This window comes from Homo sapiens, chromosome X (genome assembly GCF_000001405.40).
Source record: "Homo sapiens chromosome X, GRCh38.p14 Primary Assembly".
Lineage (NCBI taxonomy): Eukaryota > Metazoa > Chordata > Mammalia > Primates > Hominidae > Homo > Homo sapiens.
Genome location: NC_000023.11, coordinates 127,098,862 through 127,170,950, shown reverse-complemented (window position 1 = coordinate 127,170,950; position 72,089 = coordinate 127,098,862). Strand labels below are relative to the sequence as shown.

General features: G+C 36.2%; 1 long non-coding RNA gene across 1 annotated transcript; it reads right to left on the bottom strand.

The window, feature by feature from the left end:
• Nucleotides 1-31,037: 31,037 nt before the first annotated feature.
• LOC107985650 (uncharacterized) lies at nt 31,038-32,867 on the bottom strand. The gene is made up of 3 exons (XR_001755996.2): nt 32,766-32,867; nt 31,901-32,092; nt 31,038-31,366 (listed from the first exon to the last, which is right to left on the bottom strand). It is a non-coding gene; the product is annotated as an uncharacterized LOC107985650 (long non-coding RNA).
• Between the last annotated feature and the right edge of the window lie 39,222 nt (nt 32,868-72,089).

Here is a 72,089-nt window from a genome sequence, read left to right as displayed (position 1 = left end):
ACCATGCCCGGCTAATTTTTTTTATATTTTTAGTAGAGACAGGGTTTCACCTTGTTAGCCAGGATGGTCTCGATCTCCTGACCTTGTGATCTGCCTGCCTCAGCCTCCCAAAGTGCTGGGATTGCAGGCGTGAGCCACTGTGCCCTGCCCCTATATTCTGTTGTTTTAACTGGGCTGAATTTTGAGAACATAAAAGTTATCCTAATTCAAATATAAATATAATATTTTCTAAATTAAAAAAACTCTTGTGCAAGCTCTTTGATAAATCATTTTTCTCACATGTAAAATAGAAATAATATCTACATGAGGGGACTTAAAAGTTCATGAAAAATGTTATTATAAAATATAAATTAAAAATGACTTTTATTTCTCACCTTAAGATCTATCAATTTCAAGACATTTTTCTGGGTATTTTTTGCTAAAGCATTGGTTAGCTTTCTCAAAACACTCTCATAATGAGCACATATTATTATTCTTTGGCCTTGAGCATTTCAAGAAAATTGTTGCCATTGCTTTTGCTTCTGACTCATCTGCTTTTTCTTTGACTGGACCACTTCCACCTCTTGGTAGCCATTGATTTGATGTACTTTGTCTTCAGGATCCTACTGGTAAATCTTTATTTTATCTCCTGTTACAGTTTTTCAAAGAACTCCTTCAGGCTTTTATTCTCATTTGTTTAAAATTTCTATTGAAAGCTCTGCTCTTGTCTGTAGATGACCAAGTTCCAATGGCTTAGATACATACCCATGAGGTGGAAAGTCTGCTCAATTTTAATTTATTAGAATTGCGTATGCTGAACCAACTGAGAGGTCTGTGGTATTGTCTATTGTTTCTGCTGTTAGTTGTCAGTCCTCTTAAATTAGGGCATGAAGATTATTTTTGTCCTCAAAAATTGGTATGGATGGTCAGCTGCTGTGGGCTTCATCTTAAACATTGTCTCTTCCCTTCTTAAAATGAGTTATTCATTTGTAAATTGCTGATTTCTTTACGAAGTTGTTCCCATAAACTTTGCATAAAGCGTCATTGATTTCACGATTATTCCTTCCAAGCTTCACCATAAATTTCATGTTTTTTCTTGCTTCTATATTAGCAGAATCCATGTTGCTCTGATAGGAACTCTTTTTAAACGGATATCTTTTCCTTCTTAGTGCCTCAAACTAGATCCTGTTTAGACATGTTATAACAAGTTAGTAAAAATTTATTTTGCTGCAAAAATTTGAAATATGTTCATAGTTTTTCATATTTCACATATTCCATGAACTTTTCTGAAAGCTTAATGGCAGTGGACTTAAGGGAGAATGAGAGAAGAGTAATTTGGGGCGCTATGGATAGCCTACAGTTTCAAGAAATGTTGCTGCAGGTGGGAAGCAAAAAACAAGGCAATAACTAAAAAATGAGCCAAGAATAGCTTTTTGTTTGTTGTTAAGATTGTAGGACTAAGGGTATGCTTATATGTTAATGTGAATGCAGTAGGAAGCAAACCATGTATAATGAAGGAACAAGGGCAGAATTGTTGTAGCATTATTCTTCAGTAGGCATGAAAGAAAATCTAGTGCATACAGGGAGGTTTTGGATATAAACAGGCACATGGATAGTTCATCTATATAATTAGGGAATATAAGGGTATAGAGGCTAATTTGGTGGATAGATCTGGTAATGGGAGCCTGTGGAAGTTTGTTTTTTAAAACATTTTGTTATAGAAACTTTCAAATATATAAAAAAAGAGAAAAAGATTACATCATCTTGCCAATCTTGTTACATAAAAAAAACACACTTTTTTGCTAGACTACCGTAATTTAAAAACCAGACATCATATAATTTTACTCATAAATTCTTCAGTAGTTATTCTAATATATAATTACTAATGGGACTTTTTCTTTGAACATAACTATCATCTCAATTTCGTAAGAAATTTTAAAATAATTCCATAATATCATCCAAATCTCATTCCATGTTCAAATTTCACCAATTGTCTCAAAACTGTCTATTTACATTTAACTGTATAAATAGTGATCAAACAAGGTCCACAGGTTGCATTTAGTTAATATATTTCTTTAATCTATTTTAATGTATAGCATCTTTTTTTAATACCTCTTCTTTGTTGAAGAATCCAGGCCATTCATGCTCTAAAATTTTCTGTATTCTGTATTCATTTCCATTCTTGTGATACCGTTCAATATGTTCCTCTTGCTTATATGTTTTCTTTACACTAATAGTTGAATCTGGATGATAGATTGATTCACATTCTATTCTGTTCGTTTGGCAAGAATTCTTAATAGGTTTTGTTGTGTACTTTTCACCGAATTAAACCATCATGACTTACTGTTCCATTTCGATCTATTCTAAAATTGTTAATGAGATTAAGTGGTGTCAATCTTCTCCTCTCATTATAAATACTAACCTTTCACCCAATAGATTAACACTCAATAATATTCATTGCTTGCATTCATTATTTCATTTAAGATAGCAAAATTGATATTTTCCAATTCTAATATTCTCTCTGTATTTATTAGCTGGAATCGTTCCATATGAAATAACTTTCTATCATTAATTATTTAATTACCTTGCACATAGTAAAGGCAGGATAAATGCTTAATTATTTTTCTTTATCAAATTTTTAAAGTAATGATTTGGTGCTTAGCAGCTACTAATGATTATCAGATTTCTCTTTGAAGAATCATTATAAACTCTCAGAATTTAAAGTAAAGTTCATGTGCTTTAACACATTTTAGACATTATTTTTTCATGTTCCAATTGTCTGATATTTAGGCAAAGACAGAGTCCTTTTAAATTGGCTTCTGTGTTCTTTTGGATTAATCTCATTACTATTTTTAAGTTTTGTTCTCTTTTAAATAACAAATAATTGTATATATTTATGGAATAAAATGTGATATTTTGATACATGTATACCTTGTGAAATAATCTATTTGATAGTTTCCTTGCCTCCTGGCACAATGATATCACCCATATTCATGATGTGATTTTCCTGCTTCAGACATAGAAAAGACCATGGAAAGGACTTCTTGGTCCCTTTAGCGAGAAATGGTATGTAGAAATCACATTCTGGGCAAAAAGAATGCTAATTATTATTGGGTTTTCATTGCTTGTAGGATATCTCAGTCAACACTGGTAGAATGTTTCATAAGTTTACAAAAATAAAATATAAATTGTGGATTCTTCCATCTCCTCTTAATAGTACGGAACTTTGCTTCTCTTCTTTGATTTTATATTTTTATCTTTTTGCTCTTACACTAAAAATATTTACCTAACATAACTAATTTTGTGACTTGTTATACAATATATTAATGATAGATCCAAAGTAACAACACTGATATTTATATTAACAACAGGATTACAAAATGTACCTTAAGATTTCCTTGCCATTCTTAGGCTATATGCCACCGTAATATACAGAAAAAAAAAATAGCCTGTTTTAAATTACTTTAAACAATTATTCTATTGATGGTTATAAGTATCTTAATATACAGTTGTAATAATTTGTTTCACTTTGTTTTCAATTCTTAACGTTTGGATTTTCCTCTCTCTAATTTTTTATTACAATTATGTAAAACATTTAGAGGGTCCCAAAGGCAAAATTATAAAGAAGGTATATTCACTTTATGTTTTCTCTCTACCATAAAAATCATGTGTTAGTTATGGTCTAATCGCGCCATTATTTTCATTTTAAAAAACAATGTTTTGCCACTCGCATTTTTCACATATTACAACCTAAGTATCATTCTATAACATAATGTGGAGGCCTTCCTCATTTGCCTTTTTACAGATTTAGGATATTTCATTGTGTGAATTTATTATAATTTACTCGACCTTACCCTTATTTGGGAACATACGGATTATTTCCATGCCTTTGCCATTAAAAATAATGTTGTAATCAACGTGCTTGTTCATATGTCATTTAGTGTTTTCTGCTTGAGTAACTTTGGGAAGGGTTTCTAGAAGTGGATTTGTTGGCTCAAATGATGAATGCAGATACGTTTTGCTAGCTACTGCCAAATTTTCCCCATAAGGGTTTCTACCATTTTGCATTCCTAATAGCAATATACAAGAGTGTATGTCTCTAATAAAATATGTTGTCAAACATTAGTATTTTTGGTATTCTGATAGATGCTAATAAATTGTAATCAATGTAATTTTTATTTGCCTTTCTCATAGTAGAAATGCTGCTTAAGAATTTTTTTCACAAGTTTTAGGGCCATTTTATTTTTTCTATTATCTGTCTATTCACTTCTTTTGCCAATTTTTCTGTCAGGATGTTGATAATATCAATTTGGAGGAGATCTTTATATATACAAATTTTAGCTTTTTGTCTCTAAGGCCAAAATTATCAGTAAGCCTTTTGTTTGTATTTTATAATTGTGTATAGTATTTTTACCATGCAAGCTTTTAAAAAACTGTATATAGAACAATGTTTCATTATCTTCATTTATTATTTCTGGATTTGGGGTCATCATTTGAAAGATTACTCTACACCTTCCTATGATAAAGAATTTGACACATGTTTTCTTCTAATACTTATATATTTTTATTTTTACTTATGGATCTCTGATACATTTGGAATTTATATTAGTGCATCATATGAATACTATATTCAGTTTTATATTATTCCATATAACTATCTGGCTTTTTAAAATATCACTTATTAAAATGTCCCTCTTTTCTCTAAAGAGTGAAGATTTTGTCTTCATCATTTATTGAATTTCCATGTGAGCTTGAGCCAATTGGGGAAGTTGAAAAATTCTATTTCATTAATTCGTCTATTGAAGCACCAAAGTCACTTGATTTTAAAAGAAATTTTCAGTCTGTTTAAAGGTTTATTAGGGTTGGCCCGCTCTCATTATTCTTTATTACAGATTTTTATGTCATTCTTTCTCGTTCACTCTTTCAAATAAACTCCATAATCACTTGTCAAGCTAATGTTATTTTTAATTGTTTTACATTAAAATATATTTCTCTTCTGATCATTTCAATTTTCTTGGTAAAACAGAATGAAAGATCAACTAAAAGTAAAGATGGAAGAGATATTGGAATTTGAGGAGGAAAAATGTATAAAGTAGCTATCTAGAAGAAAGGAGAGCTGTCATTATATGACATCATTAAGAGCTCATTTTAGGTTTGTGTTCTTGAATTTAAAGGGAGATCAGTCTATAGATTGTGTATTTTCCTCTAGTCACATTCAGCTGCACTGTACTGATGGGCAATAAACAGGTAATTGCATTTGGTTTGGCCAATTTTGTTTAGGAAAGGCAAAGAGTAGAAGCTGAAGTATAAATAAAAAGAATGATTAAAATAATTAACTATGGAGTTTAATTTTATAAGAAAAGAGACAAGGATATCAAAGGAATAAAGGGCGTATCAATAAATTTTATTGCTAGTTTTGGTGTATTAGAGGAAATGAGCTCATGTTATTAGTGTGAGTTATAATAATTAAACATTTGTACCATTTATTTAGCTCTTAATGTTTTCCAGACACTCTGAGAGTTGCTATATATGTAGTATGTATTTCTTAGTTATTTGAGGTAAGTACTGTTATAATACTCATTTTTAAATGAGTAGATCAGTCTATTATGAAATAAGAAGCCAAGAGACACCTATAAAAAATCTATACCTAACATCATGTTTAATGGTGAAAGGTTGAATGCATTTCTTCTAAATTTGAGAACAAGAAAAGGATATCTGCTTTTGCCACTTCAGTGTTTTATTGGAGGTTCTATCAAAGGCAAGTAGGCAAATCAAAGAAATAAAATCATGTAGATTAGAAAGTAAGAAAAAAATATATTTGCAGTTGAAATGATCTTATATATTAAAAATCCCAAGGAATACCTGAAAAAGCTATTGATATGAATAAATGAGCTCAGTGAGATTCCTGGATATGAGGTCAATATACCAAATTAATTGTATTTCTAAACAGTAGGAATGAAAAATCTAAAAATGCAATTGACAGGCCCACCCTTTCTAGTAACTGACCCCTTGCCTAAAACCTTAGTTTTTTACTCTGTATCTGTTTCTTTTCTTTGTATACTTGATTTTCTTTGTGTACTTGATAAGTAAGTAACCCACTTACTTATTTGGGTTGTCTGCTCACACACACGCACACACAACACACAAAAAATAGTAAAGATAGTAGTTGATGGTTCTTCTTGTCTTGATGGTGAAAATATTTTCTGTTCAATACTAGAGCATTAAACTGAGAGTTCTTATGGAATCCAAATTGTATTATTTTGTTTATTTGACTTCTTTACTTAATTTTCTTAATAATTGCCACTTTTTAATTGCCAACTGAGAATAAATTGGCATGGCTGGAAGATCCCCTGAACAGCTGCACAGCTGGATGGGCATATGTTTGAGATTTTAAAATAGTCTCCTATTTCTTCCTTTTAATCAAAAGCACTTGTGCTCAGAGAAGCACTTATTAGCAAGGGATATTGAGTATATAAGAAAATGCCTTCTGTTAAAATAATCTTTTTAGCTTTATCCTTTACCTTTCATGCTCGACTTCTATCAAGAATTTTAACTTGAAATTTGTTTCTGAAAATTCCCACTTTTTAATGATTTATTTTGTTTATAATTGACATAATTGGACATGTTCATGGGGTACAGTATGATATTTTTATACCTGTATACATTGTGTAATGACTAAATAAGGGTAATTAGCATATACATCACCTCAAATATTTATCATGTTTTTGTGGTGAGAAGATTAAAAATTCTCCTGTAGCTATTTTGAAATATGTATTGTTGTTAACTATAGTCACCTTACTGCACAAGAGAACACTACAACCTATTTCTCCTATCTAACTGTAACTTTGTCCCTGTTGACTTACCTCTCCCCATTTCCCCCTCCCCCTACCATCTGTAGCCTCTGGAAACCACAATTTTATTCTCTACTTCTTTAAAATCAACATTTTTAGATTCCACATATGAGTGGACTCATGTGGTATTTGTCCTTCTATACTTGGTTTATTTCAGTTAACGTAATGTCCTGTAGATTAATCCATGTTGTCACAAATGAAAGAATTCCATTCTTTTCATGATTGAAGAGTATTCCATTGTTTATATATTCCACATTTAAAATCTATTCATCTGGCTGGGTGCAGTGGCTCACGCCTGTAATCCCAGCATTTTGGGAGGCCGAGGTGGGTGGATCACAAGGTCAGGAGATCGAGACCATCCTGGCTAACACAGTGAAACCCTGTCTCTACTAAAAATGCAAAAAAAAAAAAAAAATTGGCCGGGCGTGGTGGCATGCACCTGTAGTCCCAGCCACTCAGGTGGCTGAAGCAGGAGAATCACTTGAACCCAGGAGGCAGAGGTTGCAGTGAGCCAAGATCACACCACTGCACTCCAGCCTGGGCAACAGAGTGAGACTTCGTGTCAAAAATAAATAAACAAAAATCTATTAATCTGTTGATAAACACTTAGGTTGACTCCATACCTTTACTATTGCAAATATTACTGCAATAAAAATGGGAATGCAGATATCTCTTTGACATACTGATTTTATTTACTTTGGATAAAACATTGATGAAAAAAATTGAAGCAGACACAAGTAAATGGAAAGATATCCTGTGTTTTTGAATTTCAAAAATTAATTTAATATAAATGTCTATATTACCCCAAATGGTCTATAGATTCAATGTAATCACTATCAAAATAATAATGACATTTTTCACAGAAATAGAAACACCAATTCTATAATTTTTATGGAACCAGAAAGAACCCAAACAGCCAAAGCAATGCTGAGCAAAAGCTTAATGCATCATATTACCTGACTTCAAAATATACTACAAAGCTATAGTAACCAAAACAGCACGGTACTCACTTAAAACTATCCATATCAATCAATGGAACAAAATAGAGAATGCAGAAATCCACACATGTACAGCCAATTGAATTTTTGACAAAGGCATCAAGAACATATGTTGGAGAAAGAACAATCTCTTCAATAGATGGTGCTGGAAAAACTGGATATCCATGTGCAGAGCAAAACTAGACTCTTATCTCTCACCACACACAAAAATCAACTCAAAATAGATTAAGGACTTAAATTTAAGGTCTGAGACTTTGAAAGTAGTAGAAGAAAACATGGAAACATTTCAGGACATTGGTGTAGGCAAGAATTTTTTGGATAAGGCTTCAAAACACAGGCAACAAAAGCAAAAATAGACAAATGGGATTACATCAAATGAAGAAGCTTCTGTATGGCAAAGGAAACAACAAATTGTAAAGAAAACTTACAAAAAAAGAGAAAATATTCACAAACTGTGTCTCTGAGAAGATGTTAATATCCAGAATATATAAGCAACTCAAACAACTCAATAGCAAATAAGCACATATAATCTAACTAAAAATAAGGAACAACTCTGGATCTAAATAAACATATCCTGAAGGAAAACATACAAATAGCCAACAGGTATATGATAAAATGCCCATCATCACTAATCATCAGAGAAATGCAAATAAAAAATCACAATGAATTAGCACCTCACCACAGTTAGAATGGCTATTATCAAAAAGACACACATGCAAAAAAATAACAGATACTGGTGAAAATGTGAATAAAAAGCAACTCTTATACACTGTTGGTAAAAATGTTAGTACAGCTATTAAGGACAAAAGTATGAAAGTTCTTCAAAAATCAAAAGTATAACTACCGTATAATACAAAATTTCCTTATTTCTGCTCCTTGTTTCATATTTCCTCCATATAGTGGACACATTGTTCTCCCCTATAACTTTCCCTATCCTCTACGATTATATCAAACAGGTTTTTCGTGGGAGATAACCTCCTTTGTCTGTCTGGCTTTGCACATTTCTGTGTGAAATTAGCATTGTAATAATAAATGGCATGTTTTCAAGGCTACTTTCCAATCTTAGAGTTAACTTTAGAGTCACAGAAAACAGACAATTTTTGTAGAGGCTTATTCAGGTTGATTTGTATCCTAGAAACATTTTTCCCCACCCACCCCATTTCCTCCCCCAATTCCCCAGTTATTTCAGATTGAAATAAGTCAAATTTTCTCTACTTCAAAAAAAAATCTGATCCAAAATATAAGTAAGCTAATGCTCTCTTGCCTTTCACTACTACCAAGTAAATATACCTGGGTTATAAATGGATTGTACCACTTGTTAGAAAATAATAAGTTCCAGGAGGCCTTGGTACTGTGAATAGTCTATGACTTTGAGCTAGTCATTTTCTTCCTCTAATTTTCCTTTTATTAATCTACAAAATAATAGAAGATTCTAGAATCTATAAAATTTACAAGATGCTTCTAGGATCTAAGAATTTGTGTTCCATTTTCTTTCTTTTTTTTATTATGCTTTAAGTTTTAGGGTACATGTGCACAACGTGCAGGTTAGTTACATGTGTATACATGTGCCATGTTGGTTTGCTGCATCCATTAACTTGTCATTTAACATTAGGTATATCTCCTAATGCTATCCCTCCCCCCTCCCCCTACCCCACAACAGGCCCTGGTGTGTGATGTTCCCCTTCCTGTGTCCATGTGTTCTCATTGTTCAATTCCCACCTATGAGTGAGAACATGCGGTGTTTGGTTTTTTGTCCTTGCGATAGTTTGCTGAGAATGATGGTTTCCAGCTTCATCCATGTCCCTACAAAGGACATGAACTCATCATTTTTTATGGCTGCATAGTATTCCATGGTGTACATGTGCCACATTTTCTTAATCCAGTCTATCATTGTTGGACATTTGGCTTGGTTCCAAGTCTTTGCTATTGTGAATAGTGCCACAATAAACATACGTGTGCATGTGTCTTTATAGCAGCATGATTTATAATCCTTTGGGTATATACCCAGTAATGGGATGGCTGGGTCAAATGGTATTTCTAGTTCTAGATCCCTGAGGAATCGCCACACTGACTTCCACAATGGTTGAACTAGTTTACAGTCCCACCAACAGTGTAAAAGTGTTCCTATTTCTCCACATCCTCTCCAGCACCTGTTGTTTCCTGACTTTTTAATGATTGCCATTCTAACTGGTGTGACATGGTATCTCACTGTGGTTTTGATTTGCATTTCTCTGATGGCCAGTGATGATGAGCATTTTTTCATGTGTCTTTTGGCTGCAAAAATGTCTTCTTTTGAGAAGTGTCTTTTCATATCCTTCGCCCACTTGTTGATGGGGTTGTTTGTTTTTTTCTTCTAAATTTGTTTGAATTCATTGTAGATTCTGGATATTAGCCCTTTGTCAGATGACTAGATTGCAAAAATTTTCTCCCATTCTGTAGGTTGCCTGTTCACTCTGATGGTAGTTTCTTTTGCTGTGCAGAAGCTCTTGAGTTTAATTAGATCCCATTTGTCAATTTTGTCTTTTGTTGACATTGCTTTTGGTGTTTTAGACCTGAAGCTACCTGACTTCAAACTATACTACAAGACTACAGTAACCAAAGCAGCATGGTACTGGTACCAAAACAGAGATACAGACCAATGGAACAGAACAGAGCCCTCAAAAATAATGCCGCATATCTACAACCACCTGATCTTTGACAAACCTGACAAAAGCAAGAAATGGGGAAATGATTCCCTATTTAATAAATGGTGCTGGGAAAACTGGCTAGCCATATGTAGAAAGCTCAAACTGGATCCCTTCCTTACACCTTATACAAAAATTAATTCAAGATGGATTAAAGACTTAAATGTTAGACCTAAAACCATAAAAACCCCAGGAGAAAACCTAGGCAATACCATTCAGGACATAGGCATGGGTGAAGATTTCATGTCTTTCTTTTTGTTTTAAGATCCTGAACAACACCCTGAATGTGCTTTATTTTTCCATGAGTTTTAACTTTTTTTTTTTTGCAGTGTCCATAACAGAGATTTACCTCTATTGTTGATAATGTGAAAATTGTTATCGTACCTAACCCAGTAATAGTCACTGGGTTTTAACCAAGTCAACCAAGTCTGACTAGATCAAACATTTACTTTTGTTTCCTAAGGAAGCCATTACCATGAGTTCAATATGTATGGGAATTCACTGCGTTCTATATTATCAGTACCCAATGTTTTCCTCTAATTTCCAGCAGTCTTTTCGAAATTATTTACTCAGTACTCAATAAACAACTATCACACTAGGCAATTTTCTAGGTGATAGGAACACAAAGATCAATAATAATCATTTTATGCCAATGGTTTTCAATTGGAGATAATTTTGCAGTCTCCCCAGGGAGATTTGACAATGTCTACAGACATTTGTGGTTGTCACAACTCAGCAGGTGGATCCTACAGGCATATAGTGTGTGAAGGCAAGGAGATACTGCAAATATCCAACAATGCATAGAAAAGTGCTCCACAAAAGAAAGTTATTCAGCATAAAATCCCAATAGAGCTGAGTTTGAGAAGCATTGATTTGTCCCATTAAGAACACATTTGTGCGGGGCTGGGCGCGGTGGCTCATGCCTGTCATCCCAGCACTTTGGGAAGCCGAGGCAGGTGGATCATGAGGTCAGGAGATTGAGACCAGCCTGATCAACATGGTGAAACCCTGTCTCTACTAAAAATACAAAAATTACCCAGATGTGGTGGTGCATGCCTGTATTCCCAGCTACTCGGAAAGCTGAGGCAGGAGAATCACTTGAACGTGGGAGGCAGAGGTTGCAGTGAGCCGAAATCGCACCACTGCACTCTAGCCTGACAACAGAGCGAGACTCCGTAAAAAAAAAAAATCTATACAATTCACCCATTACGTTGTAAATGTTTGAGGAAAATACACTGTAATGCATATTAAAAGAGAGTATGCACCTGTTTCTAAAGGTTGTACTGTAGGAAAGAAGGTAGATGGCTAAGAGTAAACTTTAAATATAGGGAAAAATACAAGTTCAGGGTAGGTGTAGTAAATAACATGCAAGCCCAACATAAAATCAAAGAGCAACTATGTGAAAATTAAAATAAAAGTACTATGATGCAATAAATGATTCTCATAGCTATGTGCAGCTGTGCAGCGGCATGGAGAGTATGTTTGTACACATTCCCAGTTCAAAGTTTAGACCTTCTAAAATGGAAAGCCTGTAGTTTCATCTTTATATATAAACCATAGAAATTTGGAACATCTGTATTCTTTGACCTTCTGAGCAATAGCCACTATATTTCAACAACTGTTTTGAGGTTTAATTGACATATAATAAATATAAACAGTACAATCTAAGTTTTGACATAAGGTACACTGTCATGAAGTAACAAATACAATAAAGATAATAAACATATGTACCCCCCAAATTATATACACTTTTATAATTTTTTTTTGTCCCATCTTTTCTCCCTCTCCCCAGGTCAGCAATGTTTTGAGTTTGACCATGCAGATTATGTTGCATTTTTTTAGAGTTTTATATAAGTGGAATCATTTCTGTCCAGAATAATTATTTTGAGATTTATTTATGTGCCTGCATTTAACACTAGTTTTATTATTTTTACTGCTTTGAAGTACTCCATTATAGGGATAAACCTCAGTTTATACATTTACATATTGATGTGTGTATTTAGGTTACTTTCACTTTTTGCTAGTGCAAATAAAGCTGCTATGAACATTCATGTAGAAATGCTTGTAAGGATATATGCTTCCTTTTGTCATGGATAAATACCTAGAAGTGAAATGGCTGGGTCAAATGATATATTAATCTGTAAATATTTAAGACACTGTCAAACTGTATTCAAATGTGATTGTACCCTTTTGCAATGTATGAGAGCTCCAATTTTTCCACATCTTCACCAAAACTTAATATGATTAGTCTTTACATTTTATTTATTCTAATTCATTTGTAGTGGTATCACATTGTGGATTCAATTTACACTTCCCTGACAGTTAAGCATGTTTATCAGTATTATGTGTGCTTAAGCTATATCTCCTTTGATTCATTTCTATATTGGAGATACTTGTTTTTCTTATTACAGTTTGGGTGTCCTAATCCAAAAATCAAAAAAAAAAAAAGCCTGAAATGCTACAAAATCTGAAACCTTTTGAGCAACGACATGACAATCAAAGGAAGTGTTCATTGGAGCATTTTGGATTTCAGATTTTTGGATTATGGATGCTGAACCAGTATAATGCAAATATTTCAAGTCTGAAAAAATCCCAAATTTGAAACACTTCTGGTCTAAAGCATTTCTGATAAGGGATACTCAACCTGTATTGACATTTGAGATTTTTTTAAAAATATGTTCTTTATATAAGACCATTGTAAGAAATATTAATTGCAAATATTTTCTCTGAGTTGGTGGGTTTTCTTAACATTATGTAAACAGTGTCTCTTAGAAAACAAATGGTTTCAATTTTGATAATGTTTTCTTTTTATACCTTGGGTTTTGGGTATCATATCCAAGAAATAGTTGCCTAACCCAAGGTCACAAAGATTTGCTTCAAAGTTTTCTTTTAGTAGTTTTACATGTCAAGGTTTTACATTTGAATCTCAGATCGATTTTGAGTTAATTAACAAACATGTTGGAGGCATGGATACAAATTTATTCTTTTGCATTTGGATATCCAATTTTCCTGGCATGTTTTATCGAAAAGACTATTTATCCTTTCTCCACTAAATTGCCTTTGTATGCTTGTCAAAAATCGGTTGTTAATAAAGGAAAAGATTCTGGAATAATTGCAGAGTTTGAAGCACGAGAAATCCATCTCTTCACCTAGACAACAATTGCATTGGCAGAATCTATCTGATGTAACAATTTTGGAGCTCTGGAGTCCATTCAAAGGCATGCAACTTACAGATGAAGGTTTAGACTGTAAATTAGGGTTAATTTCAGTCGATTTCAGCTATTACATTGGTAGCACGTAGACATCCACCACCACCAGCCCTGTAGCAGACAGCTATGCGTGTGTTCCTGGAGCAGCTTGCATTCAGCTTCCAGAGGCAGAATGGGAAATATGGATGCTCCACTCCCGATGAATGAGATCTATGTTCTGATTGCTGATTGCTGCTTCTGATTGCAGAGGTGCAGACACAGAGATGAGCAGCCATTATTGTAACCCTCACCAACTTTGTTGCCACTTCTTCCTCTCTGGCTGAAGTAATTCTCCTCCCTCCCTGAATTCATTCTCGCTTTTTTTCCTGTAAGTAACCAGACATTTAAGAACTGAGACATTCAAAAGCACCCACATGTGTGAAAAATTTAGAAAGTCACCACACATGCCCAAGCAAAGGCACAAGATCACTAAATACCTGAAAAGGCCTGAAGTTTACACCTCAGAATTATATAGCCTACAAGAATTGTAAAAATAAATAAATAAATAAATAAAACCTGAGGAAGAGGGAAAACCTGAATTCCAAAGTTCCCACACTATAAGATACAAATGGTCCTCTTTTACAAAAAATCACAAAGCATACAGAGAAACAGAAAAATGTGGCCCATTCAAAGAAGAAAAATTAAAAGTCCAGAAACTATTGTGGACAAAAACCTGATACAGACTTACTAAATAAGCACTTTTAATACCTGTATTGAAAATAATCAATGAACTAAAGATGACATAGAGAAAGTAAATTAAATAATGTATTAACAGAATAGAAATACCAACAAAGAGAGAAAACAGTAAAAGAAACAAAAAAATTATGGAATTAAAAAGTACAAAAACTGGAATAAAAATTTCACTAGCAGGACTAATAAACAGATTTGAGCAGGCAAAAGAAAGAATCAGTGAAATTAAAGATAGAATAATTGAAATTATCAAGTCTGAAAAAAAGAAATAAAAATTGAATAAATGTGAACAGAGCCTAAGGGACCTGTGTGACACCATGAAGCAGACAAAAATATACATTGTTGCAGTTTCAAAGGAAAATAGAAAAAGGAGGAGAGATATTGTTTGAAGAAATAATGGCCCAAAATGGATAAAATTTGATGAAATATTTGACTATAAACATCAAATAAGCTCACAAAATCCCAAGTAAAATGAATTCAAAGATATTCTCATTGGAACACAATTATAATCAAATTATCAAAAGACAAAGGAAAACAGAGAGTCTTGATAGCAAGAAGGAAGAGAGATATGACCCATCACAGAGAAGGGATTCTCAATTAATTTAGCAGCAGATTTCTCATCAGAAATTTTGAAGACCAGAAGGAAGTGGGCAGATATATTCAAAGCACTAAAAAAAAAAATCGTCCTCTGAGAATCCTGTATCTGGCAAAACTCTCCTTTAAAAAGAGACACAAACTAAAACTTTCCAGATTAAAAAAAAAAAACAAAAAACGCTGAGGGACATTGTTACCACCAGACCTATCCTGCAAGAAATACTAGAGTGTTCCCTTTAATGAAAAACAGTAGTACTCAAAAACTAAAAGATTTCTAATGAAATAGAGATCATGGTAAAGAAAATGTATGGGCAGGTGACATTATCAAGATGGCTGGCTAGAAGCTGCTAGTCCTAATCCCCCTTCACATAGGCAGCCAGAACAATTAATAAACGATTACATTTAAATGAAAATAGCTGAGAGAGAGTGCTGGACTGTATGAGAGGAGTGACAAAAATCCTGGTGAACACAGAAACTCAGGATGGCCACATAGAGAATAGACGGAAAGGTTTCTACTACTCCAAACCCCAACTGGAATCAGCTTGGAACCAAGTAAAAGTAGTTCCCTGCATCACAGGAAATGGTGACTAATTATAAAATCTAAAAATATAGTAATTGTGGTTTATAATTACACTTTTTGTTTTTACATGATTTAAGAAACTAATGCATTAAAATTATTAGTCTATGTTTTTAGATACATGATGTATAGGGGTATAGTTTCATGACATAAACTAAAGGGGGTAGGGCATAGCTTCATAGAAGCATACTCTTTATATGTTATTGAAATTAAGCTTATGCCTTGGACTGATGCAGTCTAAAAGAATTTAAAAATAAATAAATAAATAAATAAATAAAACCCTGGAGAAGAGGGAAACCCTGATTTGCGAAGGTACTACATTATAAAAATTCACATTAGAGTGTTTTAATTTTAGTATGTAAAATGTAATTCCCATGGCAACCATAAAGGAAATACCTATACAATATACATAAAAGGAAATGAGAAAAAAAATGAAATGTTTTACTACAAAAAATAAACTAAACCCAAAAGAAAATAATATTTTTTCAAGATCATGGCGAGGAGGCAGTGTTAGTGTGCCCTTCCCATGTGGAAGGACAGAATAACAGGTAGAGATTCACATTGTGATTTTATTTTTCCAAGAACCACCATAGGAACTTAAAAAACTGAAAGAATCCACATGCCCTTTGAATGAATCACTAGGCTTCAGCCTACTCCATAAGACAAGTGAAAAATTTTAAGTTTCCAGAGTGTGAAAGGCCTGCTGTTCAAATTATTTTGATAACAAAATAATTTTTTGTTTTCAAAAAATTGTTTGGGGAGCACACATCCCCACCAGGGAATCTGAAAATCCAGGCCACAGGAGATGGCCTTGACCCTATCCAGAGCTGGAACAAATTTAGGGAGTTGCATGAAATATAAAAGTAGAAGCAGCAACGGGCAGTGCCTTGTAGGCATTACCAGTCTCCAGCATACACTGAGGGAAGGCATTCCTGACTATATCTCACAGGGCCCCTCAGAGAAGTCAGCCAACAAGCTCAGGGGGTGTTTGCAGGGTGAAAGAAGATGCCAACTGAATTTTGTGATATAATCTCAAGTGGGGACAAACTCCCTTGAGCAGAGCCTGGGTTGGGGTCGTGAGCAGAATGTGCACTGCAGAAATGAGTACAGGAGATGGGTGCCCAGCCTTACTAGCTGATGGGGAGGGACGTGGCCTAAAAGCCATGGTTGCTATCTCTGTGGGGAAGCTTATGGCCGGGGACAAGTGTAAGTCCTGTGCTCAGGCTGCCTAATCTAAACTGGGCAATGTTAGTGGGGCACTGCAGGAGTGAGACTGGCCTTGTAAACTGCATGGAAGCTGAGTGAAGCTTACTGCTGCCCGCTACTCCCCATTCAATTTGTGAACTCTTCTGCACAGCAGAGACAGTTATACTCCCTTCTGAAACATTACCCCAGGGGCCTGAGAACCACCTCCCATCTCCACAGGGGCTGCAACCTGACCCACCCAAGGAGAATATGAGCTCAGACCCACATAAACCTTCCTCCATCTGGTGGCATTTATCCACCCCTGGTAGCTAAACACAAAAGACATAAACTTTTGGGAGCTTTATGGCCCTGCCCATTGCCTGAGAAACCATAATGCTTCCCCTGGGCAACTTAGGGAAAGCTCAAATTCCACTGCTACTAACACAGCTGGTGCTCTCTTGCAAGCACCACCTTCAGGCTGAAGGTCAACCAACACACGTCATTTAAACACCTCTCAGTTGAATAACACTGTGCATAGGAAGGAGAAAATGGCTGTGTGGTCTCAACACCACTGTCTGCAACACCCTGGCTAAACAGAGATCCTGAGTCTGTCTACATGACAAGTTCACTACCAGTATAACCAGCATTCAAGAAAGCCATCACACCAAGCCTATCTACAACCAAGGAATGTTACAGAGCCTAGGTCATTCTCCGTCTACGTCCATCAGAGCAGGTGTTAGTACACACTGCTGGGAGATTCGAAGAAAGGTCACATCACTGAATCCTTTGCAGACATTCTCCAGAACCATCCAAGAATCTGGAAGCCCTACAGGCTGGATAGTCCCAGAAGAGCAATAGCAATCACTGAAGTCTGAATCTCAGGAGTCCTATTTCTAGGGGAAGGAGGAGAACACCATATCAAGGGAACACCCCATGGGACAAAATAATTTGAACAGCAGGTCTTGAGTCCCAGATCCTTCTGCTGGTGGAAAGTTACTCATAGCAGAAACACAATTGCACTGATGGGTGCAGTAGGGAAAGTCTGCACCTTTACCCCAACAGGCAGGCAGCCTGTATGATGATGAAGCGTCTTGGAGAAGGCATCCTTATTCCCCACTGGTGTATCCCCTGGTAGACCACTGCAGACACAGCTGGGGCTTCTCCCACAGGAACACAGCATGGCTGCATGTATAGACAGCATTCCTGGAACAATTCAGGGTGATTGCAGCCCCACAGGAGGAGCACTCTCCAGACTCAGGCCTTCATGAGAGGCAAAGTCACAATTTCTCCCTACTTGGAACATCAATATTGCTCTAGATGAAAAGAGGTGCCTGTCTGATGTAAATAGCCAGAACACTGGGACAGTGGTCAGACTGTGAGGTGGACATATTTCCTGCCCATGTGGCATGTGAGCTGAGATAGCTCCCACCCTTCACCCTGAGAAAATCTCAGCACATCTAATTGAGAGCTAATCTAGCCACCTTCATCAAGGCTGGGACCTTTGCACACTATTGGATATTAAATCTATACACTTGCTTTAGCTACAGCTGGTGCCTACCCAGGGATACCCCCCTTATTGCCCTGAAGTCTGAATCGTCAACTAAGCAAATAAAATACTGAGAGGGGGGGATTAAATAAATAAGTAAAGTACACACTATGAGAGAATTAGATAAGTTTCAAGAGATCCTGGCCATACCACATACCAAACCAATAGGGGACACTAAACTTGCCCACACACAAACTACATCACCACTGCAACCAGAATCTGGGAAATCCAGTGCACAAAGACTCTGTATAACTAAGAAACTCATATAGAATTTTCACCCCTAAAAGCACCCAGAATTAAATTAGACTACAATAAACTATAAGCCTTAAAGTCAGATAATTAAAAGGAAAAAAAATTAAAAAGCACCGTCCTAGCAAAAAATAAATTTAAGAGCAATTTTCAGAAATACTATACTCAATTGAGAAGGAACAAAAAAAGTAATACTGGTAATAGGACAAAACAGGATTTGATAACACCCCCAAATGATCACACTAGCTCCCAAGCGATGGATCCAAGCAAAGATGAAATCTGTGAAATGACAGATAAAGAATTCAGATGGTTGCTTATTAAGGTTGCTACTCAAGGAGATACTGGAGAAACGTAAAAGTGAATTTATAAAAAAATTTTAAAAATTAGAATATGAATAAAATTTCCAGAAATATAGATATCATAAAGAAAAAACAATCAGAGCTTCTGGAAATGAAAGACACACGTAGGAACATACAAAATTCAGTGGAAAGTTTCAACAATAGTCAAGAACAAGTAGAAGAAAGAATCTGAGATCTCAAAAGTAAGGCTTTCAAATTGACAAAATCAGATAAAGACAAAGAAAAAAGATTTTAAAATGAATAAAGTCTCCAAGAAATATGGGATTATATAAAATGTCCAAACCTAAAAATAATTGTTGCTCCTGAGGAAGAAAATCTATGTAAAAGTTTGGAAAATTTTTTTGAGAGAATAATTGAGGAAAACTGTGGCCTTGCTAAAGATCTATACAATGAAATATAAGAAGGTTAAAGTACTCCTGGGAAATTCATCACAAAAAGATCATCACAAAGGCATACAGTCTTCAGGCTATCTAAAATCAAGATGAAGGAAATAATTTTAAGTGTTGTGAGACAAAATCATCAGGTAACTTACACAGTAAAACCTATCAGACTAACAGCAGATTTCTCAGCAGAAACCTTAAAAGCCAGGAGGGATTATATTTCTATGCACTAATAATGGGCAATCCAAAAAGTAAATTAGGAAAACAATCTCATTTACAATAGCATCATAAATAATAAAATGCTTAGGAAGCAATTTAACCAAGGAAGTAAAACAAAGTCATATAATAAAAACTATAAAACATTGCTGAAAAAAGTTGAAGAAGACATACAAAAATAAAAGACATCTTATGTTTATGGATTGGAAGACTTAAAATCATTAAGATGTAAGATGTCGATACTACCCAAAGTGATCTAGATTCAATGCAATCTCTATCAAAACCCAACAACTTTTTTTTTGCTGAAAAATCATACCCTCACCCCAAAGTTTACATGGAATCCCAAAGTACCCTGAATAGCCAAAACAATCTTGAAAAAAAGACACAAGTTAGAGAATTCACACTTCCTGATTTCAAAACTTAGTATAAAACTACAGTAATCAAAACGACATGGTACTAGACTAAAAGCAGACATATAGAATAAAGCAGAAAGCCCAGAAATAAACTATACCATATATAGTCAAATAATTTTCAACAAGGGTGTTCAGACCATTCAATGAAGGAAAGAACTGTCTTTTCAACAAATGGTTTTTGGAAACCTAGACACCCACATGCAAAATAATGATGTTGGAAACTTACCCTACACCACATACAAAAATTAAGTCAAAACGATGAAAGAACTAAACTTAAGAGCTAAAATTTTAAAACTCTTAAAAGAAAACATAGGGACAATGCTTCATGATATTGTATTTGGCAGCAAAGTTTGGATATGACACCAAAGGCACAAGCAAAAAAAGGAAAAACAGATAAATTAGACTACCTTAAGATAAAATGAAAAAACTTCCATGCATCAAAGGATACAATCAACACAGTGAAAAGGCAACCCAGAGAGTCAGTGAAAATATTTGAAAATCACATATCTGATAAGGAACTGATATTTAAAATGTATGGAGAACACTTAAAACTGAACAACAACAACAAAACAAATAACCTGATTCAAAAATAGGCAAACAGCTTGAATAGACATTTCTCCAAAATTATACAAGTGGCCAATAAGCTTATGAATAGATGCTAACATCACTAATCATTAGGGCAGTGCAAATCAAAGCTATAAGGTAATATTACCTTACACCATGCTATTAGGATAGCTAGTATCACACACACACACACAAAACCCAGAAAATTGTAAGTGTTGATGAAGATGTGGAGAAAATGGAACCCTTGTGCACTGTTGGTGTGAATATAAAATGGTGCAACCACTGTGGAAAACAGTATGGTGATTCCTCAAAAAATTAAAATATAATTACCCCAGGAGCCGCAAATTCCACTACTAGGTATGTACTACAAATAATTGAAAGCTGTGTCTTGAAGATATATTTGTACAACCATGTTCATAGCAGCATAATTCACAAAAGCCAAGAGGTGAAACAACTCAAGTGTCCATCAACTGAGCATTGGATAAGGAAAATGTGGTCTCTACATACAATGGAATATTAATCAGTCTTTAAAGGGTATGATATTCTGAAATGGGCTACAGTATGGAAGACCCTTGAGGACATTAGGCTAAGTGAAATAAATAAGTCAGTCACAAAAAGACAAATATTTTAATACCAGTTATTTGAGGTAACTAGAGTAGTCACATTTCTAGAGAGAAAATAGAATTGTGGTTACCAAAAAGTAGTGGTGGGAGGAGAAAATAGAAGTTTTAATTGGCTTGTTGCTTAATGGATATAGAGTTTCAACATTGCAAGATGAATAGAGTCCTGAAGATAGATGGTGGTGATGGTTGCACAACAGTGTGAATGTACTTAATAGTGTACATTAAAGTATATATAAAAGTGTATTTAAAATACACATTGAACTGTACAGTTAAAATGGTTAAGGATGTGCATTTTATGATACATGTACTTTAATGTATTTTATGAAAAATTTAAGAATCATTTATTTATGTGTGTCTATTTCTGAATTATGTTTTCTCTTCCATTGATGTATTTGTTTATCCTGTCTTGATTGCTGAAGCTCATAATAATTCCTGTAATCAGATATGTTAGCCCTTCAAATTTTTTCTTCTTTTTCAAAATGATTTTGGCTATTCTAGGTCCTTTGGATTTACATATAAATTTTAGAACCAGTTTGTCAATTTATTTTAAAAGCCAACTTGTATTTTGATACAGATTATGTGGAATTATAAATCAGTGTGAGGATAATTGACATGTGAACAATATTGAGTCATTTGGCCAATAAAGAAGGCATATCTCTTCAATAACTTAAGGCTTTTAAAATTTCTCTCAGCAATGTTTTAAAGTTGCTAGTGTACAATCTTTGCAAATTTTATGTGGCATTTATTCCTGAGTATTGAATACTTTGTGAGTTTATTATAAATAATATATTTTTTCAAAGTTTGATTGCTCATTGCTAGTATAGATTAATGGAATTAATTTTTGCATTTTATCTTGTATCCTAAAAACTATTTGTAGCTTTTTTGTAGATTTCACGACATTTTCTGCAAATAAACACAATTCATTTCTTTAATTCTAATCTGAGTTCCCTTTATTTCTTTTTATTCCCTTGTTGCACTGGATGAAACCTCCATTACAATGTTGACTAGAAGTGAGAGTGCTCATCATCATCCTTGTACCCCTTTATGCTGTATCTTTTTTCCTCTGGGAATCGAATTAAACACGTTCTAGGACACTTTAAGTGATCCAGTAACTCATATGTGCTCTTTTCACTTATTTTGCACATCTTGTTTTCTCTTTTTTTATTCTAGATAGTGTCTTATTGTGGGTTTAAGTTTACTAATATTTTATTTTTCAATGTCTATTAGCCCAGTAATTCCATCCTTTATATTATGTTTAAATCTCAGTTGTAATTTTTAACTCTAGAAATTTGATTTGAGCTTTTTAAAAATATTTTCCATGTCTCAACCAACTTCCTGAACATCTGGATTACTGTTACAATAAATGTTCTGAAGTACTTGTCTGCTAATTCCAACATCAGTGTCAGTTGTGGTTTGGTTTAGAAACTATTTGATTTTTCTCCTCATTTATGGGGTTTATTTTCCTGCTTCTTTTCATGCCTTGTAATTTTTGAATAGATCCAAGCATTGCAAATTTTACTTTGGTCCTGCATATTTTTGTATTCCTATAAATAACCTTGTACTTTGTTATGAGATGCATTTAAACTATTTGGAAATAGTTTTATCCCTTTGGGTCTTGCTTTCGAGATTAGTTAGCCAGATCCAAATAGTCCAAGTCTAGTTACTCTCAATACTGAAACATAACCTTTCTCAGTTTCCCACCCACTATCTCATGAATTATGAGGCTTGGTATCTAAAGAAGATATTTGGTCTCTGTTTCTAGTTCCTGGCACAGAGCTCTTAAAACTCTTGGACTTTCCTTAGAGATAAGAGTGATGGGAGCCTCTTTTGTACTAATGAGTTGACTCTTAGTGGACCCCTGGATAGCTTCAAGTTTGAGGTTAGCATAAATTTAGAATGAAGGCCAGTTGCCAGAAAGATTAAGCCTTGATTAAAAATTTGGAGCTTTAGTTCCACCCCCAAACCTCCAGGAAGGGTGAGGGGCTGGAGATTGAGTCAATCACCAATAACTGATGATTTAATCAATCATGCTTATGTAATGAAACCTCTATAAAACGCTTAAATGATGGGGATCATTGAGGTTACAGGTTGGTAAATACACAAGGTCCTGGGAGAATGGTACACCCTTAGAAGGAATGGAAGCTCCACACTATTCCTTTCAACCCTTACCTTGCCTTATGTATCTCTTCCATTTACTGTTCCTGAGTTATATTCTTTATAATAAACGGGTAATGGTAAACAAAGTACTTTCCTGATTCCTGTGGGTTATAGTAGTGAATGGTCAAATGTAAGGGGATTTTAAACCCCAAATTTGTAGTCAGCCAGACAGAAATGTGGATAGCCTAGGCACCCCATTTGTAGTTGCTATTTGAAGTGGGAGGAGTCTTGTGGACTGAACCCTTAACCTGTGGGTTCTGAGTGACCTTCAAATAGTGTCAGAATTGAATTGAACTGTAAGACACCCAGTTGGTGTCAGAGAATTGGGGAATTGGTTGCACTGAGGAAAAAACAAAACAAAACAAAAAAAACTCTCATAGGCGTTTCCATTCTGGCTTGTTACAACAGGCACTATTTCCTGCCCTTTGTGATTGCCAAACAGTGTTCCCTCTAATACTTTCTGTTGGCTCTTTTCCTGTCTTCCTTACATGCATGTACTAATCAGTACTCTGCTAAATGCTCAGTGGTAATTATCTATGGATTTCTGACATTCTCTCTCTCTCTGATCTGTTACTTTGTCATGAAAATTCTAGTCATTTTGGTGTCCCCAGACTCTCAGCTCCATCACTTGAACTGAGGCAGTTTGTCAGATTCAGCCTGTGTTCCTCCTATCTGCAACGTAACCTGAAAACTCTAAGGCAGTAGGGTGAAGCATTCATAAGACTCACTATTTTTGTTGTTTCGGTTTGTTTTTTTTTCTCATCTTTTCTGAATCACTGTCCTCACTTGTTTGATATTAATTGTCTTATAAACCATCATTTTGTGTGTTTGGAAGGGTTTTTGTTTGATTTCTTCTTGTTGTTTTGGGCAGATGGAGTAGTGGTAAATTCGGTCTCTTAAGTTTATCCTATCCTGAAGTGGAAGTCCTGATGTCTGAATCCTATTAATTTTCAGTGAAGTTATACAACTAAATCCTCATGCAAATCTTTGAAGAAATTGGAGTATTTATTGAAAGTACTATCCAGACTTCTGTAGAAAATGGAACCTTCATTTTAATGATTTCTGTTAATTGAAATGACTTGTGCATTAATCCTATAAAAATAGCTATTTGTTTCTGTATTGCAGAGACAATGTAAGCAATGCTTAATATATGTGAACTTAATATACCTCAGTGCACAGCCTTCTTTGTTTGCTTTAAAGGATGTTAGCTAGAAAAAGATTCTTCCTTGAAATTAAAGCTCTGAGTGAGATGTCATGCCAAGGCAAAGCAGATAGAACTGAAGAACACGCTGCCCCTTGTATAGAAGGCCTGTATTATCTGGAAATTTACCTACATTTATGGTATTATGTATTTTTTCAGAGAGAATGACATCTTTTAATTTTTCTCTAATAGCAAGTATAATACTTGATATGACAATCTGCTTTCAAAAAGGTCCCTTTACTAAACTCAGAAGAATCAAATTTTGTTTGTTCATTGAGAGTAAACTCTATTTCCTGTCCTGTATCACATTAGATTCCTTTCTACATTTCACTACTGAAATACCAATAGTAAGCGCATTTATTATTTATGAGAGTAAAGCCCAAAAATGGACTGTAGCATTTTCTGATTAATTTATGAGATAAAATTTCTTAAGTATAAATTTAGTATAGTATATCCAGTATCTTAAAATTATTTGGTACTCTATTATCTGAATAAGATGAATTGTATAGCACTTTATCAAACAGAATAGTAGGTTAACCAGAACATTCCATGCTCCAACTGTGATGGATTACCAAAGAAATTGGTGATGTCGAGCCCTTTCAGAATATAAAAATGGGGTAATTTATCTCCTTCCCTTCCCCAAATAATTAATTAGTAATGAAAAGAACAACAATGCTAATGTAATAGCTGACACTTATTCCATACTTATAACTACCGCACATATATCAACTAATTTATTACCCAGAATGACCCTGAGGTAGGTCCTATTATTATCCCTGTTTTAAAGATGAAAACAAAATGAAGCACAAAGATGTTACCTGCTTTTTCCATGGTCACACAGTTCAGTCGCAGAGACAAGGTAAGAACCTGGATTATCTGACGCCAAATTAATGAGAAAGAGTTTGAATAATCCAGGTTTTGGAGTTAGATTTATTCCTTGCTAACTGTGTGACATTGGGCAAGTCATTGAGTCTTTTGCTCTTTGTTTTTATCTTTAAAATGATAATAATAGTTAACTTACTGTGTTTTGTTTTAAATGCAATAATATGTGTAAAGCTTTTAACACAATAGCAGACCACATATTAAATTAACATTATCAATTTTCTCGAATTAATACTTGACCACAACAGTGTTTCTAATTTTCTTATTTTATTTTCTTTTTGGTCATATATATTTTAATATGAATTTGCATTCTTAATGCATAGAAGCAGGAATGATGAAAGAAAAAAAATAAATGAGCAAGTAAAATTGACACTGTGACCTTATATTTCTCTTAGTACTGTGGTACCCAGGCTGTGTATCCATTAAGCAAATAGTTTAGCTGATCCATTTTGCAGTAGCTCATATATTTAACTTTTATAGAGCTATTAATGAACTGTAAGGATAAAATTTGCATTCAGACACCTGAGATTTTCAAATAGTTTCCAGAAATTAGATCAAAGACACCAGGGAACAATATATAAAAATGCTTCCAAGCTCTTAAAGGTCTTGAGCACAGACTAAGTTTAACTTGGAAATTTCATCAGGAAAGAAAAGTCTTTGCAATTGTATTTATTGGTACTGTGGAGTAAAAGACTGTGTGTGTGTGTGTGTGTGTGTGTGTGTGAGAGAGAGAGAGAGAGAGAAAGAAATTAGTAAAAAGGATGAGAGAAGAGGAAAAGTATACATGTTGATAGGAATAAAGTAGAAATGTTACAAAATGAAGGTTAACAGATAACCTTTTCTTGTTGAGTAGCTTCTTCTAAGCTTGTCCAGGGTATTCACTTCTGAGCTATGTATCGTAACATGTTCTGTGGAATTTATAACCTTGCATTGATCGCTTGCTCTGAACGTTGCTTGCTAAATATTTTGTTTTAGTTTAAATAAAGGATTTTGTTCTTTTCCCAACTCCACAGTGTAAGCTTCTCAAGAGTATAACCTGTATATTATCTCACAGACTACTACTTTGTTCAGTATTCATATTTTTTCTTCAAAGGGCTACCTAATCAATTTTGTAGAATAAATTGATAAATTCAAACACCTATAAGATTTTTTCTTTTAATTAAATGCTGGTTTTGGCGGTGGGTAACAATGCCAAGTACTGGGTAATTTTATATCTACTATACTAAATTTAATTAAACAAGCCTGATAAGCTCAAATGACAAATGAAAGATTGTCCCTAAGTAGGAAACTCCTCTAATACATATAAAGTGTAATTTAATTTTTAAAAATTTAGGATATGCACAATTCTTCAGGGAAATGCTTATTGCAAATATGAGTCCCACTATACTTATTAATTAAGCTCTTCTAACTAGCAATTGTTTGCAGTAAATTCTGATATGCTACCTTAGAATAGGAACTTTGGATAATTTTCAGAAATTTAAAAATTCAAAAACATACACAAAGTATGAAAAGCAGTTCTTTTAACTTTCATTACATATAAAAATTCTACTTTTTTACATGTCTGTAAACATATAATGTCATACCCATTTTGAAAATCAAATTTCCGGTTGCTACACAAAAGTCATGTGCTCCTCCTAACTTGCATGATAAATGTAGACTTGTATTTATTTTAATTTTTTGACTCCTCTCAGCTCATACCTAAGAAATCTAGATTTTTAAAAGACATGCTTTTGGTAGTGAGCTGAAGACAGAATAGACACGAATTTAGTTACACCTGCAGTCACTGGATGACATAGCAAAATCAAATGTCTATTCAGTTCACTATTCAATCCTTAGCTGCATTTCAAGAATAACAGGTGCAACGATTACGTAGTTTGAACCTAGACTGCAGAAGATTAAGACATGAATTGGAGTCAAACCGTTAAAAAATTCCTCATAATAACTTTAGCAAACTATTGTATCCTTCTTGTTAAGGTACCAGTTTTCTTCTCCAGAGGCAACTACTTTCACTGAATTTTTTTTTGGTAAAATAATTTTACACAAAGAAATAGATAGATAGCTCACCTTTAAGAATTAGATACTGTTTTGCATATTGCTTTTAGTTTTCATATATCATACATGTGATTTTATATTGGTAGATTTAGAACTACCTCATTCTTCTTTTTTTTTTTTTTTTTGGTTACCTGTCTATTTATTAATAGACCTTATTTTTTAGAACAGTTTAAGTACATAGCAAAACTGAGAGGAAGGTACAGAGATTTCCCACACACCTGAGGCCCCACACATGTATGGCTTCCCCAACTAGCAACATCCCTCACTAGAATGGTGCGTTTATTCCAATTGATGAACCTTCACTGCTACATCACCATCACCCAGAGCCCATGGTTTATTTTAGGGGTCACCCTCCGCATTGTACATTTCGTGGGTTTGGACAAATGTATAAAGACACGGATCCACCATTACAGTCTCATGCAGCGTAGTTTCACTGCCCTAACCATCCACCGATCAATTTTTTTTTTTATTTTTTTTTAATTATACTTTAAGTTCTGGGATACATGTGCAGAACGTGCAGGTTTGTTGCACAAGTATACACTTGCCATGGTGGTTTGCTGCACCCATCAACCCATCATCTACATTACGTATTTCTCCTAATGTTATCACTCCCCTAGCCTCCCACCCCCCAACAGGCCCTGGTGTGTGATGTTCCCCTCCTTGTGTCCATGTGTTCTCATTGTTCAACTCCCACTTATGAGTAAGAACATGCAGTGTTTGGTTTTCTGTTCTTGTCTTAGTTTGCTGAGAATGATGGTTTCCAGCTTCATCCATGTCCCTGCAAAGGACATGAACTCATCCTTTTTTATGGTTGCATAGTATTCCATGGTGTATGTGTGCCACATTTTCTTAATCCCGTCTATCATTGATGGGCATTTGGGTTGGTTCCAAGTCTTTGCTATTGTGAATAGTCCTGCAATAAACATACGTGTGCATGTGCCTTTATAGGAGATTGATTTATAATCCTTTGGGTATATACCCAGTAATGGGATTGCTGGGTCAAATGGTATTTCTAGTTCTAGATCCTTGAGGAATCACCACACTGTCTTCCAAAACAGTTGAACTAATTTACACTCCCACCAACAGTGTAAAAGCATTCCAATTTCTCCACATCCTCTCCAGCATCCATTGTTTCCTGACTTTTTAATGATCACCATTCTGACTGACATGAGATGATATCTCACTGTGGTTTTGATTTGCATTTTTACAACTATTTAGTTAACATTGCACAGAAGTACCACATTTTATCTGACCAGTTCTAATTGATAAACATTTTTTAGTCTTTTGCTGCTATAAATATGCTGTAATGAATGCCCTTGGATATTTTATACATCTGTGAGCATATGTATAAGATATAGCCCAATAATTGTATGTATGTGCTGAGGTGTAGGGGATTATGTGTCTTAAATGTGTCTCTTGATGGGAGCATACATTTTGATATTTATACAATATTTATTCTGTCCCATTTCTATTCTCCTTCCACATTTTATGCATCTGCTCACCAGTATAAATTTATACTCCCACCATTTGAGAGTTCATCTAGATTTTCCCAACAGTTGAAATTGTCAATCATTTTAATTTTGGCCATTCTGATGGATATGAGTAGTGTCTAATTGTAATTTTATTTTGCTGATTACTAGTAAGGTTGAGTGCCTTTTCTTAGACTATGAGTGATTTTTTGTTCTTTTGTATTAGTAAGTTTTGGATATGAGTTCTTGATCAGTATTTTGAGTGTGTACTTTCATTCTGGTATATATTTACATTATCTTACTGGTAATTGACAAGAGTTACTAATTTTAATATAGCTACAATTTATCAATCATTTTGTTATGTCTATTTCTTCTCTCAATCATAAAGATATGTGTTATGCTATCTGCCAAAAACTTTATTATTTGCCTTTATCACTGAGATAAATAATTTATATGGCATGTATGTGTCTGTGGTGTGCTGTAAGGTAAAGACCAAGTATCTTTTCATTCATAAAAATTTTCATTCTGTTTGAACCAGCATCATTTTCTTGGAAAAACAGCATCCTCTCTCCATTGTATGGTGGTATTAACTTGGTTACTAATCAATTGTCCATAAATGTATGAGACTGTTTCTGAACTTTCCATTATGTTTGATCCATCCATTATTGTATTGTTGCAGGAATGCACACTCTTTATAAAATAATTCATAATGTTGCCTTTTATTCTGATATTGTGGGGAACTATAGTCATTTTCAAAAGCAAAATCAAGCTTGTATTTCCAGAATAAACCCATTTGCTGTTGGGTGGATGCTCAGATCATTGATATTGAGACAATTTTCTTTTCTAATGTATGCAATTATGTCTGTGAATATCCCTATAAACAAAGTTTAGCTGTATCCCATATGTTTTGATATGTTATATTTTTATTTTTATTAGTTCAAAATGTTCCTTAACTTTCCTTAACTGTTATTTTCTCTGGTCAGTGTGTTATTTGGAAGTGTATTCATTAATTTTCAAACATATAAAAATGTTTTGTTTGTTTTCATACTTGCTGGATTTCTACCACGATTTCATTGTGGTTAGAGATCATATTTGTATGATTTTAAAACTTTGAATGTTTTTGAGATCTGCTTCATAGATAAGAACAATTTTTCTATGTATTTTACTTATTCTTTTTTTTTTTTTTTTTTTCTGAGACAGAGTCTCGCTCTGTCGCCCAGACTGGAATGCAGTGGCCCGATCTTGGCTCACTGCAAGCTCCGCCTTCTGTGTTCACGCCATTCTCCTGCCTCAGTCTCCCCAGTAGCTGGGACTACAGGTGCCTGCCACCATGCCCGGCTAATTTTTTGTATTTTTAGTAGAGACGGGGTTTCACCGTGTTAGCCAGGATGGTCTCGATCTCCTTACCTCGTGATCTGCCTGCCTCGGCCACCCAAAGTGCTGGGATTACAGGCGTGAGCCACTGCGTCTGGCCCATTTTGTCTCTTAACGCACATGCTGGAGTGTGCTCACCCAATTCCTAAGCTGCCAATTACCAATTTCAAATGTTTTTATCTGTAGAGAAACTGCCTCTCGCTGGAACCTGCGATCTATTATTTTATTGTCATAACTGTGCACCTTCAGAAAATGGCATCTCCCTGGTGCTGGCTGCCAATTATCATTTTTAGAGAGGAAGTGTGATAGATGCCAAACCATCACCTGATGATCACCTGACATTCCTGGTGGGTAGTGGGAGGGGGGTCCCTCTCCTGCCCTGCTCATGCCTGACTACCTGTAACAATAAGACCAATTTGTTTGCAAAATAAATTTTGTTCTCATTGTACTTGCCATGGTTATTTGCATAAAGTGTAGCAAGCATAGTGATCAGCCATATAGACTCCTTTTAACCTGGCTTTGCTGGAACTTTTATAAGGAATTTTAGACTCAACGTTTTAAAATCCTCAAGGCCAGAAGCCAACCCAAGGATTTACCCTTAGACTTTGCTTATAATATCTGTACGAATTCCTCTCTTCTTGAGGTCCCCAAATGTTTTGGGGTTCCTGGGCCTATTTTTAATAGAAAGTGACATTCTTTACAAAGAATCCTTGTAAAGGAACCATTTAGAAAAGGTACTAACTAGGTCAGTCTTTCCAAGGGAATTTTTATTGGCTCCATAAACTTGACCTCAATTCCTCAATCTGGTCATATTTGAATATATGCCATTCCAGTCAAAGCCTTGATAAAATAATCAGTGTCTCCAATTGTGTCACAACTTTTCTAAGCTGTAAATAGCTAGAAAGAAAATAGGTTCTCTTGATTCTTCTTCAGAGTAACAGCCTTCCCAACAAGATGTTGTCCAGTCTCCCTTGAAACGCCTTCCACAAACCAAGTAGCTCTTTGTCAGTCTGATGAGAGCTGTTTCTTGGGCACTATAGAATCCAGCAGCTTCTTAAACACTTCCATATTAGTCCTGAGGGAAAAAAGGGACTGTGAGTATTTCCTCCTTACATTCTTTGAGAAGCAAGATCCTATATAAACCATTTCAATTTTTTCATGGAACTCTTCTGGGCACTGCTATTTTCATTAGCATAAGGGTAGCTTCAGTTAACATCCCATAGCAAGGTGTTAAATACCCCTCAAGTGGAAATTCTCTAGAGCAAAGTCCCAAAAGTTGTTATTGCAAGGTGCTCACAGGCATTTGCCATAAGCCCCTGTAAATGCTTCACAAAGCCTGTTAGATGGACAATTCATCCCAACTCGTACTCCAGTTTCTGCACTACAGTCTGTGGGCTTGGGCAATCTTACTTGTTCTCATTTAGCATGTCCAATTAATATTGCTCAAGGGCAGATTTTCAAGCCTTCTGTTTTATAGTGGTAGGTAGAGAGAACATCCTTTAGTTATATATAATATTCATTTTCAGAAAGCATTTAGGTAATGGAGACACAACTATTTTATATTAGTCTGTTTAAACATTTCAAATTTCATAAGTATATCAACCCTTACATTTTTATGTTCTGGTCCCAGTAACTTCCATTTCCACTCGCAGACCATTTTACCCTTTCTTGTGTAAAAGAATTTGAGTTCCCAGGAGGGGGTTGGGTCAAAGGATTTGGATCCTTTTGTCAATCTTATCTTGAGGCAATTGTTAGTGTTCTCATTATAACCTTTTTCTTCTAATTTTATTTTTTCTCCAATCTGCAGTAAATAAAAAAAAAAATTGGTTTGGTTGAGATCCTTTAATGTTAGCAGACCAGCAAGGGACCTTTTTGATCTACCCAACTTTGGCTTTTGGCTTTGAGGATTTAAGACCTTCATTTTAACCACATCAATTTACATTTTATTCATCCCATTTCTTAATAACCATCTAAAATTTTCTACCCTGCCGGGATGAGTCCCATGACCTCTTCCTTTCCTTTTTCTCTTAATATCACCCCATCAATGTTTTTAAAACTTACTTTTTTAAAAAAATAACTATTTAAAATGTTTTACCTTCCTGGGATGAGTCCTTTGATTCTCATGTTCTTGTTACCTTTTGTTTTCCCCAAGTTCTTCTTGTTAATTAACCTAATGTTTCCATTAACATCTGTAAAGACCCACAAGGGGAAGTTGAGACAGCGAATTTGAGAAGCCTTTCTGAACTGTTATTCAGTTTTGCAGTAGTGATGAAACCAAAGGGGACACCCTTTTCAATAGCATGTACCATGACCTGGGTAACAGGCCTATTCCTTGGGTGCATATCCTGTTTATCCTAAAACTAATCTCCCATGGCTTGCATATAAAGCATATCAGCTGCATTATCTGGGGTGCTGTTCTTGGCAATTTTAGGGGGAGTTGGATAGCCCCTCTTCTCAGAGTAAACAGAACTTACAGTGGTTTTATCCAGTCCGCCACGATAGCTGTTCCCTTGGAAATAACCTCCTGTGTGTCCGGATCATATGTATCTATTTGGAATTGTTCAGTATTGAGCTGTGGGTCCTGCATCAATGGAAACATACTCTTTTACTATAGCATTTAAAATCTAAGACATTGTTCCCAAATTAGTTATGTTCACAATCCATTTTAGTAAAAGTTTATCAGTGAGCTGATGATACCCATCTACAAAATGGAACAATTCCTTCATATCATATCCTCTAGTCTCAATAGTTACTTGGTTTTGCCCCTTCCCCACTTTGACTGCCTTCTTGGTAAGCACAGGTCTCAGAGGTACTTTCTTTTGTCCCTGGCATAATTTTCCCCTTTGTGAGTAGCTTTGAATCTAGTGATCTGAACTCGGACAGATCCACATCTGAGGTTGGTCCAGCCTCAAGGCATAACCCAGCACTCTCTTTTACTTTTATTTTAGCTGTTATAGATAATAACCAAAGGATCGAATATTTTGCTTTTTGCTTATTAGTTTCTTTCTCCTTATACATCCATTGAACCAATCCCCCAGGAGTTTGAGCCATCTCTAAATTCTACTGGTAACAGTTACCTTTAATAACTGAATGCAGCACAGCTACAGCTCCATACTATGGGTGACTACATGGCCACACAGGAATCAAATGTTTCTCATTCCACACCTTTTTATCTTTTCTCTTTCTATCTATTTAGTTTTATCTATACCATTTTTTCTTTCATTTTGAAGCAACTTTTAAATAGCCTCCAAATTAGACAAAATTGCTTATTCTTTAAGCCAAAAACATATCCTCATGTTTTTATAACTTTTACCAAAATAATCCTACTTTCTTTTAGTATTCCATATGTAGAATGGTTTTAATTACATATATTAACTACTATTCTGCTCTTAGTCTCTAATTTCCAATGATAAACCTGGGTTTAAATTTAACATAACATGTCTTTATCATTTTAAATTACTGAAAAGAATTTTGAAACTAGTTTTATTTACCAAAGATTATTAAAGTCATGTGAACTAAAAGGCGTTTGACCTAGCTTCTATTTTTCTAATGCAATATTTTATTTGAGCACTTATTTTTTCTTTAAGCCAATTGATTAGAGCTCTTTCACATGTTTTGTGGTGAAATATCACATACACATGACACATATACACTGATAGATGCAACAGTGAATCTATCAGTGATGGAACAGATAGAAGTGGATTTCATAAATTTATAGATTTTTTTATTTGTCAGTTTTCAAAGTTTCTTTCCCCATATTTTGTTAGGATATCCAAAGGATTTTGCTTTATTTTTGAAGCTTAGAAACTTTACTAGCTTGTGCTTTGGTGTTGATGGCTGTGTTAATTTTTTTTTCCTTGTTACTCAGTGTCCTAAAGTGTATATACATAACATTTTCTTATTTTCAGAAAGGATTTATAAATAATCATTTTAAACATTGATTTTATATTCCATTTATCTGATTCTCTTCTTCAGTGACAGCAAATATGCACAAGTTGGCTCTCTTGCTTGTTTTCTATTAAATTTAAATTAAATTAAAAACTTTCTGACACTGTTAATATTCATGTTTTTCTTACAAACTTTTATCAATTCTCTTTTTTATATTCCTTGTTGTGTTTTCAACTGTTTACTTTTCTTTATGGTATTTCAAATATAAGGTGACTATTTTTTCTGACTTTTGTTTTTAGTTTTTCTGGCTCATGTTTTATCTCATATCATTTTGCTATATCTTCTCTGACACCTTGTATCTTCGTTTTGAGATCCTATTTTAAAGATATAGTTCTTTAATGCATTAATTTACAATAAAATATTTATGTTATTTTTTACTTCACAGGATTTGTATTAGCATTATTTGCCTACCATTTGTATTTTATTTTAATATTTTTAAAAATTTTAGTGGGTACATAGTAGATGTATGTATTTATGGAGTCCATGAGATGCTTTGATACAGACATGCGATGTGAAATAAGCACATCATGGAGAATGGGGTATCCATCCCCTCAAGTATTTATCCTTTGAGTTACAAACAATCCAATTACATTCTTTGAATTATTTTAGAATAGACAATTACGTTATTATTGACTATAGTCACCCTATTGCAGTATTAAATAGTAGGTCTTATCCATTCTTTCTATTTTTTGTACCCATTAACCATCCCCACCTCTATCCCTTCACCCCACTATCCTTCCCAGCCTCTGATAACCATCCTTCTATGTCCATGAGTTCTATTGTTTTGATTTTTAGATTCCACAAATAAGTGGGAATATGCAATGTTTGTCTTTCTGTGCCTGGCTTATTTCACTTAACATAATAACCTCCAGTTCCATCAATGTTGTTGCAAAAGACAGAATTTCATTCTTTTTTATGACTGCATATTACTCCATTGTGTATATGTACCTCATTCTTTATCCATTCATCTGTCAATGGGCACTTAGGTTGCTTCCAAATCTTAGCTACTGTAAACAGTGCTCCAACAAATATAGAAGTGCAGATATCTCTTCAATATACTGATTTCTCGTCTTTTTAGTACATACCCATTAGTGGGATTGCTGGATGATATGTTAGCTTAATTTTTAGTCCTGTGTGGAAACTCCGAACTATTATTCATAGTGGTTTTACCAATTACATTCCCATCAACAGTGTACAAACTTTCATTTTTCTCCAAATCCTTGCCAACATTTGTTATTGCCTGTGTTTTGGATATAAACCATTTGACCTGGTGTGCAATGATATCTCATTGTAGTTTTGATTTGCATTTCTCTGATGATCCATGCTGTGGAGCACCTTTTCATATGTCTGTTTGCCATTTGTATGTTTTATTTTGAGAAATGTCTATTTAAATTATTTGCCCATTTTTTGGTTGGATTATTAGGTGTTTTTTCTATAAAGTTGTTTGAGCTCCTGATACATTCTGGTTATTATTCCCTTGTCAAATGGGTAGTTTGCAAATGTTTCCTTCCGTGCTGTGGGCTGTCTCTACTTTTTTATTTTATTTTATTTTATTTTATTTTATTTTATTTTATTTCAATATATTTTGGGGAACAGGTGGCTTTTGGTTACATGGATAAGTTCTTTAGTGGTAATTTCTGAAATTTTGGTGCACCTGTCACCTGAGCAGTGTACACTGTATCCAATGTGCGGTCTTTTATCACTCACCCCCTCCCGCCCTTCCTCATGAGTCCCCAAAGTTCACTATATCATTTTGATGCCCTTGAGTTCTCATAGCTTAGCTCCCACTTGTAACTGAGAACATGCAATGTTTGGTTTTTCATTTTTTAGTTACTTCACTTAGAATAATGGTGTCCATCTCTATCCAGGTTGATGCAAATGCCATTATTTTATTCCTTTCTGTGGCTGAGTATTATTTTATGGTGTGTATATACAATTTTTTTTATTCACTCATTGTTTGATGGGCATTTATGTTGGATCCATATTTTTGCAGTTTTGAATTGTGCTGCTATCAACCCGCATGTGCAAGTGTCTTATTTATTCATAAAACAACAGAGAGTGGAAGAAAATATTACCAAGCTAAATATCTGACAAAAGACGAATATTCAGAATCTACAAGGAACTCAAACAAATCAGCAAGGATAAATCAAATAATCCCATCAAAAAGTGAGCAAAGAACAAGAATAAACAATTCTCAAAATATATTAGCAAACTTTGCATTTAACAGGGGACTAATATTCAGAATCTACAGGGAACTCAGACAATTCAGTAAAAAAAAACAAAACAAATAATCCCATCAAAAAGTGGGCAAAAACATGAATAGGCCATTCTCAAAAGAAGATATATGAATGGCCAGCAAATATCAAAAAATAGTCAACCTCACTAATTATCAGTGAATTGCAAATTAAAACCACAATGAGATAAAACCTTATTCCTGCATTAATGGCCATAATTTAAAAATGAAAAAAAAAATAGATGTTGGAATACATGTAGTGAAAAGGGAACGTGTTTACACTGCTGATAGGAATGTAAACTGGTACAACTACTATGGAAAACAGTAGAGAAATTCCTTGAAGAACTAAATGTAGAACTACCATTTGATCCAGCAATTTCACTTTGTTGATTATATCTTTTGCTGTGCAGAAGGTTTTTAAATTGATTTGATCTCATTTGTCCATGTTTGCTTTGGTTGCCTGTGCTTATGGGGTATTACTCAAGAAATCTTTAGCAAGACCAATGTCCTAGAGATTTCCTCCAAGATTTTCTTGTTGTAGTTTTATAGTTTTAGGTGTTAAAAGTCTTTAATCTATTTTGATTTTATTTTTGTACGTGGCATGAGATAGTTGTCTAGTTTATTTCTTTTCCATATGAATATACAGTTTTCCCAGGTCTGTTTACTGAATACTGCCTTATTCCCAGTGTATGTACCTGGCACTTTTGTCAAAAATGAGTTCACTATAGGTGTGTGGATTTGTTTCTGCTTTCCCTAGTCAATTCCACTGGACAATGTGTCTGTTTTTATGCCAGTACCATGCTGTTTTAGTGACTATAGCTCTGTAGTAAAATTTCAAGTCAGGTAATATGATTACTACAGTTTTGTTCTTTTTGCATAACATAGCATTGGCTATTCTGTGTCTTTTGTGTTTCTATATATGTTGTAGGGTAGTTTTTTTTCTATTTCTGTTAAGAATGTCATTGGTATTTTGATAGGGATTGCATTGAATCTGTAGATTGCTTTGGTTATCATGGACATTTTAACAGTATTGATTCTTCCAATTCATGAACATGCAATATTTTCAATTTTTTGATATCTGCTTCAATTTCTTTATCAGTGTTTTATAATTTTTTTATTATAAAGATCTCATTTCTATGGTTAAGTCAATTCCTGGGTACTTAATTTTATGTGCGGCTATTATAAATGGGATTATATTTTTATTTCTTTTTCACATCGTTCCATGTTGGCATATAGAAATGCTACTGATTTTTGTATGTTGATTTTGTATTCTGAAGCTTTACTGAATTTGTTTATCAGTTCTAATTGCTTTCTTGTGGCGCCTTTAGGTTTTTCCAATTTAAGATCATATCATCAGCAAAGAAGAATCATTTTGACTATTCCTTTCCAAATTGGATGCCCTTTATATCCTTCTCTTGTCTGATTTCTATAGCTCGGGCTTCCAGTTCTACGTTGAATAACAGTGGTGACAGTGGGCATTCTTGCCATGTTCCAGATCTCAGAGGAAAGGCTTTCACAATTTCTCCATTCTATATGATACTAGCTGTGGGTCCGTCATACATGGCTTTTATTATGGTGAGGTAGGTTCCTTCTATATCCAGTTTTTTTAGGCTTTTTATCATGAAGGGATGTTGAATTTTATCAAGTGCTTTTTCAGCATCAATTTAAATAATCATATGGTTTTTATTCTTCATTCTGTTTATATGATGTATTACATTGAATGTTTTGCATATGTCGAGGTGTCTCAAGGATAAATAACACTTGCTCATAGTGAATGATCTTTCTAATGTATTGTCTAAATTGGTTTGCTGGTATTTTGTTGAGGATTTTTGCATCAATATTCATCAAAGACATGGGCTTGTGGTTTTCTTTTGTTGATGTGTCTTTGTCTGCATTTAGTATCAGGCTAATACTGGCCTCATAGAATGAGTTTGAAAGTATTCCTTCCTCTTCTATTTTTAAATAGTGTAAGTAGGATCGGTATTAGTTCCTCTTTCAATGTTTGGTAGAATTCAGCAGTGAAGCCATCAGGTAGTGGGCTTTTCTTTACTGGAAGATATTTTTATTACAGCATCAATCTCATTACTTTATTGGTCTGGTCAGATTTTGGATTTCTTCTGGGTTCAATCTTGTTAGGTTTTATGCATTTAGAATTTTAACCTCATCTTCTAGATTGTCCAATGTATTGACATATAGCTGCTCATAGTAGCCATTAATAATCCTTTGAATTTCTGCAGTATTAGCTGCAATGTCTCCTTTTTCATTTCTGCTTTTATCTATATCTTCTCTATTTTTTCCCTTAGTTTGGCTAAAGATTGGTCCATTTTGTTTAACTTTTCAAAAAAACAACTTTTTGTTTCATTGATTTTGTATTGGTTTTTTATTTCAATTTTTAAAAATTTGTGCTCCAATATTTATTACCTCTTTTGTTCTACTAATGTTGGGTAAGGGTTGCTCTTGCTTTTACAGTTCTTTAAGATGCATCATTAGATTGTTTATTTGAATTTTTTCTCTTTTTTGATGTAGGCACTTATAGCTATAAACTTCCCTCTTGGTACTGCTTTTGCTGTATTCCACAGATTTTTGGTGTGTTGTGTGTCCATTATCATTTGTTTTAAGAAATTCTTGTTTTCTTCTTAAATTTTTTATAAACCCACTGGTCATTCAGAAGCATACTGTTTATTCTTTATGTAATTGTTTAGCTTCCTAAGTTTCTCACGTTACTAGTTTCTAGTTTTATTTCATTGTGGTCAGAGAAGATGCTTGATATTATTTCAATTTTTTAAATGTTTTAAGAATTGTTTTTTGACCTAAGATATGGTTCATCATTGAGAATGTTCCATGTGCTGAGAAGAATGTGTATTCTGTAGCCTTTGGATGAAATGTTCTGTTAATATATATATTAGATTTATTTGTTCTATAGTGCAGATTAACTCTGAGATTTCCCTTTTGGTTTTCTGTCTAGAAGATCTGTCAAATGCTTAAAGTGGGGTATTGAAGTCTCCAGCTATTATCGTATTGTGGCCTATTTCTCTTTTTAATATTTCTCTCTCTCTAACAATTTTCTTTATATATCTGTGTTGTCCAGTGTTGGGTGCATATATATTTAAAATTAGATCCTCTTGCTGAATTGACCCATTTATCATTATATAGTGACCTTTGTCTCTTCTAGTATTTTGTCTCTTAAAATCTCTTTTGTCTGATATAAGTATAGTGACTCCTGCTCTTTTTTGATTTCCATTAGCATGGAATATCTTTCTTCTTCCCTTTATTTTGAGTCTATATGTATCTTCATAGGTGAGGGTGTTTCTTGTAGGCCACAGGTATATGGGTCTTATTTTTTCATCCATTCAGCCAGTCTATGTCTTTTGATTGGAGAGTTTATATTTCCAGATGATTTCTTATTGTTCATTAATGTTCTTTTCTTTTTGACTGAAGTACTCCCTTTAGCATTTCTGGGAGAATGGGTCTGGTATTGATGAAATCCCTCAACTTTTGTTTGTGTGGAAAAGTCTGTATTTCTCTTTCGTGCTTGGAGGATATTTTCACTGGGTATACTATTCTAGGGTGAAAGGTTGTTTTGTTGTTGTTGTTTGTTTGTTTTTACTTCAGCACTTTAAATATGCCATGCCACTCTCTTCTGGCCTATAAGGTTTCCATTGAAAAGTCTGCTGCCCAATGTATTGGAGCTGCATTGTATGTTATTTGTTTCTTTTCTCTTGTTGCTTTTAGGATTCTTTCTTTATCCTTGACCTTTGGAAGTTAGATTATTAAATACCTTGAGGTACTCTTCTTTGGGAAAAATCTGTTTGGTATTCTATAGCCTTCTTGTACGTGAACATTGATAGCTTTCTCTAGCTTTAGGAAGTTTTCTGTCATCCTTTTGAATAAACCTTCTAGCCTTTCTCTTTCTCTATCTCCTCTTTCATACCAATTATGCTTGGATTTTCCCTTTTGAGGCTGTTTTCTAAATCCTGTAGATGTGCTTCATTATTTTTTATTCTTTTTACTTTTGTCTACTCTGACTGTGTATTCTCAAATAGCCTGTCTTCAAGCTCACTAATTCTTCTTCTGCTTGATCCATTCTGCTATTAAAGTTCTGTGATGCATTCTTCAGCACACCAATTGCATTTTTCAGTTCCAGAATTTCTGCTTGATTCTTTTTAATTATTTGAATCCCTTTGTTAAATTTGTATGATAGAATTCTGAATTCCTTCTGTTTGTTATCTTGAATTTCTTTGAGTTTCTGCAACACAGTTCTTTTGAATTCTCTGGCTTTTTGGTCATATATCTCTGTTTCTCCAGGATTGGTCAATGGTGTGTTATTTAGTTCCTTTGGTGAGGCCATGTTTTCCTGGATGGTGTTGATGCTAATGGATGCTCTTCAGTTTCTGGACACTGAAGAGTCAGGCATTTATTGTAGTCTTCACTGTCTGGCCTTATTGTAGCCATTATTCTTGGGAAGACTTTCCAGATATTTGAAAGGACTTGGTTGTTGTAATCTACACTGTTTCTGCTTTAGGGAGCACACTGAGCCCAGCAACACTGTGGTTCTTACAGACTCATAGAGGTAACTTCTTGATGGTGTTTGACAATATCTAGAAGAATTCTCTGGATTACCAGGCAGAGACTTTTGTTCTCTTCTTACTTTCTCCAAAACAAACAGAGTCTCTCTCTCTGTTCTGAGTCACCGAAAGCTGGGGGTGGAGTGACACAAGTACTCCTGTGGCCACTTCACTTATGACTGTGCTGGGTTAGACTGAACTCAGCACAGCACTGGGTCTTGTCCGAGGCCTGCTGTGACCACCCCCTGGCTACTGCCTGTATTTGTTCAAGGCTCTGGGCCTCTACAGTCAACAGATGGCAAAGCCAGCCAGGCCTGTTGTCCTTCCATTCAGGGCAATGAGGTCCCCCATTCCCCTGGTAGGTCCAGAAATGCTGTTCTAGGAGTCAGGGAATAGTCAAAAACCTGAGAAGTCTACCTGGTGTTCTATTGTACTGTGGCTGAGCTGGCACTCAATTACAAGAAGCAGTCCTTCCCTCTATTTCTCTGCTTTCCAGAGGGAGAGGAGGCTTACCCTACAGCTACCACCACCCTTGGCCAAGAGGAGTACTGCCAGAATACCACTGAAGTTGCCTTAAGGCCTAAGGTCTCTTAAGTTGGCTAGTGGTGAATGCTGCCTAGCCTGGGCAGTGGGCTCCCCTCTGACCCAGGGCAGGTCCAGAAATGCCATCTAAGAGTCAAATCCTGGACAGGGACCCCAAGATCCCACTTGATGCTCTACCTGCCTGTGGCAGTGTTGGTACCTGAGGTGTAAGGCCTTTACTTTTTTCTCTGCTTTTCTCAAGCAGAAGGAGTTTTTCCCCATAGCCACCACATCTGATAATGTGCTGAGTCTCGCCTGAAGCCAACTAGTCTCAGAGGCTCACCAAGGCCCTCAGTGTAGTACTGGGGTATCACCGCTGGTTATACAGGACACAAAGGCACTGCATTTAGCAGGTGATGAATGCTGCAAGGACTGAGTCCTTTCCTTCAAGGCAGTTGGTTCCTTTCTGGCCCAGTGTCTATCTAGAAATGTCATCTGAAAGCTAGGGCCTGGAACAGGGGCCTCATGATTCTGACTAGTGCCTTATCCTGCTGTGACTGGGCTGTTATCCTAGGTGCAAGACAAAATTCTCACCACTTTTCCCTCTACTCTCCTCAGGTGGAAGAAAGGGGTGTCTTTTGGAACTGTGAGCTGTGCAGCTTGGGTTTAGGGGAGGGGTGATATCACCACTCCCTTTGCTGCCTCTGCTGTCATCTCAGTAGATTGCTGCTGTCTTAGTCCACTGGCTCTGTACCTATTTCAGTGCTAGCATCTGTATAAGAGCTGCAGTTCTTGTGGCCTAGACTGCCTTTCACATTTACCTAGAGATCCCGAACACTTTAGCCTGCACTGGGAAGGCTTCCGGGTCCCAAGTTCTAGCAGTTGCAGTGATTTCCCTCTGGCTAGGGCTGGTTTAAGTGCTCCCTCTGTGGGTGGGTGCCAGCTGAGGTGGGTCCAGGTTCCTTTCTGCTCTAACAGAACTGTACAGTTTAATGTCTCACAATTGCTGTGTTCTCTCTTCGCCAGTGCCTAGAGAGGCTTTCCACAGCTCACAGCTGCTGCGAGCAGTGGTGGAGGCGTGGTTTTGGATATTCAGAACTGTTTTTCATATCTCTTCAGTGCCTCTTTTAGCGATATGAAGTTAAAACTAGGTACTGTGAGTACTCACCTGACTTTTGGGTCTTATGAAGGTGACCTTTTCCGTGTAGATGCTTGTGAAATTGGTGTCTTTGAAGGGAGGACAATTGGTGGAGCTTTCTATTCTGCCATCTTGCTCCACCTATTCCTGCCTATCATTTGCTTTTTTCTGTTCCTGTTTTTATAGCTGCCTTATGGTGTATTTATATATATCTGCTGCTGGTTCCTGATTGGTGATTACTTATCTTTGAATAAACTAAGTCTTCATAGACCAGAAATTGATAGGCATTTATATGGAGGAGGGGCTAGAGAAGTGATCATTTGTTTATGAAACAGTGTCGTATGTGAGGTATTTAACATTAACATTTTACTTCTCTGAAACTAACCGTAGACTGCTTGTTGTTTAATGTTTCAATCTGTTTGGCTTCTGTTTATGCGTAATTGAATACAGGGAGTACAGAAAAGTACTCTTTGAATGACTATGTTTGCCTTTCTAAACAACAGAATTTGCTTTTGCCCTTCAGGAAATGTCACACGTGTTGGCAATTTTAACTCTGTCTCTTTGATATTCATAACCACTGACTTTCTTTCTAGTTGTATTTCTAGGAGTCTTCTGAGTTTCTCTGCGTTGGCAGCCCTTCCTGACATACTGTGGCATGAAGTTATGGAACTCTTGTAATTTTACTACAATTAACAAGAAATTTTGTTGGAATCTTTTTATGGGATGATTTTTGAATACCGTGAGAATGACTTTCTTTATTCCTTTTTAAAATTTGAAGTCTAGAAGACTCCACACAATTTACATTTTGAAACTTTTATACCTTAGTGAGTCCATTTACCCTCTCCAGTTTAAAGTAATTAGTTTCTCTTCCTATATCTATAATAATAAATATTAAATAACTCATTCAAATTAAGAGAGTCTTGATACATTTCTAATGTTTATATTTTTAAGATGCTATAAACCGTTTTTCAAATATTTTTCCTTCTGGTAAGAGTTTTGGCTATATTATTAAACTTCTAGTTTACCTATGTATTCTTGGTTCATTAAGAGATATGTAGTTTTACAACGTATATTTGACCCTTTCATTATTGTAGATGATTTTGCAATATCAACTACAAACACTGCTTTATTTTCCTGCTTAGTACTGTCACATAGAATTTTAAAATATCTGTCATCTACAGGTTTATAATGAACTGTGTGCTAAACACTGTGTCAAATCAGTTCATTAGTAGCTTGACCAATTGCTTTCTCTTTTCATTGTTTCTTTCCATCACTGCTGCCAGCTGTGGCCCAGTTCCAAAATTACATCTAACAACATAAAATAGCTGTGAATAGTGAGATAGATTTTAAAATATTAAAGATTTTTCTTTGATATTTTAGACATAATCCATCTGCCAGTAACTATGAAGTGACCTTCCTATAAGACTGAAGATGCGTGTGTGAATAGAGATATAGACAGATAAATAGATACTTATTGATATAGATAAATAGAATGATATGCATGTATGTGCAAACATGAAGACAAAACTCATACCTATATGCAATCACCACTTTATAAAGTAATTAGTTTCCAAAGGCATTGTTTACTTTAGTAATTGAAATGTAGAATTACTTTTCCTATATAAAAATAATATAGTTTCCAAGGTCAGATAACAAAAATCCATATAATCTATATAACTCAGCAATGAATTAAAGCAATTGAGACCGCCACTAGATGGAATGGGTTATGGATTATTTTAAAAATAAAAAAAAACTTTAAATGTTTTATGTCCAAAGAGGTTCATCAAGGTGTTGTTTATAAAAGATACAAGCAAGAATGCTAAAGCAAATTAAATACATCTGTATGCAGCCCTCAAATGGTTCATACAAAGTTCCTGATAAACTGGGGAAATGTTTGTTATAATAACTTTAAAGTAAATAATTGCAGAACACAAAAGCACGTAGTAGTGGTGGTGGTGGTACTGGTGATGGTATTATTAGTAGTACCAGTGGTAATAGCAGCTAAGTATTCATTGAGTTCTTACTCAAAGCCAGGCATGGATCATTTCATTTAATCTTCACGATTATATGGAGAAGTAGATGATATTTTTCTAACCTTACGGATGAGAAGAATAAAGCACAGAGAGCTTAAATGACTTGTCAAAAAGTCACACAGCTAGGGAATGAAAAGCAAAAAGAAATGTGAATCCAATCTATTTCATCAAAATGCAAAAAATATTATATACAGAAAATATGTGTATATAAATGTATATAGCAGTAATTAAAAAGCTAAATAGCTGTCCTTGTTTAATGGCACTACCTATGATTTTGCATTTTTTTCTTTTTCTATGTTTTACATACTTTTATATTCAATATAAATTTATTTATATTTGGAAAAGGAGGTTTAAGAATAATGGTTGTCGAGCAGCTATATGAAAAGAAAAACACAATTATCAAGGGGTTAATTTGTACTACAGGTAGTATAACTAGTTTATAAAATTATGAAATATGCTATGTTCGTACCAATTGGAAAAGAATTCTGAATTTAATGAGGTTGAAGCAGCTTAGCAATCATTAACATGCATACTTTTGTAAGTGTGTATAACAAATTTATAAACGGAAGCTTTTAAATAGCATAACAGGATTATATTTAAACATTTACCAAATATGACAGTTTCACAAAGGTTTCATGAGTTAAAATGTCTTTCACACACACTCTATTTACAGTGACCACATTGTGTGTATAATTATGTTGTCACTTATGTGAGTTAATCTCATGAAAAAAATAAAACATGAGCTTGAGAATTTAGTTTATAACTTTTATATAAGATTTCAATAGAGTGGACAGTTTGGACTCAACATTGGTACAAGATATGATAGATATTTATGTTTGTAAAGTATTATTTTCCTATGATACCAAACAAACACAAAAGGTTGCTGCTCTGGAGTTGAAGACTGCAATGCTGGGAGATCTATGTACCAGGCTATGATTTTAAAAACTGTATTCCTTTTCCACAGAATTCTCATAGAAGTGTTGTTCCAGAGGACATACAGTATTTTTGACTTGCCTTCTTGTTTAAAATGTGGAGAGGTAGGAAGAATCCAGACATCCCTCACAAACGTGACTTATGTGCTACTAGAAGGCTGGAGAAAAAAAGGAGTATGTTCTGAATATTACATTTATGAGTTGGCTTGGATGTCATCCAAAATCATTGAAAAGAGCTAACAGACCTACATGCCAAATCCCAGAACCATGTTCAAGTTGTTTAGCAAAGACTTCAGACTAAGAATCAATGTTACCAACAGTTACAACTGCCAGCGGCTTTGAGAATAACTTGAAAACATGACATTTTGGATTTTTGAAATATTTTTATGGCAATAGAGATGGGTAAAACACATATTTAAGTAGTACACCACTTTATCTTATGTCAGTAATTACTGGCTTGGGCTTCTGAGATGTCTCTATCAATCCTTTGAAAATACAGTTAGAAGTGAAGCATGCTATGGGTGAGCAAAACTTTTGTCTCATTTAAAAAAAATTTTTAAAAAGAACCAGTAGCTATTTTTGCAACTTTTATTTTAGATTCAGGGGGTACATGTTTAAGTTTGTTAAATGATAATATTGCTTGATGCTGAGGTTTGGAGAACAAATGATCCCATCACCCAGGTAGTGAGCATAGTACCCAATAGGTAGTTTTTCAGCTCTTTTCTCCCTTCTTTCCTCTCCCCTCTAATAGTTCACAGTGTCTATTATTCCCGTCTTTATATCCATGAAAACCCAATGGTTAGCTCCCACTTATAAGTGAGAACATACAGTATTTGGTTTTCTGTTCTTGTGTTAATTTGCTTAGGATAATGACCTCTAGTTGCATCCATGTTGCTGCAAAGGGCATGATTTCATTCTTGCTGAGGCTGTATAATATTCCCTGGTGTATATGTACAGCATTTTCTTTATCCAATCCCCCATCTATGGTCACTGAAATTTAGTCCATGTCTTTGCTATTGAGATGAAAATATATGAGTGTGTGTGTCTTTTTGGTAGAATAATTTATTTTCCCTCTGGTGTACACCCAGTAATGGGATTGCTGGGTCGAATGGTCGTTCTGTTTTAAAGTTCTTTGAGAAATCACCAAAATGTTTCCCACAATGGCTGAACTAATGCACATTCCTAACAGTGTATAAGCATTTCTTTTTTTCTGCAGGCTGGCTAGCAACTGTTATTTTTTGACTTTTTATTAATAGCCATTCTGGCTGGTGTGAAATGTTATCTTGTTGTTCTGATTTATATTTCTCTGATGATTAATGATGTTGAGCATTTTTAAATTTTCATTAGCCACTTGCATGTCTTCTTCTGAGAAGTGTCTGTTCATGTGTTTGCCCGCTTTTGATAGGGTTTTTTATTCTTTGCCTGTGGAGTTATTTAAGTTTCTTATAGAGTCTGGATATTAGACCTTTGTCAAATGCATAGTTTGCAAATATTGTCTCCCATTCTGTAGGTGGTCTGTTTACTCTGTTGATCGTTTATTTTGCTTTGCAGAAGCTCTTTAGCTTAGTAAGCTAAACATCTCTTAGTTAGCTAAAGAGCTTGTGAACAGCCAATTTGTCAATTTTTGTTTTTGTTGTGATTGCTTTTGAGGATTTAGCCGTAAACACTTTGCCAAGGTTGATGCTGAGAAGAGTATTTCCTAGGGTTTCTTCTAGGATTTGTTATAGTTTGAGGTCTTACATTTACATCTTTAATTTATCTTCAGTTAATTTTTATAGTGAAAGGTAGGGTCCCAGTTTCATTCTTCTGCATATGGTTAGACAGCTATCTCAGCACCATTTATTGAATAGGGAGTCCTTCCCCATTGCTAATTTTGGTCAAGTTTTTCAAAGATGATTGTAGGTGTGCAGCTTTATTTCTGAGTACTCTATTCTGTTCCACTAGTATATGCATCTGTTTTTATAGCAGTACCATACTTTTTTTTTTTTTTTACTGTAGACTAATAATATCATTTGAAGTCAGATAATGTGATGCCTCTGGCTATGTTCTTTTTGCTTAGGATTGTTTTGGCTATTTGGGCTATTTTTTTGGTTCCATATGAATTTAGAATTGTTTTTCTAAATCTGTAAAAAAATGATGTTGGTAGTTTGATAGGAGTAGCACTTTATCTATAGATTTCTTTGGGCAATATGGCTATTTTAATGATATTGATTCTTCCAATCTTTGATCATGGAGTGTTTTTCCATTTGTTTGTGTCATTTCTAATTTTAACCAATGTTTTGTAGTTCTCCTTGTACAGGTCTTTTACCACCTTGGTTAAATGCATTCCTAGGTATATTATTTGTTTTGTGGCTATTGTAAATGGGGTTGTCTTCTTGATTTGACTATCAGCTTGAACACTTGTTGGTATATAGAAATGCTACTGATTTTTGTACATTGAAAAAACTAAATTTTTTCTTGTGAATTGCTTCTAACTGGTTTTCAGTGACTTCTAACTAAATAATTACTTTTGAGATAATTGTAGACTCACTTGCAGTGATATGAAATAATACAGGAAGGGGGGGAGGAGCCAAGATGGCCGAATAGGAACAGCTCCGGTCTACAGCTCCCAGCATGAGCGACGCAGAAGACGGGTGATTTCTGCATTTCCATCTGAGGTACCGGGTTCATCTCACTAGGGAGTGCCAGACAGTGGGCGCAGGCCAGTGGGTGTGCGCACCGTGCACGAGCCGAAGCAGGGCGAGGCATTACCTCACCTGGGAAGCGCAAGGGGTCAGGGAGTTCCCTTTCCGAGTCAAAGAAAGGGGTGACGGACGCACCTGGAAAATCGGGTCACTCCCACCCGAATACTGCGCTTTTCAGACCGGCTTAAAAAACGGCGCACCACGAGACTATATCCCACACCTGGCTCGGAGGGTCCTACGCCCACGGAATCTCGCTGATTGCTAGCACAGCAGTCTGAGATCAAACTGCAAGGCGGCAGCGAGGCTGGGGGAGGGGAGCCCGCCATTGCCCAGGCTTGCTTAGGTAAACAAAGCAGCCGGGAAGCTCGAACTGGGTGGAGCCCACCACAGCTCAAGGAGGCCTGCCTGCCTCTGTAGGCTCCACCTCTGGGGGCAGGGCACAGACAAACAAAAAGACAGCAGTAACCTCTGCAGACTTAAATGTCCCTGTCTGACAGCTTTGAAGAGAGCAGTGGTTCTCCCAGCACGCAGCTGGAGATCTGAGAACGGGCAGACTACCTCCTCAAGTGGGTCCCTGACCCCTGACCCCCGAGCAGCCTAACTGGGAGGCACCCCCCAGCAGGGGCACACTGACACCTCACATGGCAGGGTATTCCAACAGACCTGCAGCTGAGGGTCCTGTCTGTTAGAAGGAAAACTAACAAACAGAAAGGACATCCACACCAAAAACCCATCTGTACATCACCATCATCAAAGACCAAAAGTAGATAAAACCACAAAGATGGGGAAAAAACAGAACAGAAAAACTGGAAACTCTAAAACGCAGAGCGCCTCTCCTCCTCCAAAGGAACGCAGTTCCTCACCAGCAACGGAACAAAGGTGGATGGAGAATGACTTTGACGAGCTGAGAGAAGAAGGTTTCAGACAATCAAATTACTCTGAGCTACGGGAGGACATTCAAACCAAAGGCAAAGAAGTTGAAAACTTTGAAAAAAATTTAGAAGAATGTATAACTAGAATAACCAATACAGAGAAGTGCTTAAAGGAGCTGATGGAGCTGAAAACCAAGGCTCGAGAACTATGTGAAGAATGCAGAAGCCTCAGGAGCCGATGCGATCAACTGGAAGAAAGGGTATCAGCAATGGAAGATGAAATGAATGAAATGAAGTGAGAAGGGAAGTTTAGAGAAAAAAGAATAAAAAGAAATGAGCAAAGCCTCCAAGAAATATGGGACTATGTGAGAAGACCAAATCTACGTCTGATTGGTGTACCTGAAAGTGATGCAGAGAATGGAACCAAGTTGGAAAACACTCTGCAGGATATTATCCAGCAGAACTTCCCCAATCTAGCAAGGCAGGCCAATGTTCAGATTCAGGAAATACAGAGAACGCCACAAAGATACTCCTCGAGAAGAGCAACTCCAAGACACATAATTGTCAGATTCACCAAAGTTGAAATGAAGGAAAAAATGTTAAGGGCAGCCAGAGAGAAAGGTCGGGTTACCCTCAAAGGGAAGCCCATCAGACTAACAGCGGATCTCTCGGCAGAAACCCTACAAGCCAGAAGAGAGTGGGGGCCAATATTCAACATTCTTAAAGAAAAGAATTTTAAACCCAGAATTTCATATCCAGCCAAACTAAGCTTCATAAGTGAAGGAGAAATAAAATACTTTACAGACAAGCAAATGCTGAGAGATTTTCTCACCACCAGACCTGCCCTAAAAGAGCTCCTGAAGGAAGCGCTAAACATGGAAAGGAACAACCGGTACCAGCCACTGCAAAATCATGCCAAAATGTAAAGACCATCGAGACTAGGAAGAAACTGCATCAACTAAAGAGCAAAATCACCAGCGAACATCATAATGACAGGATCAAATTCACACATAACAATATTAACTTTAAATGTAAATGGACTAAATGCTCCAATTAAAAGACACAGACTGGCAAGTTGGATAAAGAGTCAAGACCCATCAGTGTGCTGTATTCAGGAAACCCATCTCACGTGCAGAGACACACATAGGCTGAAAATAAAAGGATGGAGGAAGATCTACCAAGCAAATGGAAAACAAAAAAAGGCAGGGGTTGCAATCCTAGTCTCTGATAAAACAGACTTTAAACCAACAAAGATCAAAAGAGACAAAGAAGGCCATTACATAATGGTAAAGGGATCAATTCAACAAGAGGAGCTAACTATCCTACATATATATGCACCCAATACAGGAGCACCCAGATTCATAAAGCAAGTCCTGAGTGACATACAAAGAGACTTAGACTCCCACACATTAATAATGGGAGACTTTAACACCCCACTGTCAACATTAGACAGATCAACGAGACAGAAAGTCAACAAGGATACCCAGGAATTGAACTCATCTCTGCACCAAGCGGACCTAATAGACATCTACAGAACTCTCCACCCCAAATCAACAGAATATACATTTTTTTCAGCACCACACCACACCTATTCCAAAATTGACCACATAGTTGGAAGTAAAGCTCTCCTCAGCAAATGTAAAAGAACAGAAATTATAACAAACTATCTCTCAGACCACGGTGCAATCAAACTAGAACTCAGGATTAAGAATCTCACTCAAAGCTGCTCAACTACATGGAAACTGAACAACCTGCTCCTGAATGACTACTGGGTACATAACGAAATGAAGGCAGAAATAAAGATGTTCTTTGAAACCAACGAGAACAAAGACACAACATACCAGAATCTCTGGGATGCATTCAAAGCAGTGTGTAGAGGGAAATTTATAGCACTAAATGCCCACAAGAGAAAGCAGAAAAGATCCAAAATTGACACCCTAACATCACAATTAAAAGAACTAGAAAAGCAAGAGCAAACACATTCAAAAGCTAGCAGAAGGCAAGAAATAAGTAAAATCAGAGCAGAACTGAAGGAAATAGAGACACAAAAAACCCTTCAAAAAATCAATGAATCCAGGAGCTGGTTTTTTGAAAGGATCAACAAAATTGATAGACCACTAGCAAGACTAATAAAGAAAAAAAGAGAGGAGAATCAAATAGACACAATAAAAAATGATAAAGGGGATATCACCACCGATCCCACAGAAATACAAACTACCATCAGAGAATACTACAAACACCTCTACGCAAATAAACTAGAAAATCTAGAAGAAATGGATACATTCCTTGACACATACACTCCCCCAAGACTAAACCAGGAAGAAGTTGAATATCTGAATAGACCAATAACAGGAGCTGAAATTGTGGCAATAATCAATAGTTTACCAACCAAAAAGAGTCCAGGACCAGATGGATTCACAGCCGAATTCTACCAGAGGTACAAGGAGGAACTGGTACCATTCCTTCTGAAACTATTCCAATCAATAGAAAAAGAGGGAATCCTCTCTAACTCATTTTATGAGGCCAGCATCATTCTGATACCAAAGCCGGGCAGAGACACAACCAAAAAAGAGAATTTTAGACCAATATCCTTGATGAACATTGATGCAAAAATCCTCAATAAAATACTGGCAAACCGAATCCAGCAGCACATCAAAAAGCTTATCCACCATGATCAAGTGGGCTTCATCCCTGGGATGCAAGGCTGGTTCAATATATGCAAATCAATAAATGTAATCCAGCATATAAACAGAGCCAAAGACAAAAACCACATGATTATCGCAATAGATGCAGAAAAAGCCTTTGACAAAATTCAACAACGCTTCATGCTAAAAACTCTCAATAAATTAGGTATTGATGGGACGTATTTCAAAATAATAAGAGCTATTTATGACAAACCCACAGCCAATATCATACTGAATGGGCAAAAACTGGAAGCATTCCCTTTGAAAACTGCCACAAGACAGGGATGCCCTCTCTCACCACTCCTATTCAACATAGTGTTGGAAGTTCTGGCGAGGGCAATCAGGCAGGAGAAGGAAATAAAGGGTATTCAATTAGGGAAAGAGGAAGTCAAATTGTCCCTGTTTGCAGACGACATGATTGTATATCTAGAAAACCCCATCGTCTCAGCCCAAAATCTCCTTAAGCTGATAAGCAACTTCAGCAAAGTCTCAGGATACAAAATCAATGTCCAAAAATCACAAGCATTCTTATACACCAACAACAGACAAACAGAGAGCCAAATCATGAGTGAACTCCCATTCACAATTGCTTCAAAGAGAATAAAATACCTAGGAATCCAACTTACAAGGGATGTGAAGGACCTCTTCAAGGAGAACTACAAACCACTGCTCAAGGAAATAAAAGAGGATACAAACAAATGGAAGAACATTCCATGCTCATGGGTAGGAAGAATCAATATCGTGAAAATGGCCATACTGCCCAAGGTAATTTACAGATTCAATGCCATCCCCATCAAGCTACCAATGACTTTCTTCACAGAATTGGAAAAAACTACTTTAAAGTTCATATGGAACCAAAAAAGAGCCCGCATCGCCAAGTCAATCCTAAGCCAAAAGAACAAAGCTGGAGGCATCACACTACCTGACTTCAAACTATACTACAAGGCTACAGTAACCAAAACAGCATGGTCCTGGTACCAAAACAGAGATATAGATCAATGGAACAGAACAGAGCCCTCAGAAATAACACCGCATACCTACAACTATCTGATCTTTGACAAATCTGAGAAAAACAAGCAATGGGGAAAGGATTACCTATTTAATAAATGGTGCTGGGAAAACTGGCTAGCCATATGTAGAAAGCTGAAACTGGATCCCTTCCTTACATCTTATACAAAAATCAATTCAAGATGGATTAAAGATTTAAACGTTAGACCTAAAACCATAAAAACCCTAGAAGAAAACCTAGGCATTACCATTCAGGACATAGGCGTGGGCAAGGACTTCATGTACAAAACACCAAAAGCAATGGCAACAAAAGCAAAAATTGACAAATGGGATCTAATTAAACTAAAGAGCTTCTGCACAGCAAAAGAAACTACCATCAGAGTGAACAGGCAACCTACAACATGGGAGAAAATTTTCGCAACCTACTCATCTGACAAAGGGCTAATATCCAGAATCTACAATGAACTCAAACAAATTTACAAGAAAAAAACAAACAACCCCATCAAAAAGTGGGCGAAGGACATGAACAGACACTTCTCAAAAGAAGACATTTATGCAGCCAAAAAATACATGAAAAAATGCTCATCATCACTGGCCATCAGAGAAATGCAAATCAAAACCACTAAGAGATACCATCTCACACCAGTTAGAATGGCAATCATTAAAAAGTCAGGAAACAACAGGTGCTGGAGAGGATGTGGAGAAATAGGAACACTTTTACACTGTTGGTGGGACTGTAAACTAGTTCAACCATTGTGGAAGTCAGTGTGGAGATTCCTCAGGGATCTAGAACTAGAAATACCATTTGACCCAGCCATCCCATTACTGGGTATATACCCAAGTGACTATAAATCATCCTGCTATAAAGACACATGCACACGTATGTTTATTGCGGCATTATTCACAATAGCAAAGACTTGGAACCAACCCAAATGTCCAACAATGATAGACTGGATTAAGAAAAAGTGGCACATATACACCATGGTATACTATGCAGCCATAAAAAATGATGAGTTCATGTCCTTTGTAGGGACATGGATGAAATTGGAAACCATCATTCTCAGTAAACTATCGCAAGAACAAAAAACCAAATACTGCATATTCTCACTCATAGGTGGGAATTGAACAATGAGATCACATGGTCACAGGAAGGGGAATATCACACTCTGGGGACTGTTGTGGGGTGGGGGGAGGGGGGAGGGGTAGCATTGGGAGATATACCTAATGCTAGATGACGAGTTAGTGGGTGCAGCGCACCAGCATGGCACATGTATACATATGTAACTAACCTGCACAATGTGCACATGTACCCTAAAACTTAAAGTATAATAAAAAAAAAAAAAAAGAAATAATACAGGAAGGTCTCGTGTTTGTTTAATCAGTTTCTCCCAATGGCAACACCTTCATTACTATATCACAACTAGGATATTGACATTGAAATAGTCAAGATCCAGAACAATTCCATTGTCACAAGGGTCCCGTGAGTGTCATTATTATAGCTACACCCACTTTTCTGCAACTCATCTTGCCCCAACACCCAGAAACCTCTAATCTGTTCTCCATTTCTATAATCTTATCATTTCCAATCACTTTAAACAATTATCTATATTGAATTCTCCCTCCTATCTTTCAACACTTTTTTGTGCTTAATTTTTACTCAGAAAATTTTTGACTCTGGCTTTAATATATCTTCATCTCTTTCGTAAGTTAATAAATGTCCAGGAAATGACCTAAACCCAGTTTAGGTAGAATTACCAGAAGTTTAGAAGTCATTCATCCAACTACTATTTATTGAGTATCATATGCAGGATACTGTTCTATGCATAAGGAAACTTGATGAATAAGATGGACAAGGTCCCAGTCCACATATAACTTGTATTCTAATGGGGAGAAACACACAATGAACAAATTTTTTAAAAAGATAAAATACACAAGTTTTAAACCCATTCCTGTACATTTTTCTCATTTATCTACATATACTCAAGAGGAAACCATTATGCTAGATTGTACACTCCATGAAAGCAGACACTTTGTTTCTCTTGTTTACTTTTTTATCCCCAGCACTCAGTACGATGCTGAGCACATAGTAGATGGTTATTTATTCAAGCAATATTTATGGAGCTTATAATGTGGCCCCAGGCACAGTTGTAGGCATTGAGATTATAGCAAGAACCAGACAAAACTCTGTGTTCTCACACAGTTTATGTAAATACTAAAGCTAGCTGGCAGAAAATAAGTTTTTAATAACCTGACACTATCACCATTGCTATTATCATTGCTTTCACTATTATTAAAATTACTGCAACTGATTCATAAATATAAATGTTGTATAACTTTCTGAAAACATAAGAACAAATATGCAAGAAAATCCAGTGTAAAATTACACAAAGGTTAATGTTAATATTATATACCCTTTCCTCCTAAACCACAAAAGATGTTTCAACTTTCCTCTCGGTGAGCAGTGTTCTAGATATCCTTTCCACAACTGATACATCTAGCTAACTTTCACCTGGATATTTATTCTGAATGCATCATAGAAGTTCAGGTAGTCATTCAAAAGCAGGAAAATGCTATTACTAATAATATCAAATAGCTAGTTTTGTGGAAAACAAAACAAAAACAACTTTGGCTTATGGTGCATCATTGTTTCCAGTAAATTATACATTCTATTTGTTTTTGGTAGATAATTTTTTTTTTGTATATCAAAATATCTCCTTAGTTGACATGTGGACAAGACTGTTCAGGATTGGGCTGAGTACAAAGAGCACTTGCCAAGAATATCTGATTGAATACAGAGAATAGCAAGTTGTCACCCATTATCAACATGCATAAAGGGAACTCCATAGGTGATTTGGGGTTGCTTGCTCCTGTTTTGATGAAATGAAAATGCTTTCATCTAATATACCTCCAGCTCCAGGAATGATGTGTAATATTATTTTGTACATATGACTACTCTTATTTGAGGCTTTTCTCTCTTGACCTTGCTTATCTTCTCCTGTCTGTTTGGGCATTGGTGGTTTGCAGAAAGCATTCGTTGATAATTTTCCTCCCTTTTTAACTTATTTTTCTTTGGTGGGAAGAGTAAGATTTGAGGATCAAATCTCAGAGGAAGTTTAGGATTTCTTTTTTTCTTTTTTGACTAAACGGCTCTTCAAAGCAGAACCCAGGCTGATGGGATGACATTTCTTACTTCAAATTTCTTGTGGTTTATTCAATATAGATGTAAATTTAACATTATCTGGCCTTTAAAGGAAGAACACACCAGAGAAGATAAAACCAAACCAAAAATAGCTGTGAGAAACAAACATGTGGAAACATCTGATACTAGTAGCATGCTTTTCTTTTCCGTCACCATTACCACTATTCTAATCTTGGCACATGCAATCTAATACCTAAGACCATCTCTTAGAAAACCCCTTAGTGGAATTGCCACTGCCTCTCAAGAGCCTCCTCCCTCCCCACTCTATCTTCACTTCAATTCATCTTATACAATTGGCCTAAAATTAGTTTCCTAAAACACTTTCACCACTTCCATCATGTTACTGTAAATCTAAATCAAAATCAAATCTAAATCATGTTACTATAAAAATCTAAAAGCAAAAAAATCGCCACCTCGGCTATTCAGAATTATGAGTCTGGGTTAGAGTACTGGATTATTTATTTTTGAAGCTCCTAGGTCATTCTGAAGTGCAGGCAAGACTGAGGAATTGCTGGACTTCAACTCAAAGCCCGAAGCCATTAACTTTACATCCAAGCTCAATTTAATCTAGCCTTAAAGCTATTACATTTACCTGAAAATATATATTTAAACTAAATAAACTTCATTAATTTTTGTATTTTCTAATTGATTCAAGTGTGAACTAGATTTTTCTATCACTTATTCAAAACAAATGAATTTTAAATGCAGATCTAACTTTCACACAGAGAGAATATGAAATGCTCAACTTTCAGTTTTCCAGCTACATAATTTTAAAAGGCAGCTGCTTTTCTCATTTCTTTGAGTGCTAGAAGGCCTCTGGCTATAGCCCTATATATAACATAAAAGAATAGAAGCAATGCAATAAATGCTATTGTTGCAAGTAAAACCTTCATTATTGGGCTACTTTAAGACATAATATCTGCTAAAATCTGCATCTACTTTGAGTATGTGTAATTGTTTATTCCAAATACAGGAAAATAAGGCTTATTATGAAAGCTTAATTGCATTAAACACAAATATAGGTAACTCGTTTTGTTGCATGAGTAGTCTTAAGGAAGACACAAGCTGTTGAGTGGAGTAAGTTATTCAAAATATTGATGACTTGGAGAGAGCAAACTATCTTATTTTATTCAAAGTTGTGCTAATTAATAAACTTCCTGAGTAGTAAAGGCTGATGATATCAGAAGGTTTTGATGTTTAACAAACCAGTACTGTTTGTTTGTTCTCTTTGAAATCCCAGGCCTTTACTGAGGACTGAATTATCAGTGGTTTATATTTTTAAAATTTCGTATCACTTTAACAGACATGATTTCCTAGTAGCTCATCCACACTCACATAAAGTGTCATGCATGTTTATACTAAATATTGAAGCTAAGCAACTGTATAATTGGGAATTTTTCTGAATATGTAATGTGTACCTCTGATCCTCAACAGTAAAATGGACACAGGATTGGTTATTTGTTGCTATGTAAAAGTTACCCCAAAGCATAATAGTATAAAACAATCAGCATTTATCATATCACACATTTTATGGGTTAGGAATTTGGGAGCAGCTTAGCTGTGTGATTTTGGCTCAAGATTCCTCATGAAAAGCTGACCAACTCTCCTGGTGTTCCTGGGACTGAAGGAGTTACAGCAATGTGGGCTTTCAATTTTAAAATTGGGATATTCCTTGCTAAACTGGAAAAAGTTGGTCATGCACACTGGATGCCTGGAATGCAGGAGTTTCAGTGCTAAAACACAAGAAAGTCCTGAGCAAATTGAGGCAAGCTGTTCACTTTACTCTTGAGATAGAAGTCAAGATAAAGGTTGAGGCTACAGTCGTCTGCAGGCTTGACTGGGCCTGCAGGATCCGTTTTCATACACAATCACATAGTAATTGGCAAGAGTCCTCAGTACTTTATCACCTGGGCTTCTCCTAAGGGAAACTTGACTGTCCTCATGCCATGACAGTTAACTTATCTCAGAATGAATGTTCAAAGAGAGAAATAACAAAGGAGAAGTCAAATTTTTTTTTTTAACCTAACCTCAGATGTGTCATTTCTGTCTTACTTTATTCATTATTAGTGAATCACTAAATCTAGATTACGCACCAGGGGAGAAGAATTGAATTCCATCTCTTATAGAAAAAAATATCAAAGAATTTGTGGACATATTTTAAAACTGCCACAGTAATGATGGTGCCTAATTATAGTTTGTTGTCAGTAGTAAATGAATTAATAAATGTAAAGACTTTAGAACTGTATTAGGTACAAGTACAAAACAGTTTACTAGTGTGATAATTTTCTGCCTTCCCTCAAATAAAAAAATAAGCTTTGTCTAACTCATGAAAACCGTCCTGATTTTTTTAAATAAATCAATTACTCAGAAATTTGGCTTTAAAAATTTATTAGAAGCTAGAGTTAATGAACAAGAGTTAAAATGCAAATTCAAATTATATATAAAGCTAACTGAAAAAAATGTTATTTATAAGAAATTTTGATGGCCATTTATATTTCTTTTTTTGTTTGGTTTTTAGTTTGGTTTTTTTCTTCAACTTTTTGAAATTCTGGGGTACACGTGCAGGATGTGCAGGTTTGTTATATAAGTAATGGTGTGCCATGGTGGTTTGCTGCACAGATCAACCTATCACTCAGGCATTAAGCCCAGCATCCATTAGCTATTCTTCCTGATGGTCTTCCTTCCCCAGCCCCAGTGAACAGGCTCCAGTGTGTGCTGTTCCCTGCCATGTGTCCATATGTTCTTATTGTTGAGCTCCAACTTATAAGTGAGAACATGTGGTGTTTGACTTTCTGTTCCTGCATTAGTTTGCTGAGGATAATGGCTTCCAGCTCTATACATGTCCCTGCAAAGGACATGATCTTGTTCCTTTTTATGCCTGCATAATATTCCATGGTGTATATGTACCATATTTTCTTTATCCACTCTATCTTTGATGGGCATCTGGATTGATTTCATGTCTTTGCTATTGTGAATACTGTTGGAATGAACACACGCATGCATGTATCTTTATAACAATAATTTATATTCTTTGGGTATATACCAAGTAATGGGATTGCTGGGTCAAATGGTATTTCTGCCTCTAGGTCTTTGAGGAATCACCACACTGTCTTTCACAATGGTTGAACTGATTTACACTCCCACCAACAGTGTAAAAGTGTTCCTTTTTCTCTGCAATCTCACCAGCATCTGCTGTTTCTTGACTTTTTAATAATTGCCATTCTGACTGGCATAACATGGTATCTCATTGTGGTTTTGATTTGCTTTTCTCTGATGATCAGTTATGTTGAGCTTTTTTCATGTTTGTTGGCCTTATGAATGTCTTCTTTTAAGAAGTGACTGTTCATGCTCTTGGTCCAATTTTTAATGGTTTTATTTTTTTTTCCTTGTAAATTTCCTTAAGTTTCTTGTAGACTCTGGATATTAGACCTTTGTCAGATGGATAGAAAGAAAAAAAATTCTCCCATTCTGTAGGTGGTCTGTTCACTCTGATGAGAGTTTATTTTGCTCTGCACAAGCTCTTTAGTTCAATGAGATGCCATTTATCAATTTTTGCTTCTGTTGCTATTGCTTTTGGCATGTTTGTCATAAAATCTTTGCCATTGCCTATGTCCTGAATGGTATTGTCTACATTTTCTGCTAGGATTTTTATAGTTTTGGGTTTAAATCTTTCATTCATATTAAGTTAATTTTTGTATAAGGGGTAAGGAACAGGTCCAGTTTTAATTTTCTGCACATGGCTAGCCAGTTCTCCCAGCACCATTTATTAAATAGGGAACCCTTACCCCATTGCTTGTTTTTGTCAGGTTTGTTGAAGATCAGATGGTTGTAGGTGTGTGGTCTTATTTCTGAGTTCTCTATTCTGTTTCATTGGCCTATATGCATGTTTTTGTACTAGTACCATGTTGTTTTTGTTACTATAGCCTTGTAGTGTAGTTTGAAGTCAGGTATTATGATGCCTCCAGCATTGTTATTTTTGCTTAGGATTGTCTTAGCTATGCAGGCTCTTTTTTAATTCCACATGAATTTTAAAATAGTTTCTCCTAATTCTGTGAAGAATGTCAATGGTAGTTTAATAGTTAATTTAAATAGCATTAAATCTATAAATTACTTTAGGCATTATGGCCATTTTCACAATATTGATTCTTCCTACCCATGAGCATGGAATATTTTTCCATTTGTTTGTGTCTTCTGATTTCTTTGAGCAGTAGTTTGTAGTTCTCCTTGAAGAGTTCCTTCACTTCCTTTGTTAGCTGTATTCCGAGGTATTTTTTTCTCTCTGTAGAAATTGTGGATGGCAGTTCATTCATAATTTGGCTCTCTGCTTGCCTCTTGTTGGTGTATAGAAAGGCTAGTAATTTTTGCACACTAATTTTGTATCCTGAGACTTTCCTGAATTTGCGTATCAGCTTAAGATACTTTGGGGCTGAGATGATGGGGTTATCTAGATACAGGATTATGTCATCTGTAAAAGTTGACTTCCTCTCTTCCTATTTGAATACCCTTTCTCTCTTTCTCTTGCCCAACTGCCCTGGCCAGATCTTCCAATACTATGTTGAATAGGAGTGGAGAGAGAGGGCCTCCTTGTCTGCGTCAATTTTCAGAAGGAATGCTTCCAACTTTTGCCCATTCAGTATACTATTGACTGTGGGTTTGTCATATATGGCTCTTATTATTTTAAGGTATATTGCTTCAATACCTAGTTTATTGAGAGTTTTTAACATAAAGAGATGTTGAATTTTATTGAAGGTCTTTTCTGCATCTATTGGGATAATCAGGTGTTTTTTCTTTAGTTCTGTTTACGTGATGAATTACATTTATTGATTTGCATGTGTTGAACCAACCTTGCATCCTGTGGATGAAGCCACCTTGATCATGGCAGATAAGCTTTTTGATGTGCTGCTGGAATTGGTTTGTCAGTATTGTATTGAGGGTTTTTGCATTTATGTTCATCAAGGATGTTGGCCTGAGGTTTTCGTTTTTTGTTATATTCCTGCCAACTTCTGACATCAGGATACTGCTGGTCTCATAAAAATAATTTAGGGAGGAGTCCATCCTTTTCAATTGTTTGGAATAGTTTCAGTAAAAATTGTACCAGCTCTTCTTTGTACCTCTTGTAGAATTCAGCTGTGAATCCATCTGATCCTGAGCTTTTTTGGGTTGTTGGTAGGATATTTATTACTGCCTTCATTTCAGAATTTGTTATTGATCTATTCAGCGGTTCAATTTATTTCTCATTCAGTTTTGAGAGGGTGCATGTTCCAAGAAGTTTATCCAACTCTTCTAGATTTTCTAGTTTATCTGCATATAAGTGTTTATAGTATACTCTGATGGTTGTTTGTATTTCTGCCGGGTCATTGCTGATACCCCCTTCTCATTTTTGATTTTGTCTATTTGGTTATTCTTTATTTTCTTTTTTATTAGTCTAGATAGCAGTCTATTATATTATTTTTTGCAAGAAATCAGCTCCTGGATTCGTTGATTTTTGAAGGGCTTTCATGACTCTATCTCCTCTACTTCTGCTCTGATCTTCGTTATTTCTTGTCTTCTGCTAGTTTTGGGGTTTGTTTGCTCTTGGTTCTCTAGTTCTTTTAGTTGGGATGTTAGGTTGCTGATTTGAGATCTTTCTAGATTTTTGATGTGGGAATTTAGTGCTATAAATTTCCCTCTTGACACTGCTTTAGCTGCATCCCAGAGATACTGGTATGTTGTCCTATTGTTCTTATTAGTTTCAAAGAACTTGTTGATTACTGCCTTAATTTCATTATTTACCCAGGAGTAATTCAGGAGCAGGTTGTTCAATTTTGATGTAGTTGGGTGGTTTTGAGTGAGTTTCATAATCTTGAGTTCTAATTTGATTGTGTTGTGGCCTGAGAGACTGTTATAATTTCAGTTATTTTGCATTTGCTGAGGAGTGTTTTACTTCTGATTATGTGGTCAATTTTAGAGTAAGTGCTACATGGAGATGAGAAGAATGTATATTCTGTTGTTTTGGCATGGAGAGTTCTGTAGATATCTATCGGATCCACTTGATCCAGAGCTATGTTTAGTTTTTGAATAGATTTGTTAATTTTCTGTCTTGATGATCTGTCTAGTATAGTCAGTGGGGTGTTAAAGTCTCCAAATATTATTGTGTGTGAGTCTGTTTCTGTAAAGGTGTCTAAGAACTTGCTTTATGAATCTGGGTACTCCTGCATTAGGTAAATATATATTTAAGATCGTTAGCTCTTCTTGTTGTATTAAACACTTTACTGTTGTGTAATGCTCTTGTCTTTTTTGATCTTTGCTGGTTTAAATCTGTTTTGTCAGAAACTAGGATTGCAATCTCTGCTTTTTCCTATTTTCCATTTGCTTGGTAAATTTTACTCCATTCCTTTATTTTGAGCCTATGTATGTCTTTGCATGTGAGATGGATCTCTTGAAGACAGCATACTGATGGATCTTGACTCTTTATCCAGCTTGCCATGCTGTGTCTTTTAATTGGGGCATTTATCCCTTTACATTTAAGGTTAATATTGTTGTGTGTGAATTTCATGCTGTCATGATGTTCGCTGGTTATTTTGCAGACTTGTTGATGTGTGTGCTTCATAGTGTCACTGGTCTGTTTACTTCAGTGTGGTTTTGTAGTGGCTGGTAACAGTCTTTCCTTTCCATATTTAGTGCTTCCTTCAGGAGCTCTTGCAAGGCAGGCCTGGTGGTGATAAATTCCCTCAGCGTTTGCTTGTCTGAAAAGAATCTTATTTCTCTTTCGCTTATAAAGCTTAGTTTGGCAGCATATGAAATTCTAGGTTGAAATTTCTTTTCTTTTTTTTATTATACTTTAAGTTTTAGGGTACATATGAGGTTTTATTACATAGGTATACGTGTGCCATGTTGGTTTGCTGCACCCATCAACTTGTCATTTACATTAGGTATTTCTCCTAATGCTATCCCTCCCCCAGCCTCCCACACCATGACAGGCCCCGGTGTGTGATGTTCCCCGCCCTGTGTCCAAGTGTTCTCATTGTTCAATTTCCACCTAAGAGTGAGAATATGCAGTGTTTGGTTTTCTGTCCTTGTGATAGTTTGCTGAGAATGATGGTTTCCAGCTTCATCCATGTCCCTGCAAAGGACATGAACTCATCCTTTTTTATGGCCACATAGTATTCCATGGTGTATATGTGTCACATTTTCTTAATCCACTCTTTCATTGATGGACATTTGGGTTGCTTCCAAGTCTTTGCTATTGTGAATAGTGCTGCAATAAACATACATGTGCATGTGTCTTTATAGTAGCATGATTTATAATCCTTTGGGTATATATTCAGTGATAGGATCACTGGGTCAAATGGTATATCTAGATCTAGATCCTTGAGGTATCACCACATTGTCTTCCACAATGGTTGAACAAATTTACACTCCCACCAACAGTGTAATAGCATTCCTGTTTCTCTACATCTTCTCTGGTATCTGTTGTTTCCTGACTTTTTAATGATCACCATTCTAACTGCTGTGAGGTGGTATCTCTTTGTGGTTTTGATTTGCATTTCTCTGATGGCCAGTGATGATGAGCATTTTTTCATGTGTCTGTTGGCTGCATAAATGTCTTCTTTTGAGAAGTGTCTGTTCATATCCTTTGCCCACTTCCAATAGGGTTGTTTTTTTCTTGTAAATTTGTTTAAATTCTTTGTAGATTCTGGATATTAGCCCTTTGTCAGATGGGTAGGTTGCACATATTTTCTCCCATTCTGTAGGTTGCCTGTTCACTCTGATGGTAGTTTCTTTTATTGTGCAGAAGCTCTTTAGTTTAATTAGATCTCATTTGTCAATTTTGGCTTTTATTGCCATTGCTTTTGGTGTTTTGGTCATGATGCCCTTGCTCATGCCTATGTCCTGAATGGTATTGCCTAGGTTTTCTTCTAGGGTTTTTATGGTTCTAGGTCTAACATTTAAGTCTTTAATCCATCTTGAATTACTTTTTGTATAAGGTGTAAGGAAGGGATCCAGTTTCAGCTTTCTACATATGGCTAGCCAGTTTTCCCAGCACCATTCGTTAAATAGGGAGTCCTTTCCCCATTTCTTGTTTTTGTCAGGTTTGTCAAAGATCAGATGGTTGTAGATGTGTGGTGTTATTTCTGAGGACTCTGTTCTGTTCCATTGGTCTATATCTCTGTTTTGGTACCAGTACCGTGCTTTTTTGGTTACTGTAGCCATGTGGTATAGTTTAAAGTCATATAGCGTGATGCCTCCAGCTTTGTTATTTTGGCTTAGGATCGTCTTGGCTATGTGGGCTCTTTTTTGTTTCCATATGAACTTTAAAGTAGTTTTTTTCCAATTCTGTGAAGAAAGTCATTGGTAGCTTGATGGGGACGGCATTGAATCTATAAATTACCTTGGGCAGTATGGCCATTTTCATGATATTGATTCTTTCTATCCATGAGCATGGAATGTTCTTCCATTTGTTTGTATCCTCTTTTATTTCATTGAGCAGTGGTTTGTAGTTCTCCTTGAAGAGGTCCTTCACATCCCTTTAAGTTGGATTCTTATGTATTTTATTCTCTTTATAGCAACTGTGTGTGGGAGTTCACTCATGATTTGTTTCTCTGTTTGTCTGTTATTGGTGTATGGGAATGGTTGTGATTTTTGCACATTGATTTTTGTATCCTGAGACTTTGCTGAAGTTGCTTATCAGCTTAAGGAGATTTTGGGCTGAGATGATGGGGTTTTCTAAATATACAATCATGTCATCTGCAAACAGGGACAATTTGACTTCCTCTTTTCCTAATTGAATACCCTTTATTTCTTTCTCTTGCCCGATTGCCCTGGCAGGAACTTCCAACACTATATTGAATAGGAGTGGTGAGAGAGGGCATCCTTGTCTTGTGCTGGTTTTCAAAGGGAATGCTTCCAGCTTTTGCCCATTCAGTATGATATTGGCTGTGGGTTTGTCATAAATAGCTCTTAGTATTTTGAGGTACGTTTCATCAATACCTAGCTTATTGAGAGTTTTTAGCATGAAGGGCTGTTGAATTTTGTTGAAGCCATTTTCTGCATCTATTGAGATAATCATGTGGTTTTTGTCATTGGTTCTGTTTATGTGACGGATTACATTTATTGATTCGCATATGTCAAACCAGCCTTGCATCCCAGGGATGAAGCTGACTTGATTGTGGTGAATAAACTTTTTGATATGCTGCTAGATTCGGTTTGCCAGTATTTTATTGAGGATTTTCGCGTTGATGTTCATCAGCGATATTGGTCTAAAATTCACTTTTTTTGTTGTTGTGTCTCTGCCAGGCTTTGGTATCAGGATGATGCTGGCCTCATAAAATGAGTTGGGGAGGGTTCCCTCTTTTTCTATTGATTGGAATAGTTTCAGAAGGAATGGTACCTGCTCCTCTTTGTACCTCTGGTAGAATTCGGCTGTGAATCCATCTGGTTCTGGACTTTTTTTGGTTGGTAGGCTATTAATTATTGCCTCAATTTCATAGCCTGTTATTGGTCTATTCAGGGGTTCAACTTCTTCCTGGTTTAGTCTTGGGAGGGGTATTTGTCCAGAATTTTATCCATTTCTCCTGGATTTTCTAGTTTATTTGCGTAGAGGTGTTTATAGTATTCCCTGATGGTAGTTTGTATTTCTGTGGGATCAGTGGTGATATCCCCTTTATCATTTTTTATTGCGTCTGTTTGTCTCTTCTCTCTTTCCTTCTTTATTAGTCTTGCTAGCAATCTATCAATTTTGTCAATCATTTCAAAAAACCAGCTCCTGGATTCATTGATTTTTTTGAAGGCCTTTTGTGTCTCTATCTCCTTCAGTTCTGCTCTGATCGTAGTTATTTCTTGCCTTCTCCTAGCTTTTGAATTTGTTTGCTCTTGCTTCTGTAGTTCTTTTCATTGTGATGTTAGAGTGTTGATTTTAGATCTTTCCTGCTTTCTCTTGTGTGCATTTCGTACTATAAATTTCCCTCTACACACTGTTTTAAATGTGTCCCAGAGATTCTGGTATGTTGTATCTTTGTTCTCATTGGTTTCAAAGAACATCTTTATTTCAGCTTTCATTTTGTTATTTACCCAGTAGTCATTCAGGAGCAGGTTGTTCAGTTTCCTTGTAGTTGAGCAGTTTTGAGTGAGTTTCTTAATTCTGAGTTCTAATTTGATTGCACTGTGGTTTCAGAGACAGTTTGTTGTGATTTCTGTTTATTTTCATTTGCTGAGGAGTGCTTTACTTTCAATTATATGGTCAATTTTAGAATAAGTGTGATGTGGTGCTGAGAAGAATGTATATTCTGTTGATTTGGGGTGGAGAGTTCTGTAGATGTCTATTACGTCTGCTTGGTGCAGAGCTGAATTCAAGTCCTCGATATCCTTGTTAACCTTCTGTCTTGTTGATCTGTCTAATATTGACAGTGGGGTGTTAAAGTCTCCCATTATTATTGTGTGGGAGTCTAAGTCTCTTTGTAGGTCTCTAAGGACTTGCTTTATGAATCCAGGTGCTCCTGTATTGGGTACATATATATTTAGGATAGTTAGCTCTTCTTGTTGAATGTGTAATGGCCTTCTTTGTCTCTTTTGATCTTTGTTGGTTTAAAGTCTGTTTTATCAGAGACTAGGATTGCAACCCCTCCTTTTTTTGCTTTCCATTTCCTTGGTAGACTTCCTCCATCCCTTTATTTTGAGCCTATGTGTGTCTCTGCATGTGAGTTCGGTCTCCTGAATACAGCACACTGATGGGTCTTGACTCTTTATCTAATTTGCCAGTCTGTGTCCTTTAATTGGGACATTTAACCCACTTACTTTTAAGGTTAATATTGTTATGTGTGAATTTGGTCCTGTCATTATGATGTTAGCTGGTTATTTTGCCCATTAATTGATGCAGTTTCTTCATAGCATTGATGATCTTTACAACTTGGCATGTTTTTGCAGTGGCTGGTACCAGTTATTCCTTTCCATGTTCAGTGCTTCCTTCAGGAGCTCTTGTAAGACAGGCCTGGTGGTGACAAAATCCCTCAGCATTTGCTTGTCTATAAAGGATTTTGTTTCTCCTTCTCTTATGAAGCTTAGTTTGGCTGGATATGAAATTCTGGGTTGAAAATTCTTTTCTTTAACAATGTTGAATATTTGCCCCACCCCCACTCTCCTCTGGCTTGTAGGTTTTCTGTGAGATATCTGCTGTTAGTCTGATGGTTTTCCCTTTGTAGGTAACCTGACCTTATTCTCTGGCTACCCTTAACATTTTTTTCTTCATTTCAGCCTTGGTCACTCTGATGATTATGTGACTTGGGGTTGTGCTACTTGAGGAGTATCTTAGTGGTGTTCTCTGTATATCCTGATTTTAAATGTTGGCCTGTCTTGCTAGGTTGGGGACATTTTTTGGGATAATATCCTGTAGAGTGTTTTCCAACCTGGTTGCATTCTCCCTGTCACTTTCAGGTACACAAATCAAATGTAGATTTGGTCTTTTCACATAGTCCCGTATTTCTTGGAGGCTTTGTTTGTTTCTTTTTACTCTTTTTTCTCTAAACTTCTTGTCTCGCTTTATTTCATTAATTTCATCTTCAATCACTGATACCCTTTCTCTGGTTTCTCCCCATCTTTGTGGTTTTATCTAACTTTGGTCTTTGATGTTGGTGACCTACAGATGGGGTTTTGGTGTGGATGTCCTTTTTGTTGATGTTGATGCTATTCCTTTCTGTTTGTTAGTTTTCCTTCTAACAGTCAGGTCCCTCAGCAGCACATCTGTTGGAGTTCGCCAGAGGTCCACTCCAGACCCTGTTTGCCTGGGTATCACCAGCTGAGGCTACAGAACAGCAAATATTGCAGAACAGCAAACATTGCTCCCTGATCCTTCCTCTGGAAGCTTCATTCCCAGAGGGGCACCTGCCTGTTTGAGGTGTCTGTTGGTCCATACTGGGAGGTGTCTCCCAGTTAGGCTACATGGGGGTCAGGGACTCACTTGAGGAGGCAGTCTGTCCATTCTCAGTGCTCAAACACCATGCTGGGAGAACCACTGCTCTCTTCAGAGCTGTCAGACAGGGACTTTTAAGTCTGCAGAAGTTTCTGCTGCTTCTTGTTCAGCTATGCCCTGCTCACAGAAGTGGAGTCTATAGAGACAGTAGGCCTTGTTTAGTTGCGTTGGGCTCTGCCCAGTTCGAGCTTCCTGGCCACTTTGTTTACCTACTAAAGACTCAGCAATGGTGGACGCCCTTCCCCCCTCCAGGCTGCTGCCCCACAAGTTGATCTCAGAGTGCTGCACTAGCAGTGTGAAAGGCTCTGTGGGCATGGGACCCACACAGGAGAGAATCTCCTGGTCTACTGGTTGCTAAGACTGTGGAAAAAGCGCAGTATTTGGGCAGGAGTGTCCCATTTTTCCAGGTGCAGTCTGTCACGGCTTCCTTTAGCTAGGAAAGGCAAATCCCCTGGCCCCTTGTGCTTCCCAGGTGAGGCGATGACCCACCCTGCTTTGGCTCATCCTTCATGTGCTGCACCCCCTGTCCAACCAGTCCCAATGAGATGAACCAGCTACCTCAGTTGGAAATGCAGAAATCACCCATCATCTGCGTCAATCACGCTTGGAGCTGCAAACCAGAGCTGTTCCCATTCGGTCATCTTGGAATGGAAGCCAGAAATTCTTTTCTTTAAGAATGTTGAATATTGGCCCCCAATTTCTTCTGGCTTCTTATGTTTCCATTGAAAAGGTTCACTTTTAGCCTGATGGGCTTCCCTTTATAGGTAACTTGGTCTTTCTTTCTGGCTGAACTTAACATTTTTTTTTTCACTTTGACATTGAGGAATCTGATGATTATGTGTCTTGGGGTTGATCCTCTCCTGGAGTAGCTTAATGGGGTTCTCTGGATTTCCTGAATATGAATGTTGGCCTGTCTCACTAGGTTTGGGAAGTTCTCCTGGATGATATCCTAAAGTATGTTTTCCAACTTGGTAGCTTTCTCCCCATCTCTTTCAGGTACCCCAATGAGTCATAGATTCAGTCTTTTTACATAGTCCCATATTTCTTGGAGATTTTGTTCACTGCTTTTTGTTCTTTTTTCTCTATTGTTGTCTGCCTGTCTTATTTCAGAAAGATAGTCTTTAAGCTCTGATATTAATTCTTCCCCTTAGTCTGTTCTTCTGTTGATACTTGTGATTGCATTGTGAAGTTCTTGTGTTGTGTTTTTCAGCTTCATCAGGTCAGTTATGCTTCTCTCTAAATTGACTGTAATAGTTATCAGCCCCCTTTTATTAATCGTAATTCTTACCTTCTTTGTATTGGCTTACAACATGCTCCTTAAACTCAGTGAAGTTTATTATTGCCCACTTTCTGAAGCCTATTCAATTCATCCATGTCAGCCTCTGCCCAGCTCTGTACCCTTGCTTGAGGTGATGCAGTCAGTTGGAGGAGTAGAGGCACACTGGCTTTTTGAGTTTTCAGTATTTTTGCCTTGATTGTTTCTCATCTTTGTGGCCTTATCTACCTTTAATTTTTGAGGTTACTGCCCTTTGATTAGGGTTTTTGTGGGGTCTTTTTTTGTTGATGTTGTTGCTTTCTGTTTTGTTTCTTTCTTTCTTTGTTTCTCCTTTAGCAATCAGGTTACTTTTTCGTAGAGCCGCTGCTGTTTGCTGGGGGTACATTTCAGACCCTAGTCCTCTCAGTCCCTCTCTCACCTGGAGGTAGCACCAGTGAAGGCTGTGAAATAGAAAAGATGACAGCCTGTTCTTTTCTCTGGGAGCTCCATCTCAGGAACTAATGCCAGCTAGGACACTCCTGTAGGAGGTGTCTGGAGAGCCCTGTTGGGTGGTCTTACCCAATCAGTAGGAACAGGTTCAGGGACCTGGAAAGACGAAGTTGGCTGAACCACAGGGTCAGCAGCTGCCCCTCTCCCTAGGGACTCCATCCCAGGGAGAGATTAGAGTTCTGCCTGTATAACCATGACTGTAGTTGCTGAAATTTCCGCAGGGAGGTCCCACCCAGTGAGGAGGGATGGATCAGGGTCCCACTTAAAGAAACAGACTGGCCATGATCAGGAACAATAGCTGTGCTGTGTTGTGGGAAATTACTCCAAGTCCCTGGTGTTGGCAGACTAGAGGGCCTGAGGAATGGCAGATGTGGTAGCTGCTCCTCCCCCTGAGAACTTGGTCTGTCTCATGTCTCATGCCATCTCCAGCTTGCTGCCACTGGCTGGCTGGCATTCCAACTCAGTGTGTCTTAACTTGTGAGGTGCTGTGGGAGTGTGGCCCACAGAATGATGCCACTTAGCTCCCTGGATGCAGCCCCCTTCTAGGGGGAATGCACAGGATCTCCCACCTTGCTGGAATTCCTGGGCCAGAGTATGCAAAACTCCTGGGTTTCCCAAGCAACCAAGTGAGTGGCTGCCCCACTGAGACACCACACAGCTCTGTGCTTCAGACCCAAGGATGGTGACATGGGCTCACATGGGAATCTCCTGATCGCGGATTGCAAAGATATGTAGGAAAAACATGTTTTCCTGGGCAGGGCCGCAGAATCCCTCACTGACTCCCTTGGCTGGGGTGGGGGCTACCCTGTCTCTGTGCCACTCCCAGGTGGGCCATAACCCCAACCTAGTTTTCCTTGCTCTTGGTGTGTTGAGCCCTCTGCCTAGTCAGTCCCAATGTGAGAACCTGGATACCTCAGTTGAAGGTGCAGAATTCACTTGTCGTTTTGTGAAAGCCTCGAACCCAGCTGCTTCTAAGTGGCCATCTTGGCCCCTCCGCCAACCTTCTATATTTCTAAACAGATGGTCATCTATCTAAATGGATGCTAGATTGTATAGTAATTTGGTCATTTCCAGGAACTCTCAGGAACTTTATTTAGAACTCAAGGACAGCAGAACCACTGTATTATTTCACTCTGTCTTCACTAATCTGGAATTTTGCTCCATCAGTTATCTCTTTTCTTCCTAATTTCTTTAGAGCTAAAGAAAATAAACCAAAAATCATTAATCTTTCCTTAAATACATTATTTCTTTGAACTGCATGGGTTTCAAGTAATAACTATGAAACCTCAAAATACTTGCCAAATATCATAAATCCTTCTGAAGAAAGTTACCTGAATCAGCTCTTTGCCAAAAAATATAGCCAAAGAATGCAAAGTAGGATCCCAGCAATTGCCAAACTACAAACTTAGATCCTGATACAAGACTCTCATGGCTTCTTCCTCCTTTAGAGCTTCAAAATCTTCCTGAGAAATAATCTGGAAATACTATATGACAACTACATGCAGAATAAGAAATGCCAGAGGTATTCTTGGGTAAAATTAAACAAAAAACACTATATTATGCAGGATAAATTAGATGAGTGAAGCAATCCACTGTGATATTGTCTATATTCCCATGTCTGTGTTTCTTCACAATTATGTAGTTCGGTTTTGTAATACACTAGCAAATCAGGAATTGAGGAGAGTTTGACTATTACATTAAAACTGACAAAAGGAAATATTACACCTTAAATTACTGTGCTTTCCAAAATTGTACTTTAAGAACAAATGCATGCTAATGTGTACACTGAGAACAAATTGTTTCATAGAAAGAAATAAAAGAAAAGATGACAAATAAAGTGAAGGAATCCCTTTTCTTTTGAAAATTTACAGTACATATTAAAAGTTCTGACAAGTTCAATGGAAAGGAGACCTACTGAAGTTGTTCAATGTTTAAAATAAGCAAAGTTTTTATACAAAACTTTTTATTAATATATCTGTTAAATAACCAGTTTCAAAATTCTTGGAAATAAAGTGGAAAACAGAGGCAAATTAAAATATGTTCATCTGAATGAAAATACTGTAGAGGACATTTAATACTATTTTTATATAACTTCACTTGCTAATGATTTATGTTTTAGTGTCCTCTCTCATGCATTGACTACAGTGACATAGTATTGACACTAGCTCAAGCTGAAATGATTCCAACTTCCCTAAACTTAGGAATATACTAGAACCCCCAGTGCTTGTTTGAAGGCAACAGTATATGGCCTTGTTTTGAAGAAGGCTAGCT